General features: G+C 51.6%; 2 protein-coding genes across 6 annotated transcripts; both read left to right on the top strand.

Moving 5' to 3' along the window:
• The first annotated feature begins 2,958 nt into the window (after positions 1–2,958).
• Positions 2,959–23,340, top strand: LOC137352672 (interferon-gamma-inducible GTPase 10-like). 2 transcript variants are annotated; one of them, XM_068018383.1, is made up of 3 exons: positions 2,959–3,102; positions 20,716–21,476; positions 23,150–23,340. In XM_068018383.1, exons 1-2 carry the CDS (start codon positions 3,043–3,045, stop codon positions 21,400–21,402), a joined length of 747 nt encoding a protein of 248 aa, XP_067874484.1. In that variant the 5' UTR covers positions 2,959–3,042; the 3' UTR covers positions 21,403–21,476; positions 23,150–23,340. The 2 variants fall into 2 exon arrangements, with proteins under 2 accessions (XP_067874484.1, XP_067874485.1); XM_068018384.1 differs by lacking the exon at positions 2,959–3,102 and adding an exon at positions 12,795–12,879.
• Positions 23,341–27,850: 4,510 nt separating this feature from the next.
• Positions 27,851–54,331, top strand: spaca6 (sperm acrosome associated 6). 4 transcript variants are annotated; one of them, XM_068018380.1, is made up of 9 exons: positions 27,851–28,136; positions 36,550–36,633; positions 39,067–39,135; positions 40,661–40,684; positions 42,640–42,720; positions 44,818–44,921; positions 45,159–45,315; positions 50,831–51,026; positions 54,135–54,331. In XM_068018380.1, exons 5-9 carry the CDS (start codon positions 42,684–42,686, stop codon positions 54,166–54,168), a joined length of 528 nt encoding a protein of 175 aa, XP_067874481.1. In that variant the 5' UTR covers positions 27,851–28,136; positions 36,550–36,633; positions 39,067–39,135; positions 40,661–40,684; positions 42,640–42,683; the 3' UTR covers positions 54,169–54,331. The 4 variants fall into 4 exon arrangements, with proteins under 4 accessions (XP_067874481.1, XP_067874480.1, XP_067874482.1 ...); XM_068018379.1 differs by lacking the exon at positions 40,661–40,684; XM_068018381.1 differs by lacking the exon at positions 42,640–42,720.
• Positions 54,332–62,555: the final 8,224 nt, after the last annotated feature.

The raw sequence follows: 62,555 nt of genomic DNA, 5'->3' as shown, positions 1-62,555 counted from the left end.
CAAAAATGGCTGCCGCGTTTCCCACATTACAACAGAGTCTGCAGCTCAAATAAAAATGTCCTTCATTGGCCGCGAAGCCCGCTGGGATCTCCTGAGGCGGTGAACGGCGCTACAGCAATGCAGGCTCTTCTGTTCCTTTGCCCCTGCTCGTGGGGCCTCATGCACCGATCGGACGGTCCCAGACATTAGCAGTGCCAGTGTGAAGCGCTCATACCTCTTGTCTCTTGCTCTGTGGCCCCGCATCTCAGCGTAAAACAATGGCTTGCGAGCGTTTCGCCCTGCTGGGAAGGAGGCACGGTCTCTCTCTCTCTCTCTCGCTGCACACACACACACATACACACACACAGAGACAGAGAGAGAGAGAGGGGAGTGTGCTGAGCGGAGAGGGAGGTGGGAGTTTGTCGGTGCTTTAGTGGGTGGGAAGAGACGGTGGTTGGAGGCGTACAGCTCTCTTTGTAAGGGAGCTGGGCGACGGGGAGGAGGAGGAGGGGGGGAAGGCGGAGGCCCGGGAGGGGAGTGTTCCACTTTCCAGACGTAAATCAGAGCCATTCGTGTGTGGGTTCATACCAGGTCAGGAGAGTTTATGAGTGTGTTTAGCTTTCCCTCCCACTCGCTCCAGCAGCCTGTAACCTCCTGCCTACCTGCGATTCATCGGCTGTCACAGAATCATAATGTGACGACAGAGCAGCACAGGAGGAGTCCATTCTGCCCATCGTCCCTGTGCTGGCTCTTTGAAAGATCTATCCAGTTAGTCCCCACTCTCTCCCCGCCCCTGCTCTTTCCCCCATCGTCCTGCAAATTTTTCCCCTTCCAGTATTTCCCCAATTCCCCCCTTTTGAAAGTTACTATTGAATCTGCTTCCACCGCCCTTTCAGGCAGCGCGTTCCAGATCACAACAACTCACTGCGTCAAAAAAATTCTCCTCCTCTCCCCCCCACTCTGGTTCTTTTACCCATTATCCTCAATCTGTGTCCCTCCGGTTACCGACCCTCCTGCCACTGGGAACAGTTTCTCCTCATTTACTCCATCGAAAACCCCCTCATGATTTTGAACGCCTCGATTAAATCTCCCCCCTTAACCTTCTCTGCTCTGAGGAGAACAATCCCAGCTTCTCCCAGTCTCTCCACATTCACTGATGTCCCTCATCCCTGGGACCACGCTGATTTCCCACTGAGGTTCCCACCAACACATTTCAGATCAGCAGTCGTAAAGTTTTCCAAGCGAAAGTGGGTCTCATGTTTCCAGGGCTCGTTTTTGGCGTCAAACAGTTCAAACCAACTCAAGGCAGCCCACTCTCTCCAGGCGAGGAATTCTGAAGGAACCCTTGATCGAACGGCTCGCATCAAGGGTCACTTTTTTGCCTGGGAGCGGGAGGTGCGTTTTGCTTTTAAACTTATGCTCAATGCTCCTCACTCTCAACAGATGGGGACGAAAGAAAGAAAGACTTGCATTTCACGAGCGCCTTTCCCCATCGCAGGACGTCCCAAAATGGTTCACAGCCAATGAAGTACTTTTTTTTTTGAAGTGCGCTCTCTGTTGTAATGTAGGGAACGCGGCAGCCAATTTGTGCACAGCAGGATCCCACAATCAGCGATGTGATGATGACCCAGATCATCTGGTTTTTTTTCAGTGATGTTGGTTGAGGGATAAATATTGTCCCCAGGGCACCGGGGAGAACTCCCCCCTCCCCCCCTGCTCTTCTTCCAAATAGTGGCCGTGGGATCTTTTACACCCACCTGAGAGGGCAGACGGGGGCCTCGGTTTAATGTCTCATCTGAAAGACGGCACCTCCGACAGTGCAGCACTCCCTCAGTACTGACCCTCCGACAGTGCAGCACTCCCTCAGTACTGACCCTCCGACAGTGCAGCACTCCCTCAGTACTGACCCTCCGACAGTGCGGCACTCCCTGAGTACTGCCTCTCTGACAGTGCAGCACCCCCTCAGTACTGACCCTCCGACAGTGCAGCACTCCCTCAGTACTGACCCTCCGACAGTGCGGCACTCCTTGAGTACTGCCCCTCTGACAGTGCAGCACCCCCTCAGTACTGACCCTCCGACAGTGCAGCACTCCCTCAGTACTGACCCTCCGACAGTGCGGCACTCCTTGAGTACTGCCCCTCTGACAGTGCAGCACTCCCTCAGTACTGCCCCTCCGACAGTGCAGCACTCGCTCAGTACTGGGCTGGATTGTTGGCCTAGATTATGCACTCGTCTCTCTCCGGAGTGGGACTTGAACCCACACCCTCTGACTCAGAGTGGAAAGCTCAACATAAAAGGGGAGGGGGCTGGGGGAGCCAGCCTGGCACGGGGGAGAGGCAGGGGAGGGAGGAGGGGGGCTGGTATTTTGAAAAGCTGCCCCCATTCCTGGCACCATGACAAACTGGGTTTGAAGATCCCCCTTGGGCAGGTCGCATTCCTCTGTCCGCACCAGGGCTCAAAGGGTTAAATTACGGCGAGGTTACACAAACTCGGCTTGTCTTTCCTGGGATATCGAGGGTTAAGGGGTGATCCGATTGAGGGTTTTTCTTTTACGATTTTGAGAGGAATTGATCGGGCCGGTAGGGAGAAACTTTTCCCTCTGGTGACAGAGTCTCGGACAAGAGGGGCAGAACCTCCACATTCGAGCCAGGTCATTCAGCAGAAAAGTTAGGAAACATTTCATCACACAAAGGGTGGTGGAATTGTGGAAGTCTCGTGCACAAAATGCAGTCGATGCTGCGGGGCTGGGGGGGGTTCAGTGAACTGTCGCCAATCTGGGATCGAGAGATTTCTGATATTGAGGTATTATGGAGACAAGGCAGGATCTCATTGAATGACAGAACAGGCTCGAGGGGCGGAATGGCCTCCTCCTGTTCCTGCGTTCCTCCGCTCCCTCCCTCCTGGCTTTTTCCCTTGATGGGAGTGTGGAGAAACAATGAACACCTACTCTGTGTGGCCTCTTGCAGGCAGCTCCCAGCCTCGGCAGACACTGCCCAGACACTGCTCACTCCCTCGCTCCTGAATGTGAACTTGATTGGAGCAGAAGAGGGAAAAAAAAAGAGATGACAGTGGCCGCCCCTCCCCCACTCTCCCCCCCTGCCCAGAGGAAGGCAGGCGAGAAGGTATGTGCAGTTCTGTGCCAGGGCTATTAACTCTACGAGTGCCGGTCTCCAAGGCAGCAGCCTGGAGCAAGTAACTCAGTGTTGGCAGCAAGTTTTAAATTGTGCATTTCAATGACCTGTGACAGTGTTATGCCGCTTAGAAAAGTGATGAAGCTAGCAGAAAGGGCAAGGATAAGAAATGATCCTTCAGGCCAACAAGGCTCATCCTCTAGTCCCCTAACTCTCCCATCGAAGACCATCCCTTTAATCCCCTAACTCTCCCATCGAAGACCATCCCTCTCGTCCCCTAACTCTCCCATCGAAGACCGTCCCTCTCGTCCCCTAACTCTCCCATCGAAGACCATCCCTCTAGTCCCCTAACTCTCCCATCGAAGACCATCCCTCTCGTCCCCTAACTCTCCCATCGAAGACCATCCCTTTAATCCCCTAACTCTCCCATCGAAGACCGTCCCTCTAGTCCCCTAACTCTCCCATCGAAGACCGTCCCTCTAATCCCCTAACTCTCCCATCGAAGACCGTCCCTCTAATCCCCTAACTCACCCATCGAAGACCATCCCTTCAATCCCCTAACTCTCCCATCGAAGACCATCCCTCTAGTCCCCTAGCTCTCCCATCGAAGACCGTCCCTCTAGTCCCCTAACTCTCCCATTGAAGACCATCCCTCCAGGCCCCAAACTCTCCCATCGAAGACCATCCCTTTAATCCCCTAACTCTCCCATCGAAGACCATCCCTTTAATCCCCTAACTCTCCCATCGAAGACCATCCCTCAAGTCCCCTAACTCTCCCATCGAAGACCATCCCTCTAGTCCCCTAACCCTTCCACCTCTCCCTTTGGTTATCTACAGTAAACAACTGTAATACTTCTGCATAAATTTGTATAATCGGAATGAGGAGACTGTTACACAGGAACAGGAGGAGGCCCATTCAGCCCCTGTCGAGCCTGTTACGCAGGAACAGGAGGAGGCCCATTCAGCCCCTCTCGAGCCTGTTACACGGGAACAGGAGGAGACCCATTCAGCCTCTCTCTCGAGCCTGTTACACAGGAACAGGAGGAGGCCCATTCAGCCTCTCTCGAGCCTGTTACACAGGAACAGGAGGAGACCCATTCAGCCTCTCTCTCGAGCCTGTTACACAGGAACAGGAGGAGGCCCATTCAGCCTCTCTCGAGCCTGTTACACGGGAACAGGAGGAGGCCCATTCAGCCTCTCTCGAGCCTGTTACACAGGAACAGGAAGAGGCCCATTCAGCCTCTCTCGAGCCTGTTACACAGGAACAGGAGGAGGCCCATTCAGCCCCTCTCGAGCCTGTTACACGGGAACAGGAGGAGACCCATTCAGCCTCTCTCTCGAGCCTGTTACGCAGGAACAGGAGGAGGCCCATTCAGCCCCTCTCGAGCCTGTTACACAGGAACAGGAGGAAACACCATTCAGCCCCCTCTCGAGCCTGTTACACAGGAACAGGAGGAGGCCCATTCAGCCCCCTCTCGAGCCTGTTGCACAGGAACAGGAGGAGGCCCATTCAGCCCCCTCTCGAGCCTGTTACACAGGAACAGGAGGAGGCTCATTCAGCCCCTGTCGAGCCTGTTACACAGGAACAGGAGGAAACACCATTCAGCCCCCCTTGAGCCTGTTACACAGGAACAGGAGGAGGCCCATTCAGCCCCCTCTCGAGCCTGTTGCACAGGAACAGGAGGAGGCCCATTCAGCCCCTCTCGAGCCTGTTACACAGGAACAGGAGGAAACACCATTCAGCCCCCCTTGAGCCTGTTACACAGGAACAGGAGGAGGCCCATTCAGCCCCTCTCGAGCCTGTTACACAGGAACAGGAGGAGGCCCATTCAGCCCCCCTCAAACCTGTTACACAGGAACAGGAGGAGGCCCATTCAGTCCCCCTTGAGCCTGTTACACAGGAACAGGAGGAAACCCCATTCAGCCCCTCTCGTGCATGTTACACAGGAACAGGAGGAGGCCCATTCAGCCCCCTCTCGAGCCTGTTACACAGGAACAGAAGGAGGCCCATTCAGCCCCCTCTCGAGCCTGTTACACAGGAACAGGAGGAGGCCTATTCAGCCCCTCTTGAGCCTGTTACACAGGAACAGGAGGAGGCCCATTCAGCCCCTCTCGAGCCTGTTACACAGGAACAGGAGGAGGCCCATTCAGCCCCTCTCGAGCCTGTTACACAGGAACAGAAGGAGGTGCATTCAGCCCCTCTTGAGCCTGTTCTGCCATTCAGTGAGATATTGGCTGATCTGTAGCAACTCCATTCACAGTTTTCTACCCTCGTCTAGAGTTAAACTGAATAACTGAGCCCCAGAAACCACTGCTTTTTGTGGGAAAGATATCTACACTTCTACCACCCTTTGTGCGAAGAATTGTTTCCTAATTTCTCTCCTGAATGGCCCACCTCCAGTTTTAAGGTTCTGTCCCACTTGTCCAGTGGGAAAAGTTTCTCTCTTTTGACTCTATCAATTTCTTCCAAAATGCTAATTCAGATTGCTCCTAAACCTTCGATATTCCAGCCTAGTTAATGGAATCTATCTGCTCAATTTAACCCTTGGAGCCCTGCTAACATTCTGGTGAGTCTGCAGTGGACTCCCTCCAAGGGCTAATAGATCCTCTGTAAGGATGTGTCCTGAACTGTACACAGTTGCTCCAGATGTGCTGTAACCTGGACTATGTACAGCTGCAGCAAAACTTCCTCCTCTTTTATATTCCAGCCCTCTAGCTATAAACACAAGCATTCCATTCACCTTTTTGTTTATTTTTGTACCTGACTGCAAAATCCCTTTGGATGTCTGCTTTTCCTAGCTTTTCACCACTTCAGCAAGTTTCCCCCCCCACCCCCCCCACCCCATGCCACCATTGCTTCTTTCTCCAATCGGCTTAAATCGGTGTCCTGTGACTCTCCATCCTTCCGCCAACGGGAACAGTTTCTCCCGATCGACTCTGTCCGGAGCCCTGGTGATTTCGAACACCTCGATCAAATCTCCTCTCAACCTTCTCCTCTCTAAGGAGAACAGTCCCAGCTTCTCCAATCTATCCACGTAACTGAAGTCACTCCTCCCTGGAACCGTTCTGGTGAATCTTTCCTGCACCCTCTCTAATGCCTTTTCATCCTTCCTAACGTATGTCGCACAGAACTGGACGCAATGCTCCAGTTGAGGCCAAACCAGTGTTCTTTACAAGTTCAACATAACTTCCTTGCTCTTGTACTCTATACCCCTATTAATAAAGCCCAGGACACTGTATGTTTTATTAACCGCTCTCTCAACCTGTCCTGCCACCTTCAATGAGTTATGCACATATACACCCAGGTCCCTCTGCTCCTGCACCCTCTTTAGAATTTTACCCTTTATTCTATATTCTCTCTCCATGTTCTTCCTACCAAAATTAATCACACCACACTTCTCTGCACTAAATTTCATCTGCCACTTGTCCGCCCATTTCACCAAACTATCGATGTCCTTTTGCAATTCTACACTTTCTTTCTCACAGTTCACAATGTTTCCAAATGTTGTATCGTCCACAAATTTTGAAACTGTGCCCTGTACACCAAGGTCCAGTTCATTAGTATATGTCACGAACAGCAAGGGTCCTAACCCCGACCCTTGGGGGAGCTCCACGACAAACCTTCCTCCAGCCCGAGAAACATGACCTCACGTTGACCTGTGTTGAATTTCCAGTTCCTCGCACTCACTTGATCTACCAATGTCTCTTTGCAATGTTATGCTTCCATCTGCACTGCCTACTGCACCAACCACCTCTGTGCCATCAGAAAACCTGGCTTGCCGACTCTATTATGTTATCTAACTCATTTTGAGTGCATACCAATTATCCCAAGTCTCTGTCTGCTGCCACCTAACCAATCATCAAACCTGGTCAATAATTTGCCTTCAATTCCATGAGCTATAATTTTAGCTAACAGCCTCTTATGTGGAACTTTATCGAATGTCTTCTGTCCTTACCGTAATACTCCACACCCTTTGTGTGAACTGTTTCCTAATTTCATTCCTGAAAGGTCTAGGTTAATTTTTAGACTGTGCCTCCTCGTCCTAATCTTCCCCCAGCCTATATCCAATAATACCCAGTGAGTGATTGGGATACGATGAGTCAATGGGTGTTAATGTACTGTTCACTATTACTGAATGATGCGGCGATGGTAAAACATGGTAATGTTATTAACTGTTTTCAGGAGGTGAATTCTTCAAGTGAGAACCAGGCCATATACAATAAGTTGGGAGGGGAGGTGAAGAGGGAAAAAAGACGGCAAAGAGAGAATATGAGATCAGAATGGCAGTAAACATAAAAGGGAACCCAAAAATCAGCTACCAGCATGTAAATAGTAAGCGAGTATTAAGAGTTGGAGTGGGGCCTATTAGGGACAAAGAGGGTAATATATAATAATAATAATGTATCAGTGTCTACTAAGGAAGTTAGTACGCAGGTACAGCAAGTCATAAAGAAGGCTAACGGAATGCTATCCTTTATTACGAGAGGAATTGAAAATAAAAGTAAGGAGGTTATGCTTCAGTTATACAGGGCATTGGTGAGACCACATCTGGAGTACTGTGCGCAGTTTTGATCTCCTTATTTAAGGAAGAATGTGAATGCGTTGGAGGCGATTCAGAGGAGGTTTATTAGATTGATACCTGGAATGAGTGGGTTGTCTGATGAGGAAAGGTTGGACAGACTGGGCTTGTTTTTACTGGAGTTTAGAAGAGTGAGGGGAGACTTGATTGAAGTTTATAAGATCCTGAACGGTCTTGACAAGGTGGATGTGGACAGGATGTTTCCTCTTGTGGGTGAGTCCAGAACTAGGGGGACGCTATTTTAAAATTAGGGGTCCCCCTTTTAAGACAGAGAGGAGGAGAATTTTTTTCTCTCAGAGGGTTGTGCAATTTTGGAACTCTTTGCCTCAGAAGGTGGTGGAGGCGGGGTCATTGATATTTTTAAGGCGGAGGTAGATAGATTCTTGTTAGGCGAGGGAATCAAAGATTATCGAGGGTAGATGGGAATGTGGAATTCGAGACACAAACAGATCAGCCATGATCTTATTGAATGGCGGCACAGGCTCGAGGGGCCGAATGGCCTACTTCTGCTCCGAATTCGTATGTTCGTATGTCAGTGGAATCTGACAAAATATCAATGGAAGCAATGGCAAAAATTGAGAGGGAAGATGTCCTGGAAAGGCTGCCGATGCTGAGGGTAGATAATTCACCTTGTCCGAATGATTTGCATCCCAGGTTGCTAAAGGAAGTGAGGTTGGAGATAGCGGAAGGGCTTATCATAATCTGCCAATCTTCCCTGGCTATGGGGAGGTGCCAGACGATTAGAGAGTGGCAAATGTTGACACCATTATTCAAGAAAGGGTGTAAGGATAGTCCTATCAACTGTAGGCCAATTAGTTTAACATCAGTTGTGGGTAAGCTTTTAGAAACTATAATTAGGAAAAATATCAACAGACACTTAGAGAAGTTTGAGTTAATTAGGGAGAGCCAGCATGGATTTGTAAAAGGCAGATCATGCTTGACTAATCTAATTGAATTTTTTGATTAAGTAACAGAGAAGGTTGATGAAGGGAATGTAGTGGATGTTGTCTATTTAGATTTTCAGAAAGCCTTTGATAAAGTATCACATGAAAGGCTGAGGCTTAGTTAACAAAACTGAGGCTCGTGGAATAGGCAAGTTAGTGTCCAATTGGATAAAAAAAATTAGCTTAAGGATAGAAAACGGTGAGTGGTGGTAAATGGTGTTTTTCAGACTGCAGGACGGTAGACAGTGGTGTTCTCTAAGGGTCAGTGCTGGGACCACTGCTTTTTCTGCTATATATAAATGATTAGGATCTTGGAATACAGAGGAGAATATCAAAATTTGCCAATGATACCAAACCTGGAGGTGTGGCAAACACTGAGCATGATATGAACTACCTGCAACAGGACATAGATAGGCTGGCAGAATGGGCAGACAAGTGGCAGATGGAATTTAATACAGACAAGTGTGAGGTGATGCATTTTGGCAGAAGGAATAAGGAGAAGCAATGTACACTTAATGGCACAGGTCTAAAGAGCGTGCAGGAACAGAGGGACCTGCGATCATTGACGGTGGCAGGACATATTGAGAGAGTGGTGAGTAAAGCATATGGGATCTTGGGATTTATAAATAGAGGCATTGAGTACAAAAGCAGGGAAGTTATGCTGAACGTTTATAAAGCTCTGGTTAGGTCCCAACTGGAGTATTGGGTCCAGTTCTGGTCACCACACTTCAGGAAGGATGTGAGGGTCCTTGAGAGGGTGCAGAGGAGATTTACCAGAATGGTTCCTGGGATGAGGAATTTTAGTTACAAGGTTAGGTTGGAAAAGCTGGGGTTGTTCTCCCTGGAGTAAAGGAGATTGATGGGAGATTTAATAGAAGTGTACAAGATTATGACTGGCTTAGATAAGTTAGACAAAGAAAAACTGTTCCCATTAACAAAAGTTAAAGGGGACACGGATTGAAGGTTTTGGGCAAGAGATGCTCGGGGGAATATGAGGAAGAATGTGTTTACACAGCAGGTGGTAATGAGCTGGAACTTGCTGCCGACGAGGTTGTTGGACTTCAGTTAATGTGGAGAGACTGGGAGAAGCTGGGATTGTTCTCCTTAGAGCAGAGAAGGTTAAGGGGGAGATTTAATCGAGGCGTTCAAAATCATGAGGGGTTTTTTGACGGAGTAAATGAGGAGAAACCGCTCCCAGTGGCAGGAGGGTCGGTAACCAGAGGGACACAGATTGAGGATATTCGGTAAAAGAACCAGAGGGGTGGAGAGGAGGAGAATTTTTTTGACGCAGTGAGTTGTTGTGATCTGGAACGCGCTGCCTGAAAGGGCGGTGGAAGCAGATTCAATAGTAACTTTCAAAAGGGGGGAATTGGAGAAATACTGGAAGGGGAAAAATTTGCAGGGAGATGGGGAAAGAGCAGGGGGGGAGAGTGGGGACTAACTGGATATCAATGCCATTTGCTCATTCTTTTATGGTTTATTAAAGTCTGTGAGCTCGTCTGCCCTCTCAGGAGGTGTCTGGTGGAAACAGGAGCCAGCTGGGTTCTGCAACTTGAGGCGATAGAGGAGGCTGGAAACTAGAAATATCCATTAATAACATGACCATCAATAGTCGTCAATGCTGCAGTCAGGCGATTCATGTGTTGAGTGCAGCTCCTGTTCCGAAGGCTTTCACCAATATTTATAAAGCATCTCAATAATGAGTTCCCCTCCCTCGGAGGCTGCAGCTATTCGGAATATGGATTGGTCTTAAAATAGGAGCCTGCCACATTCAATACCCTGCAATTTACACCTGTATCGATCATCACAATCTCCTGTATTAAATTTGATCGATTTTTGGTCTTATTCTGCAAATCGTGATGCATTACCACTCTGCCAGTCGGTGTGCAATCCAAACTAATGGAGGAGTGGGTAATTCGGGAGGGGGAATAAACTTTGTTTTTTTCTGTTTATTGAAAGTTTTTATGAACTGCGGGGTTTTTAAAAATAAAAATTTTTTTGGGAATAAACCCCCCCCCCACCCGAATCCTGCACGTACGTCAGCCCGCGCCCATCACTGAGGAGACCTGGGGTTGGGTGGAGTAGTGGAGGCGGGGGGGGGGGGGGGGGGGCGGTCTGGGGACGGAGGTCAAGGGTTAGGGGTCAGCGGATTACAGTTCTCGAAGGCGTCTTGTCCATCTCCCAGACTCCTGTTCCACCACGACAGGTGAAGCCCTCCGCCGCCTAACTCTGGAATTTCCTCTCCACCTCTCTCTCGCTCTCTCTCGTTCCCCTCCTTCAAGGGGCGACTTAAAACCTACCTCACTGACCCAGCTTTTCGTCACCCGTCCCTAATATCACATTTGGTGTCAATTTTTTGTCTGATTCTGTTCTTGCGACTGTGAGAAGCGCTGGATAAAATGCAAGTTGTTACGTGTCTCTCTACATGCCTCTCACTTTCGCTTGCTTCTGTCTCTGTATCCGTCGCCAGGCCTCCCACTCTTCAGCAAGTTGTTCCTTTCCACTCAATCCCCGTCCCCCAACTCCCCACCAAAATGTCACGATATCACTGCCTCCGAATCTTTTACACTCCCCGCCTTCCAATCCCACGCCCTCAGTTCTCCAGTCTTGCGAATTCACCCACAGGTCAAGGGATTTCCACTTTTGGAACAAGAACAGGAACAGGAGAAGCCCATTCGGCCCCTCTCGAGCCTGTTACACGGGAACAGGAGGAGGCCCATTCAGCCCCTCTCGAGCCTGTTACACAGGAACAGGAGGAGGCCCATTCAGCCCCTCTCGAGCCTGTTACACGGGAACAGGAGGAGGCCCATTCAGCCCCTCTCGAGCCTGTTACACAGGAACAGGAGGAGGCCCATTCAGCCCCTCTCGAGGCTGTTACACAGGAACAGGAGGAGGCCCATTCGGCCCCTCTCGAGGCTGTTGCACAGGAACAGGAGGAGGCCCATTCAGCCCCTCTCGAGCCTGTTACACAGGAACAGGAGGAGGCCCATTCAGCCCCTCTCGAGCCTGTTACACAGGAACAGGAGGAGGCCCATTCAGCCCCCTCTCGAGCCTGTTACACAGGAACAAGAGGAGGCCCATTCGGCCCCTCTCGAGCCTGTTACACAGGAACAGGAGGAGGCCCATTCAGCCCCTCTCGAGCCTGTTACACAGGAATAGGAGGAGGCACATTCGGCCCCCTCTCGAGCCTGTTACACAGGAACAGGAGGAGGCCCATTCGGCCCCTCTCAAGCCTGTTACACAGGAATAGGGGGAGGCCCATTCGGCCCCCTCTCGAGCCTGTTACGCAGGAACAGGAGGAGGCCCATTTGGCCCCTCTCGAGCCTGTTACACAAGAACAGGAGGAGGCCCATTCGGCCCCTCTCAAGCCTGTTCCGCCATCCAATAAGATCATAGCTGATCGGTATCCTAACTCCCTCTGCCCGCCTTGGTTCCCGGCTCTGACAGACTCTGTGTCGGTCGCACTCGGTGTCAAAACCTTCCAAATATCAGCCCTCAATTCAGACAAGAAAGACTTGCATTTCTCTAGCGTCTTTCACCTCCTCAGAACACCCCAAACAGCTTCACCGAAAATGAAGGACTGAATGGTCACTGCTGTTACGTCGGAAACGAGGCAGCCAATTTGCGCACAGCAAGATCCACAAACAGCGGTGTGATAACGACCCCGATCATGTTTTCTTTCAGTGATGTCGGTTGCGATAAATATTGTCCCCAGGGCACCGGGAGAACTCCCCCCCCCGCCACCCCTGATCTTTTACACCCACCTGAGACGGCAGACGGGGGGCCTCGGTTTAACGTCTCATCTCATTCAGGATGGACTCTATAAATATTGACTGCAGCCATCTGCATTTCAGGCGCCTGTGTTAGAGCAGAATTCCAGAGGGGGAAAGGGTTAAGCCATTCAGCAGTGCTGTCCACACATGCTGACAGGAGCTGGGAAAGAAAGATGCCTCTCATGATGCTGATTGCCTTTGACCTAGGGTGTGCAGCAAGCCAATCGACAAGATGTATTGGGTTTTTACTGTGCCTGAGGAAATCAATCCTGTTTTCGCCGTCTAGACAGAGAAAATCCATATGTAAATCCTGAGGCCAGTGCCTCGGACGAGCTGGTGTGTGTGTGTGTGGGGGGAGGGGATGGTGGCTGGAGCCATTCTGAGAAAGAGCAGCCGTCACGCCGTCAGAACTCGGAGCTTTCCGGCCCCTCCATTCGGTGAGATCTCGGCTGCTCCTCCACCTCATAACTGGTTTGTGGAATTTCTCCTCGTAATTTAACCCTTGGCGTCCCGGTATCATTCTGGTAAATCTACACTGCACTCTCTCCAAGGCCAATATCTCCTTCCTAAGGTAGGGGGGGCCCAGAACTGCTCCCAGTAGCTCCAGGTGTGGTCGGACCAGCATGACGTCTCCCCCACCCCCCTCGTATTTCCAGTCCTGCAGATATAAAGGGCAGCATTCCATCAGCCTCACTGCACCCGTTTGTTACATTTGAATGATCTGCGTACCTGGACCCTCCGCGAGTCTCCTGCGATCGCCGCTGTTTCGGGCTTTTCGTTACTCGGCCCCTCTGAAACAAACTAGCCCTGGCAGATTGTGAGCAAGGTGTGAAGGGGCTCGGAGAGGACGGGCTGGCAAACCAACAGGGACCCTCTCCGTTATCGGAGCTGCAAAGGGGAAAGCCGATCTGGGGATTGCCGGAAAGTCGATACGGAGCTGGTGCCAGCAAGGGTTCATCATGATCTGGGAGGAGGCCGAAGGGTTTTCCTCTGCAAGCTGAAACAGATACATGGTAAAGCTCCCGCCAGAATGTCCCATCAAACACTCCCAGGACAGGTACAGCACGGGGGTTAGATACAGAGTAAAGCTCCCGCCAGAATGTCCATCAAACACTCCCAGGACAGGTACAGCACGGGGGTTAGATACAGAGTAAAGCTCCCTCTACACTGTCCCCATCAAACACTCCCAGGACAGGTACAGCACGGGGGTTAGATACAGAGTAAAGCTCTCTCAACACTGCCCACCATCAAACACTCCCAGACACCACCAATCAGTTGGGGGGGGCAGGGGAAACCACCCAGACACATGAACAGCTAAAAATCGATAGATCTCTAACTTGTTTTGCAAAGCAGACAACACTAATTCCCCTGCTCATAATGTCTGGCCAATAATACATCAGTATTGAATTTTAATTGATTCATGGGACATGGGCTTTGCTTGCAAGGCCAGCATTTATTGCTTATTCCAAATCGCCCCTTAAGCAGGTGGTAGTGAGAATTGAGTCTCTTGCTCTGCCTTTTCAAAGGGCAATTAAGAGTCAACCACATTGCTGTGGGTCTGGAGACACATGTAGGCCAGACCGGGTAAGGAAGGAAGATTTCCTTCCCTGAAGGACATTCGTGAACCAGATGGGAACAAGCCAGTAGTTTCATGGACACTATCACGGGGCCTCGGTTTAATGTCTCATCCGAAAGACGGCTAGGCCAACAGTGCAGCACTCCCTCAGTACTGACCCTCCAACAGTGCAGCACTCCCACAGTACTGACCCTCCGACAGTGCGGCACTCTCTCAGTACTGACCCTCCGACAGTGCAGCACTCCCTCAGTACTGACCCTCCGACAGTGCAGCGCTCCCTCAGTACTGACCCTCCGACAGTGCAGCGTTCCCTCAGTACTGACCCTCCGACAGTGCAGCGTTCCCTCAGTACTGACTCTCCAACAGTGCGGCACTCCCTCAGTGCTGACCCTCCAACAGTGCAGCACTGCCTGGGTTACTGGACTGGTAGTGCCAGCCTGGATTAAGGGGCTCAGGTCCCTTGAGTGGGTCTTGAGAGACACAGAGAGAGTGAGAGTGAGAGAGAGAGAGAGAGAGAGAGAGGAATTAAGAGAGAGAGAGAGAGGAATTGAGAGAGAGAGACAGAGAGAGAGATAAGGAGAGAGCTAAACCTGCTGTCATAGCTGAATCTGGTCTAATTTATCCAGTGTACACTGGAGATGATAATAACCTAACTACAATACTGTGGCCAGTGCACATTTTATGCTGTGTCCACTGAAAACGCCCAAATGCAGTCGGCAATACAGAACTGAGCTAAACGCCATTCCTGACTTACCCCCAACCTCCTCCCTGTCCTCTCCCTCACCATCCCTCCTCCCCCTCCGCTTCCCATTCCACCTTCTCCTCCCATCGCTCCCTCATACTCTCCCCCACTTCCCCTTCCCTCCTCTCCCTGCTTTCCATCCTCCCCTTCCTCCACCACTTCACTCCCCTCCATCATTTCAACCCTTCTTCCTCTCCCCTCCATTCCACCTCTCCCCCTTCATCCCTCATCTCCCTCCACCTCTTCACTCCCCTCCATCCCTCCAGGACCTCCACCATTTCAGCCCTCCTTGCTGCTTCCCTCCTCTCCCCCTCCCATCTCCCAAACTGCTCCAACTCTCCTCTCCCCTTCATTCCTCTTCTCCCTCCCCCCTCTTCCCCTCCCCCCCATTTCATCTTCTTCCTCTCCCCCTCCCCTTTTCCCCTCCCCCTCTCCCTCTCTACCCCCTCTCCTTTTCCCTCTCCCCCTTCTTCCCCCTCTCTACCTCCTCTCCTTTTCCCCCTCCCCCTCTCCCACTCCCCTTTCCCCCTCCCCCTCTCCACCCCCTCTCCTTTTCCCTCTCCCCCTTCTTCCCCTTTCCCCCTCGCTACCTCCTCTCCTTTTCCCCCTCCCCTTTCCCCCTCCTTCCACTTCCCCCCTCCCCCTCTCTACCCCCTCTCCCCCTCTCCTTTTCCCCCTCCCCCTCTCTCTTTCCCCCTCCCTCTTTCCCCCCTCCCTATTTCCCCTCCCCCTTTCCCCCTCCCCCTTCTTCCCCTTTCCCCTCCCCCTCCTCCCCCTTTCCCCTCCCCCTCCTCCCCCTTTTCCCCTCCCCTCCTCCTATTTTCCCCTCCCCCTCTCCCTCTTCCCCCTCCCCTCCCCCACCCCCACCCCCTCCACCTTTCCCCTCCCCGAGTCCTCTTCCCCTCCACCTCTTCCCCCCTTCCCTCCCCTCCCCCTCTTTTCCCCTCCCCTTTTCCCTTCCCCTCTTCCCCCCTCCCCCATCTCTTCCACCTCCCCTCCCCCTCTTCCCCCTCTTCCCCCCTCCCCCATCTCTTCCCACCTCCCCTCCCCCTCTTCCCCCTCTTCCCCCTCCACATCCCCACACCATCCCCTCCCCTCTTCCCCTCCCCCTGTTCCCCCCCTCCTCCCCTCCCCCTCTTCAGCCCCCTACCCTCCCCCTGTTCCCCCCTCCTCCTCTCCCCCCTTCCCCTCCCCTTCCCCTCCCCCATTTCCATTCCCCCCATCCACTCCCCCTCTTCACCCTCCCCGCCCCTCCCCTCCCCCTCTTACCCCCTCCCCCTCTTCCGCCTCCCCTCCCCCTCCTCCTCGACTCCCCTCCCCCTCTTCCTCCCCTCCCCTCTTCCCCACTCCCCTCCCCCTCTTCCCCCCCTTCCCCTCCCCCTCTTACCCCCCCTTCCCCTCCCCCTCTTACCCCCCTTCCCCTCCCCCTCTTACCCCCCCTTCCCCACCCCCTCCTCCCCTCCCCCTCTTACCCCCCTTCCCCACCTCTTACCCCCTCTTCCCCCTCCCCTCCCCCTCTTACCCCCCTTCCCCACCTCTTACCCCCCTTCCCCACCTCTTACCCCTCTTCCCCACTCCCCTCCCCTCTTCCCCCCTTCCCCTCCCCCTCCCCCTCTTACCCCCCCTTCCCCTCCCCTCTTACCCCCCTTCCCTCCCCCTCTTACCCCCCCTTCCCCACCCCCTCCTCCACCCCCTCCTCCCCTCCCCCTCTTACCCCCCTTCCCCACCTCTTACCCCCTCTTCCCCCTCCCCTCCCCCACCTCTTACCCCCTCTTCCCCTCCCCTCCCCCTCTTACCCCCCTTCCCCACCTCTTACCCCCTCCCCTCCCCCACCTCTTACCCCCTCTTCCCCCTCCCCTCCCCCTCTTACCCCCCTTCCCCACCTCTTACCCCCTCTTCCCCCCTCCCCATCCCCTCCCCCTCTTCCCCCCTCCTCTTCCACGCCCCCTCTTTCCCCTCCCGCTCTTCTTCCCCCCTCTTCCCCTTCCCCCTTCTCTCTTCCCCTCCTCCTCTTCCCCTCCCCCTCTCCCTCTTTCCTCCTCCCCCCCTCTTTCCTTCCCCCCCCCCCTTGGCAACCGACGGAACAGCACTCGGCAACCAGTGGACACGCCCCCTGGCAACGCCCCGCTCCGCCCCCTAGTAACGGCGCCCCAGTCAGAGGCGTTGGCTGGAAACAGGCGGCGTTGCCATGGAGGTAGGGCCGGGGCCGGGGCCTAGGGCCTAGGGCCGGGGGACCGAGGCCTGGGGAGACCGGGGCCTGAAATTGGAGCCAGGCCTCGGGGGTTAGAGGATGGTCAGTGACTCTGGGCACTGAAACCAGGCAGGAGGAGCAGGAAAACCCTGAATAATCACCGATTAATATCTAATTATTACCTAAATTAATATCTTAATACCTAAATAACCTTTAATTATCTAATTAATCCCCAATTATTATCTAATTAATATTTAATTAATATCTAATTAACCTCCAATTAACTAACTAATTCTAATTTAGCTCCATTAATCTCCAGTTATTATCTAATCTCCAATAATGCCCTAATTAATCTGTTCGTTTATCAAATTAATCTACAATTATCGAATTAACCTCCAATTATTAACTAACTGATCCCAAATTAATCTCCGATTAGCACCTCGTTATTATATAATTAATCTCCAATTATTGCCTAATCATTTTCCAATTAATTAATGTATTAATGACTAACCAATTATCACCTAATTAATAATTATTAATCATTAATTATTATTATTAATAATAATAAAGGCGGGGCTAAAGAGTGGCGAGTCGAAGAGACTTAGCAGTTGGCGGGAAAAAAGACAGAGGCGCAAGGGGAGAGCCAACTGTGCAACAGCCCCGACAAACAAATTTTATCTGCAGCTCCTGTGGAAGAGCCTGTCACTCCAGAATTGGCCTTTATAGCCACTCCAAGCGCTGCTTCACAAACCACTGACCACCTCCAGGCGCGTATCCATTGTCTCTCAATACAAGGAGGCCAAAGAAGAAGAATATATAATATCCAATTGTTACCTAATTATTTTCCAATTAATTAATCTATTAATGAATATCCAATTATCATCTAATTAATATATAATTACCTCTAATTATTACCTAATTTTCCAATTAATCAATTACCTAATGAATATCTAATTATCATCTAATTAATATATAATTAATCTCCTATATTACCTAATTATTTTCCAATTAATATATTAATGAATATCCAATCATCACCTAATTAATATATAATTAATATCCAATTATTACCTAAATATTTTCAAATTAATTAATCTATTAATGAATATCAATTACCACCTAATTAATATATAATTACCTCCAATTATTACCTAATTATTTTCCAATTAATCAATTACCTAATGAATATCTAATTATCATCTAATTAATATATAATTAATCTCCAATATTACCTAATTATTTTCCAATTAATATATTAATGAATATCCAATCATCACCTAACTAATATATAATTAATATCCAATTATTACCTCATTATTTTCCAATTAATTAATCTATTAATGAATATCAATTACCACCTAATTAATATATAATTACCTCCAATTATTACCTAATTATTTTCCAATTAATCAATTACCTAATGAATATCTAATTATCATCTAATTAATATATAATTAATCTCAATATTACCTAATTATTTTCCAATTAATCTATTAATGAATATCCAATTATCACCTAATTAATATATAATTAATCTCCAATTATTACCTCATTATTTTCCAATTAATCCATTACATAATGAATATCCAATTATTACCTCATTAATATGTAATCAATCTCCAATTATCACCTAATCTATCTCTAATCTCCAATTACTGCCTAATTAATTTCCATTTATTTGCTGATGAATCTCAAATTAATCTCCAATTATTATCTAATTAATGCTTAATGCCTCATCCGCCAAATCATTGGTGCAAACCAGTTAAACTCAGTGCCAGTGAAATTAGAAATGAAAGCAGAAAGTGCTGGAAATACTCAGCAGGTCAGGCAGCATCCGTGGAGAGAGAAGCAGAGAAATTAGCTTCATCCGGGTTCGTAAGGATCTCACCTCATGGCCAAATTGGGACCAGTTAAAAGTCCCTCCGCCCGCAGACTGACAGGATTCAGCTCACGTACTGATGCCCCCAGACGCGCAGATATTTTGACGCAGTGAGATGTTGTGATCTGGAACGCGCTGCCTGAAAGGGCGGTGGAAGCAGATTCAATAGTAACTTTCAAAAGGGGGAATTGGAGAAATACTGGAAGGGGAAAAATTTGCAGGGCGATGGGCAAAGAACAGTGGGGGGGGGGGGGGGGAGAGTGGGGACTAATTGGCTAGCTCTTTCAAAGAGCTGGCACAGGCATGATGGGCCGAATGGCCTCCTCCTGTGCTGGTAGATTCGATGAATGGCATCATTTACAGCACAGAAGGAGGCCATTCAACCCATCAAGTCCATGTCGGCACTCCACGGAGCACTCCAATCAGCCCACTCCCCCGCTTGATCCCCAGAGCCCTGTATTTCCTTCACATGGCCATTCAATTTCCTCTTGAAGTCACTGATCATCTCCTCGTGGGCAGTGAGTTCCAGGTCATTAACACCCACTGTGTAAAACATTTCTTCCTCGTATTTCCCCTACACCTGTTATTATTTTCTACACCTGTGTCAAATCTCCCCACATCTCCTTTGCTCCGAGGAGAACAACCCCAGCTTCTCCAACCTAACCTTGTGACTAAAATCCTCCATCCCCGGAAACATTCTGGTAAATCTCCTCTGCACCCTCTCAAGGGCACTCACATCCTCCTGAAGTGTGGTGACCAGAACTGGACCCAATACTCCAGTTGTGGCCGAACCAGAGCTTTATAAAGGTTCAGCATAACTTCCCTGCTTTTGTACTCAATGCCTCTATATATTGTTACAACCAGGTGAGAAAGGGGTCTTGGGTTCCCTTTTCGCCTGGTCTTACTGTAACAGGGTTTAATTTTAAACACACCCTGTTTTTAGCTTCCCCCTTGCTGAATCCTTGTTCACCGGTTTCCAATTATAAGGCAAAGAAACCAGCACAAACAGGCTTTCTTATGTTTAAAGAAGAAAGGTTGAAATTTATTAAAATTAAACTTAAACTCTAATTCGGTTGACGCCTACGGACACATGACGCGCCCACACATGCAGATAGAGACAGAAAGGAGCAGAAGAAAAATAAAGGGGAAAAGTTTGAGGCAATATCTGAAAAGTTTTTGTTACAGTTTTTCGAGCTCACTGCAGAGTCCTTGATTGTAGGTAGAGCTTGCTTTTTGTTGGGGCCCAGTATTCTTCTTAAACCTTGTTCGCTGTAGGAGACTTTTCTCAGAGGCTTGTGGGAAGGAGACGGGAACAGGCAGACAGGAGAGGCTATGGCGAGCCAGCCAGGAGAGATCTTCTCAGTCCAGGAGCATTCTGCTTTCTGCCCAAACTGTTTGTACAAATTCAAAAAAAAACTCAGGTGGGTTAGACTCAGCAGGTTAGTCATGTGACTAACTGGTCTGACCACGTCCGTTTGTGCATTCGGCCACCTTAGCAGTCAACTTGGAATGCGAGCTCCCCCACCTTCAATGTTTGGTGATCAAAAGTCCATTGTGGGTTGAAAACAGGGAATGGCTGCTTTGTCCTTCCAAACACTGTCTGTTAATACGCAAATGTCTTTCCCAGCCACGGCTGATCTGTTTAGCAAGTCCTTTCTTCACTCCAGTAACAGTTTAAAATCAATGTTCATGACAAAATTAATGTGCCTCATTCTTGGCCGGTAGGAGGCCTAGCATGACAATATGAAGCCCAAGATCCCATGTGCTTTACTAACCAGTCTCTCACTATGTCCTGCCACCTTCAAAGATCGATGCACATGCACCCTCAGGTCCCTCTCTTCCTGCAGAAGTCTGCGCTTGCCTGGTTTTCTGTCTAGCCGTTTAGCTTTTTGTTTTAATCGGGCAATTATTATTTGCAGGAAATGATGATGTTCTTTTACGAGGCGGTCATCTCACTCAAAAATGCCATCATCTACTATCTCGGGCGGACAGCAGTGGGACAGACGCAGTGTCTAAAGAGAAGCAGCATCAAGAAAAGTCAGCTCCCGCCTGCAAAGCAATTCATCAACGTGGCGGTGACAGGGCCAGTGGAATCTGGGAAAACGACCCTGGTGCACAGCATGCGGGGCGTTGACAGTGAGGAAGAGGTCACACCCAGCGGCAGCTGCAAGGCACTGCCACGCTCCTACCTTTACCAAGCCAACCCCAGAATCCTCCTGTGGGACCTGCCCGGTATTGAAGCCAGCGAGATAAAACAGCAGTCCTACCTGGAGAAGGTGGACCTGCGCTCGTACGACTTCTTCATCGTCACCACCAGCAACCGGGTGGCCGAGGAGGTCCTCTACCTGGTCAAGGAGATCGAGAAGATGGGCAAGTCCTTCTTCTTCGTCCGCACCAAGATCGACATCTACATGCGCAACACCAAGCAGCAGAACTTCAACCAGGGGGACCTGCTCCGCGAGATCCGTAAGCACTTCAGCAAGAAGCTGCAGTCGGCTGGGATGAACTTCCCCCGCATCTTCCTCCTCTCAGCGTTGCAGGTGGACAAATTCGACTTCCAGGACTTCATCGAGGCCTTCAACAACCAGTTCGGAGGTTGGTCGTGACGGGCCAACTCCAACCAATTGGAAAAGTGCTGGCGCAACAAAAGCTGGCGTTCTTACATATCACAAACCTTAGAGTGAGTGCCCAACTTTGAGCCCGCGCGTTGTCCCATTCCTGCCACTGGTGTCTTTCGTAGCAGTGTTACTCACTAACTATTTGCCCGGTGTTTGCAGGCCTCCCTCACGCAGCACTCCCAGTATACGGCACGGCAGTGTGTTAGAGAGGTGGCAGCTGTAGCTCAGTGGGTTTTATCGCTCGTGCTTGCCTCTCAGGCTGAAGGTTATGTCTTGAAGTCCAGTTTGAGAGATTTCAGCTTCCGAATCCAGGCCGACACTCCCAGTGCCAGTACTGAGGGAGTGCTGCACCGTCGGAGGGTCAGTACAGAGGGAGTGCTGCACCGTCGGAGGGTCAGTACTGAGGGAGTGCTGCACCGTCGGAGGGTCAGTACTGAGGGAGTGCTGCACCGTCGGAGGGTCAGTACTGAGGGAGTGTTGCACTGTCGGAGGGTCAGTACTGAGGGAGTGCTGCACTGTCAGAGGGTCAGTACTGAGGGAGTGCTGCACCCTCGGAGGGTCAGTACTGAGGGAGTGCTGCACCGTCGGAGGGTCAGTACTGAGGGAGTGCTGCACTGTCGGAGGGTCAGTACTGAGGGAGTGCTGCACTGTCAAAGGGTCAGTACTGAGGGAGTGCTGCACTGTCGGAGGGTCAGTACTGAGGGAGTGCTGCACTGTCAAAGGGTCAGTACTGAGGGAGTGCTGCACCTTCGGAGGGTCAGTACTGAGGGAGTGCTGCACTGTTGGAGGGTCAGTACTGAGGGAGTGCTGCACCTTCGGAGGGTCAGTATTGAGGGAGTGCTGCACTGTCAAAGGGTCAGTACTGAAGGAGTGCTGCACCTTCGGAGGGTCAGTACTGAGGGAGTGCTGCACTGTCGGAGTGTCAGTACTGAGGGAGCGCTGCACTGTCAGAGGGTCAGTACTGAGGGAGTGCTGCACTGTCGGTCAGTACTGAGGGAGTGCTGCACTGTCGGAGGGTCAGTACAGAGGGAGTGCTGCACCTTCGGAGGGTCAGTACTGGGGGAGTGCTGCACTGTCGGAGGGTCAGTATTGAGGGAGCGCTGCACTGTTGGGGGGTCAGTATTGAGGGAGCACTGCACTGTCGGAGGGTCAGTATTGAGGGAGCGCTGCACTGTCAGAGGGTCAGTACTGAGGGAGTGCTGCACTGTCGGAGGTTTAGTACTGAGGGAGTGCTGCACTGTCGGAGGGTCAGTACTGAGGGAGAACTGCACTGTCAGATGGTCAGTACTGAGGGAGTGCTGCACTGTCAGAGGGTCAGTACTGAGGGAGTGCTGCACTGTCAGAGGGTCAGTACTTCGGGAGTGCTGCACTGTCGGAGGTTTAGTACTGAGGGAGTGCTGCACTGTCGGAGGGTCAGTACTGAGGGAGAACTGCACTGTCAGAGGTGCTGTCTTTCAGATGAGACATCAAACCGAGGCCCCCGTCTGCCCTCTCAGGTGGGTGTAAAAGATCCCACGGCCACTATTTGGAAGAAGAGGAGGGCGGGGGGTGGGGTGTGGGGTGGGGAGTTCTCCCCGGTGTCCTGGGGACAATATTTATGCCTCAATTAACATCACTAAGCAGGTGATCTGGATCATTATTATGTTACCGTTTGTGGGAGCTTGCTGTGCGCAAATTACAACACTTCAAGTTGGTAAAAGCCGCTGTATAAATATCGAATCTTTTTTTTTTCCAGCTATGTGCCTCCAACTTTCTCCTGACCCGGAAACTAATTGCAGTTCCAGCAGAAGCAGCCACCCCCCCCCACAGAAAGAGAAATGGAAATTGGCCAGACCCATCAGCTCTATTTAAACTGGGCCCTGCTGAATGCTGCATAGAACCTGGTCAAACCTGGCTCCCAATGAAATAAATATCCTTGCCCCTTTCCCCCTGCCTGTCACGTTTCCTACATTACCACAGTGATAACACTTCATAAAGTACTTCATTGGTTTAGGACACCCTGAGGTGGTGGAAGGCGCTAGAGCAATTCAACTTCCAACATTTCGTTTAAACTTACAGAATGATAAATTTGCCGCAGTGGGAACTTAAGGTGGAGAGGAAGTCACAAATGGCTAGTTAGGCTACATGCTGAACCCCAAGTCTATTAGAAACCACAGGTGTATTACAAACCCCGGGTATATTACGAGCCCAAGGTATATTACAAACCCGGATGTATTACAAACCTTTGGTATATTACAGGCCCCATGTATATTCTCAACCCCCAGTGGATTACAAACTCTGGGTATATTACGAGCTCCAGGTATATTATGAACCACGGGTGTATTACAAGTCCCAGATACATTACAAACCATGGGTGTATGATGAGCCCTGGGTATATTACAAACCACAGGTGTATTACAAACTATGAGAATATTATAATCCATGGGTGCATTGCAAACTACGGGTGTATTAAGAGCCCCAGATACATTACAAGCCCTGGGTATAATACAAACCGGTGTATTACAAGCCCTAGAAATATTACAAAAGGAATTGAAAATAAAAGTAAGGATGTTATGCTTCAGTTTTACTGGGCATTGGTGAGACCACATCTGGAATACTGTGTGTAGTTTTGGTCTTCTTATTTAAGAAAGGATGTGAATGCGTTGGAGGCGGTTCAGAGGAGGTTTATTAGATTGATAACTGGAATGAGTGGGTTGTCTTATGAGGAAAGGTTGGACAGACTGGGCTTGTTTTCACTGGAGTTTAGAAGAGTGAGGGGAGACTTGATTGAAGTTTATAAGATTCTGAACGGTCTTGACAAGGTGGATGTGGACAGGATGTTTCCTCTTGTGGGTGAGTCCAGAACTAGGGGGGCACTGTTTTAAAATTAGGTGTTGCCCTTTTAAGACAGAGAGGAGGTGAATTTTTTTTCTCTGAGGGTTGTGCAACTTTGGAAATTCTCTGCCTCAGAAGCTGGTGGAGGCGGGGTCATTGAATATTTTTAAGGCGGAGGTAGATAGATTCATGTTAGGCGAGGGAATCAAAGATTATCGAGGGTAGATGGGAATGTGGATTTCGAGACACAAACAGATCAGCCATGATCTTATTGAATGGCAGAGCAGGCTCGATGGGCTGAATGGCCTACTTCCGCTCCTATTTCGTATGGTCGTATGGTATGGTAAACCGCAGGAGTATTACAAACCACAGTGCATTACGAGCTCCAGGTATTTTTCAACCCACAGATATATTACAAACCCTGGTTATATTACAAACCCTGGATATATTACAAGCCCCGGGTCTACTATGAACTTTGGGTAGACTACGAACACCAGTTATATTACAAAGCCTAGGTATGTTATGAGCCCCCAGCTGTATTACAAACTCTGGGTATATTACAAGCCCCCTGTGTGTTACGTGCCCATGATGGCCCATTGTCAATCTGGTCCTGGGGCTGGTCTGAACGCCGGGGGCCTCAGTACCAAAAACAAACCATGCAATTTTAATCTTACTGCAAAGTGCAAGGGCGCAGCTCAGTTCCAGTCTCCATATTACAAAACAAGCGATAGAGAGGAACTGGAGAAGGTGCAAATAATGATTTACGAAGATGATACCAGAGGTTATAACTATCAGGAAAGACTGAACAGTCTGGGGGTCTTTTCTCTGGAAAAGAGAAGGCCGAGGGGTGACCTGATAGAGGTCTTTAAAATTATGAAGGGGGTTTCGATCGGGTAGACGTAGATGTTTCCACTTGTGGGGGGAGAGACCAGAACTCGGGGCCATCAATATAAGACAGTCACTAATAAATCCAATGGGGAATTCAGGCCTCAGTTGGGAACAAGAATGTTTTTCAACATAGCTCAATGGCACCATCCTGTGGTCATCAGAAAAATGACAGAAGCTAAATGTTACAGGTTGGAATCCAAGGAGGGATTGCTCTCTTTGTGAACGAGAAGGCAATTTAAGCAATAATTATTGAATAACTAAATAAGTATTTTATTCTCTCTGTGTCTCCCACTCTCTCTTTCTCTCTCTCTTTCACTCACTCACTTTCACTCCCACTCTTAGGGAGCGCCACACTATCTGAGGGTCAGTACCGAGGGAGCGCTGCACTGTCGGAGGGTCAGTACTGAGGGAGTGCCGCACTGTCGGAGGGTCAGTACCGAGGGAGTGCTGCACTGTCGGGGAATCAGTACTGAGGGAGTGCCGCACTGTCGGAGGGTCAGTACTGAGGGAGTGCCGCACTGTCAGAAGGTCAGTACTGAGGGAGTGCTGCACTGCCGGAGGGTCAGTACTGAGGGAGTGCCGCACTGTCGGAGGGTCAGTAGTGAGGGAGCGCCACACTGTCGGAGGGTCAGTACTGAGGGAGCGCTGCACTGTCAGAGGGTCAGTACTGAGGGAGCGCTGCACTGTCAGAGGGTCAGTACTGAGGGAGCGCTGCACTGTCAGAGGGTCACACAGTGGTGGTGCCTTCTGCATCCCAGCACAGACTCTCCCACACATCATCCCAGACCATCCTGGGAGGGGCTAGCAACTGTTCCTTGCCTTTGTCTCTGTCCCTCCCTTCCCTGTCCCTCCCTTCCCTGCCCCTCCCTTCCCTGTCCCTCCCATCTCTGTCCCTCTGTTCCCTGCCCCTCTCTTCCCTGTCCCTCCCATCTCTGCCCCTCCCTTCCCTGCCCCTCCCTTCCCTGTCCCTCCCATCTCTGCCCCTCCCTTCCCTGTCCCTTCCATCTCTGTCCCTCCCTTCCCTGCCCCTCCCTTCCCTGTCCCTCCCTTCCCTGTCCCTCCCTTCCCTGCCCCTCCCTTCCCTGTCCCTCCCATCTCTGTCCCTCCCTTCCCTGCCCCTCCCTTCCCTATCCCTCCCTTCCCTGTCCCTCCCATCTCTGCCCCTCCCTTCCCTGCCCCTCCCTTCTCTGTCCCTCCCTTCTCTGTCCCTCCATTCTCTGTCCCTCCCTTCCCTGTCCCTCCCTTCCCTGTCCCTCCCTTCCCTGTCCCTCCCATCCCTGTCCCTCCCTTCCCTGTCCCTCCCATCTCTGTCCCTCCAATCTCTGTCCCTCCCATCTCTGTCCCTCCCTTCTCTGTCCCTCCCTTCCCTGTCCCTCCCTTCCCTGTCTCTCCCATCTCTGTCCCTCCCTTCCCTGTCTCTCCCTTCCCTGTCCCTCCCTTCCCTGCCCCTCCCTTCCCCGTCCCTCCCATCTCTGTCCCTCCCTTCCCTGTCCCTCCCATCTCTGTCCCTCCCTTCCCTGTCTCTCCCATCTCTGCCCCTCCGTTCTCTGTCCCTCCCTTCCCTGCCCCTCCCTTCCCTGTCTCTCCCATCTCTGCCCCTCCCTTCCCTGTCCCTCCCATCCCTGCCCCTCCCTTCCCTGCCGCTCCCTTCCCTGTCCCTCCCATCTCTGTCCCTCCCTTCCCTGTCTGTCCCATCTCTGCCCCTCCCTTCCCTGTCTCTCCCATCTCTGCCCCTCCCTTCTCTGTCCCTCCCTTCCCTGCCCCTCCCTTCCCTGTCCCTCCCATCCCTGCCCCTCCCTTCCCTGCCGCTCCCATCTCTGCCCCTCCCTTCCCTGTCTCTCCCATCTCTGCCCCTCCCTTCTCTGTCCCTCCCTTCCCTGCCCCTCCCTTCCCTATCCCTCCCTTCCCTGTCCCTCCCTTCCCTGCCCCTCCCTTCCCTGCCCCTCCCTTCCCTGTCCCTCCCATCCCTGCCCCTCCCTTCCCTGCCGCTCCCTTCCCTGTCCCTCCCATCTCTGCCCCTCCCTTCCCTGTCTCTCCCATCTCTGCCCCTCCCTTCCCTGTCTCTCCCATCTCTGCCCCTTCCTTCTCTGTCCCTCCCTTCCCTGCCCCTCCCTTCCCTGTCCCTCCCTTCCCTGTCCCTCCCATCCCTGCCCCTCCCATCCCTGCCCCTCCCTTCTCTGTCCCTCCCTTCCCTGCCCCTCCCTTCCCTGTCTCTCCCATCTCTGCCCCTCCCTTCCCTGCCCCTCCTTTCCCTGCCCCTCCCATCTCTGTCCCTCCCATCTCTGTCCCTCCCATCCCTGCCCCTCCCATCCCTGCTGCTCCCTTCCCTGTCCCTCCCATCCTCTCCCTCCCTTCCCTGTCCCTCCCATCTCTGTCCCTCCCTTCCCTGTCCCTCCCATCCTCTCCCTTCCTTTCCTGTCCCTTCCTTCGGCTAACAACAAGCCAAAGTGCCTGTTAAACCTTTCCAACAGCTCCAAAAATTATTGTCCTCCTCTGCTGCCACTTTCCTTTCCGAATCCACATCCCTTTAAATTTCAACTGTCTTCAAAGTTTTGCCCCTCCTCCCGCATTATTCCGCTAATTTATTGCACAAAGTCCAAACTGCAGCTGGAACTATGAATGATTATGCAAATACACTGGCTTTGCAAGCAATCAGCAACCGAGAACTTTCCAATCAGCATTGAACTTCCGGTGAAGTTTGCACACATTTCTAGCCAATCGGAACTGAATTTTTACAAGGAAGAGGAACCCGAGTTCAATGGAGTGAGATTTAATGTAGTAGGAGGAACCAAGCCCCTTCGCAGAGACCGTTTAGAAAACGGGCAGTAAGGTGGAGGGATAACTAAAGAGGTGATCTTAATGGAGGAGAGAGAGGTGGAGAGACTTAGGGAGGAACTCCAGAGCATGAGGGCTCAGGTGACTGAAGAACATGGCCACAAATATCAAGCTGAAGGGAAGGAAAGAATACACAGGAAGCAGGAGCCAGAAGAATGGAACATTTGTCGGATGAGGTTGTGAAGGTAATGTCAAATGAAGCCATGCAGGGAGTTCAGAACGAACCTTGATGAAGACCAACTTGTCCAAGTCTCCTCGAGATTCACCAGAATGCTACAGGGGCTGAAAGGGTTAAATTACGAGGACAGGGTTCACAGACTGGGCTTGTATTCCCTCGAGTGTAGAAGATTAGAGGGTGATCGAATTGAGGGCTTGAAGATGATTTGCCACTTTGGGAGTTTCATCGATGTTCGTTCACAAGGCCAGGGGCAAAGGTTCAAGCCTTGGATTATTGATGTCAAAGACTGAACTACCATAACATAGACTTCAGGAGTAACGTAGGAAAACCCTTTGAAATTCAATCCTCGATTCTTCGACCTGAAGAATTAGGAACAGGAGTGGGCCATTTGATCCTACTGAGATTGTTTCCCCTTTTTCTTATTCATTCATGGGATGTGGGCGTCGCTGGCCAGGCCAGCATTTATTGCCCATCCCTAATTGCCCTTGAGAAGGTGGTGGTGAGCTGCCTCCTTGAACCGCTGCAGTCCATGTGGGGTAGGTACACCCACAGTGCTGTTAGGAAGGGAGTTCCAGGATTTTGACCCAGCGACAGTGAAGGAACAGCGATATAGTTCCAAGTCAGGATGGTGTGTGACTTGGAGGGGAACTTGCAGGTGATGGTGTTCCCATGTATCTGCTGCCCTTGTCCTTCTAGTTGGTAGAGGTCGCAGGTTTGGAAGGTGCTGTCTAAGGAGTCTTGGTGCATTGCTGCAGTGCATCTTGTAGATGGTACACACTGCTGCCACTGTGTGTCGGTGGTGGAGGGAGTGAATGTTTGTGGATGGGGTGCCAATCAAGTGGGCTGCTTTCTCCTGGATGGTGTTGAGCTTCTTGAGTGTTGTTGGAGCTGCACCCATCCAGGCAAGTGGATGCACCCATCACACTCCTGACTTGTGTCTTGTCGATGGTGGACAGGCTTTGGGGAGTCATTGGGCTTCCCTGTCACTCGGAAGGATCGTGGCTGCTCTTCTATCTCAACTCTGCTTTTCATCACTGTTATATTCAGCTACACTGTAAAAACAGCCTGCATTTATATAGAGCCTTTAACGCAGTAGAATATCCCCAAGGTGCTTCAAGGGATCTAAATCAAACACAATTCAGACCCCGAGCCACATCAGGAGATATTCAGGACCAGTGATCAAAAGCTCGGTCAAAGAGGTCGGTTTTTAAGGAGCGTCTAAAAGGAGGTGAGAGAGAGGCGGCGAGGTTTAGGGAGGGAATTCCAGAGCTTAGGGCCCCAGGCAGCTGAAGGCACAGCCGCCAATGGTGGAGCGATGGGAATCGGGGGATGGGCAAGAGGCTGGAATTGGAGGAGGGCAGAGATCTCAGAGGGTTGTGGAGGCTGGAGGAGGTTACAGAGATAGGGAGGTTACAGAGATAGGGAGGGTTGTAGGGTCTGGAGGAGGTTACAGAGATAGGGAGGGTTGTAGGGTCTGGAGGAGGTTACAGAGATAGGGAGGGTTGTAAGGGCTGGAGGAGGTTACAGAGATAGGGGCTGGAGGAGGTTACAGAGATAGGGAGGGTTGTAGGGGCTGGAGGAGGTTACAGAGATAGAGAGAGTTGTAGGGGCTGGAGGAGGTTACAGAGATAGGGGCTGGAGGAGGTTACAGAGATAGGGAGGGTTGTAGGGGCTGGAGGAGGTTACAGAGATAGGAAGGGTAGTAGGGGTTGGAGGAGGTTACAGAGATAGGGAGGGTTGTAGGGGCTGGAGGAGGTTACAGAGATAGGGAGGGTTGTAGGGGCTGGAGGAGGTTACAGAGATAGGGAGGGTTGTAGGGGCTGGAGGAGGTTACAGAGATAGGGAGGATTGTTGGGGCCGGAGGAGGTTACAGAGATAGGGAGGACTGTAGGGGCTGGAGGAGGTTACAGAGATAGGGAGGGTTGTAGGGGCTGGAGGTGGTTACAGAGATAGGGGCTGGAGGAGGTTACAGAGATATGGAGGGTTGTAGGGGCTGGAGGAGGTTACAGAGATAGGGAGAATTGTTGGGGCCGGAGGAGGTCACAGAGATAGGGAGGGTTGTAGGGGCTGGAGGAGGTTACAGAGATAGGGAGGGTTGTAGGGTCTGGAGGAGGTTACAGAGATAGGGAGGGTTGTAAGGGCTGGAGGAGGTTACAGAGATAGGGGCTGGAGGAGGTTACAGAGATAGGGAGGGTTGTAGGGGCTGGAGGAGGTTACAGAGATAGGGAGGGCTGTAGGGGCTGGAGGAGGTTACAGAGATAGGGAGGGTTGTAGGGACTGGAGGAGGTTACAGAGATAGGGAGGGTTGTAGGGGCTGGAGGAGGTTACAGAGATAGAGAGAGTTGTAGGGGCTGGAGGAGGTTACAGAGATAGGGGCTGGAGGAGGTTACAGAGATAGGGAGGGTTGTAGGGGCTGGAGGAGGTTACAGAGATAGGAAGGGTTGTAGGGGTTGGAGGAGGTTACAGAGATAGGGAGGGTTGTAGGGGCTGGAGGAGGTTACAGAGATAGGGAGGGTTGTAGGGGCTGGAGGAGGTTACAGAGATAGGGAGGGTTGTAGGGGCTGGAGGAGGTTACAGAGATAGGGAGGATTGTTGGGGCCGGAGGAGGTTACAGAGATAGGGAGGACTGGAGGAGGTTACAGAGATAGGGAGGGTTGTAGGGGCTGGAGGTGGTTACAGAGATAGGGGCTGGAGGAGGTTACAGAGATAGGGAGGGTTGTAGGGGCTGGAGGAGGTTACAGAGATAGGGAGAATTGTTGGGGCCGGAGGAGGTCACAGAGATAGGGAGGGTTGTAGGGGCTGGAGGAGGTTACAGAGATAGGGAGGGTTGTAGGGTCTGGAGGAGGTTACAGAGATAGGGAGGGTTGTAAGGGCTGGAGGAGGTTACAGAGATAGGGGCTGGAGGAGGTTACAGAGATAGGGAGGGTTGTAGGGGCTGGAGGAGGTTACAGAGATAGGGAGAATTGTTGGGGCCGGAGGAGGTTACAGAGATAGGGAGGGCTGTAGGGGCTGGAGGAGGTTACAGAGATAGGGAGGGTTGTAGGGGCTGGAGGAGGTTACAGAGATAGGGAGGATTGTTGGGGCCGGAGGAGGTTACAGAGATAGGGAGGGTTGTAGGGGCTGGAGGAGGTTACAGAGATAGGGAGGGTTGTAGGGGCTGGAGGAGGTTACAGAGATAGGGAGGACTGTAGGGGCTGGAGGAGTTTACAGAGATAGGGAGGGTTGTAGGGGCTGGAGGAGGTTACAGAGATAGGGAGGACTGTGGGGGCTGGAGGAGGTTACAGAGATAGGGAGGGTTGTAGGGGCTGGAGGAGGTTACAGAGATCGGGAGGACTGTAGGGGCTGGAGGAGGTTACAGAGATAGGGAGGGTTGTAGGGGCTGGAGGAGGTTACAGAGATAGGGAGGACTGTAGGGGCTGGAGGAGGTTACAGAGATAGGGAGGGTTGTAGGGGCTGGTGGAGGTTACAGAGATAGGGAGGGTTGTTGGGGCTGGAGGAAGTTACAGAGATAGAGAGGGTTGTAGGGGCTGGAGGAGGTTACAGAGATAGGAAGGGTTGTAGGGACTGGAGGAGGGTACAGAGATAGGGAGGGTTGTAGGGGCTGGAGGAGGTTACAGAGATAGGGAGGATTGTAGAGGCTGGAGGTGGGTACAGAGATAGGGAGGGTTGTAGGGGCTGGAGGAGGTTACAGAGATAGGGAGGGTTGTAGGGGCTGGAGGAGGTTACAGAGATAGGGAGGATTGTTGGGGCCGGAGGAGGTTACAGAGATAGGGAGGACTGTAGGGGCTGGAGGAGGTTACAGAGATAGGGAGGGTTGTAGGGACTGGAGGAGGGTACAGAGATAGGGAGGGTTGTAGGGGCTGGAGGAGGTTACAGAGATAGGGAGGGTTGTAGGGGCTGGAGGAGGTTACAGAGATAGGGAGGGTTGTAGGGGCTGGAGGAGGTTACAGAGATAGGGAGGATTGTTGGGGCCGGAGGAGGTTACAGAGATAGGGAGGGTTGTAGGGGCTGGAGGAGGTTACAGAGATAGGGAGGGTTGTAGGGGCTGGAGGAGGTTACAGAGATAGGGAGGACTGTAGGGGCTGGAGGAGTTTACAGAGATAGGGAGGGTTGTAGGGGCTGGAGGAGGTTACAGAGATAGGGAGGACTGTGGGGGCTGGAGGAGGTTACAGAGATAGGGAGGGTTGTAGGGGTTGGAGGAGGTTACAGAGATCGGGAGGACTGTAGGGGCTGGAGGAGGTTACAGAGATAGGGAGGGTTGTAGGGGCTGGAGGAGGTTACAGAGATAGGGAGGACTGTAGGGGCTGGAGGAGGTTACAGAGATAGGGAGGGTTGTAGGGGCTGGTGGAGGTTACAGAGATAGGGAGGGTTGTTGGGGCTGGAGGAAGTTACAGAGATAGAGAGGGTTGTAGGGGCTGGAGGAGGTTACAGAGATAGGAAGGGTTGTAGGGACTGGAGGAGGGTACAGAGATAGGGAGGGTTGTAGGGGCTGGAGGAGGTTACAGAGATAGGGAGGATTGTAGAGGCTGGAGGTGGGTACAGAGATAGGGAGGGTTGTAGGGGCTGGAGGAGGTTACAGAGATAGGGAGGGTTGTAGGGGCTGGAGGAGGTTACAGAGATAGGGAGGATTGTTGGGGCCGGAGGAGGTTACAGAGATAGGGAGGACTGTAGGGGCTGGAGGAGGTTACAGAGATAGGGAGGGTTGTAGGGACTGGAGGAGGGTACAGAGATAGGGAGGGTTGTAGGGGCTGGAGGAGGTTACAGAGATAGGGAGGGTTGTAGGGGCTGGAGGAGGTTACAGAGATAGGGAGGGTTGTAGGGGCTGGAGGAGGTTACAGAGATAGGGAGGATTGTTGGGGCCGGAGGAGGTTACAGAGATAGGGAGGACTGTAGGGGCTGGAGGAGGTTACAGAGATAGGGAGGGTTGTCGGGGCCGGAGGAGGTTACAGAGATAGGGAGGGTTGTAGGGGCTGGAGGAGGTTACAGAGATAGGGAGGGTTGTAGGGTCTGGAGGAGGTTACAGAGATAGGGAGGGTTGTAGGGGCTGGAGGATGTTACAGAGATAGGGAGGGTTGTAGGGGCTGGAGGAGGTTACAGAGATAGGGAGTGTTGTAGGGGCTGGAGGAGGTTACAGAGATAGTCAGGAGAGAGCGAGGAGGCCATGGATGGATTTGAAAACAAGGATGACAATTTTAATATCGAGATGTTGCCGGACCGGGAGCCAGTGTAGGTCAGCGAGCAACAGGGGGTGAGGGGTGAACGGGACTGGGTGCGAGCTAGGACACGGGGGCAGTAGAGTTCAGTTGACCTCTGACCCCGCAGGTCATTGGTCAAATTATGAAGACAGACTCTTACAAGGTAACTTCCGTCCACTTTTCTCAAGGTTCATTTCTGTGGCAGTTCAAGGTGGGGGCATGTGGGGGAGGGGGAGGGTTTTGAAGGAGATACATGAAAAGGAAGTGGCCCAGGAGACCTTGGTTTACACCTGCCAACTATTGGATTCCACTTTTCTCCTTCTGACACATTGAACACGGAGGCCGTTCAGCCCCTCAATCAAGCATTGCTTCCACGTAAACTCAATCATGTTTGATCTGTATCTTAACTCCATCTCCCCACCGTGGTTCTGTAACCCTTCCTTCCCTCACCCAACAAAAATTGATCAATCTCAGGTTTGAAATTTCCAATTGACCCCCCGGCCTCGACAGCTTTTTGGGGGGAGAGAGTTCCAGATTCCCACTCCCCTTTGTGTGAAGAAGTGCTTCCTGACATCGCCCCTAAACGGCCTGGCTCCGATATTAAGGTTCTGCCCCCTTGTTCTGGACTCCCCCCCCCCCTCCCCCCAACCAGAGGAAATAGTTTCTCTCTATCGACCCGATCGAAATCTCTCATCGATCTTCAACCCCTGTGACACCATCATGTCCTCTGACATCAGAATGGCAATGACATCACAACATAATGAGGGAGGAAGGCCAGAGAGTTATGCTAGTTACACTGCAACGCACTGACCATTACAAACCAGATCTCGGCGTGTCTCCTTAATGGTTTGGGAGGTCACCAAGTCTCTCCTTGGTTTAGTTCACATTTCCGTCCCAGTACAACAACCAACCCCAGTGCCGATGGCTGTAACCCGTCGCCCAAGTTTCTCAGGAGAAAAGGATGTGTCAGTGAAGCTGGCAGAAGAGGGTGCGACCTGCGTTGGGCCAACAGCCATAACCCTGAGTGATTGGTGAGGCTGGCAGGAGCGTGTGGGCCTCGACCGAACCAGAGCGGGACACTATGACTGGCGGGAATCCTGCCGCCCGCCTCTTCGACCTCCTCCTGGTCGTGGGAGGCCTCGGTTGTGCCCTCTCCTGTTATTCATGCTTCACCAAGACCGCAGAGAGATTCTGCACAAACTACGTGGGCCAGACGACGGTTGAACTCATGGTGGCCAATTGTTGGTACCCAATTAAGGAGCTGATAAATCAACGGCAGGTGTACCAGGTGCGGGTTGGTAAGTGGCAGGAATGCGGAGAATGAACCAGTCGCAGAGTTTCCCCCGCCTTGTTGCATCGCTGGGTCCATCCTTGCGGGAACACAGGAACAGAAGTAGGCCATTCAGCCCTTTGGGTCTGCTCTGCTGTTCTGGAACATGGCTGGTCATCTACCGCAACGCTATATTCCCGCATTATCCCTTGATGTCATAACAACTATCTATCAATCTCTGTCTTGAACTTACTCAGTGACTGAGCTTCCACCACCCTCTGGGGAGAGAATTCCAAAGATTCACCACCCTCTGAGTGAAGAGGTTCCTCCTCATCTCAGTCCTAAATGTCTTTCCCTTTCTTCTGAGACTGGGTCCCCTGGTTCTAGATCCCACTGCCAGGGGAATCAACCTTTCTGCATCTACCCTGTCTATCCATTTAACAATTTTGTAGGTTTCTATGAGATCACCTCTCATTCTTCAAAACTCTAGAGAATACAGGCCCAGTCTCCTCCATCTCCCCTCATAGAACAATCCCACCATCCCAGGAATCAGTCTGGTGAACCTCCGCTGCACTCCCTCTATGGCAAGTATATCCTTCCTCGGGGAAGGGGACCAGAACCGCACACAATATTCCAGGTGTGGCCTCACCAATGCTCTAAACAATTGATCAAGACTTCACTACTCCTGTACTCAAATCCTCTTGCGATAAAGGCTAACATACCATTAGCCTTCCTAATTTCTTGCTGCACCTGCATGTTAGCTTTCAGTAACTTATTGACAAGGACACCCAGGTCCCTTTGTACATCGACACTTTCTAATCTCTTACCATTTAAGAAATACTCTGCACATCTGTTCCTCCTACCAAAGTGGATAACCTCACATTTTTCCACATTATATTCCATCTGCCACGTTCTAGCCCACTCACTAACTCGGTCCAAATCCCCTTGAAGCCGTTTTGCATCCTCCTCACAACACACATTCCCACCCAGTTTTGTGTCATCTGCAAACTTGGAAATATTACATTTGGTCCCCACGTCCAAATCATTGATATAGATTGTGAACAGCTGGGGCCCAAGCACTGATCCTTGCGGTACCCCGCTAGTCACAGCCTGCCAACCTGAGAATGACCCGTTTATTCCTACTCTCTTTTTTCTGCCTGTTAACCAATCCTCAATCCATGCCGGTATATTAACCCCAATTCCATTCGCTTTAATTTTGCTAACAAACCTCCTATGTGGGACTTTATCAAAAGCCTTCTAAAAGTCCAAATACACCACATTCACTGGTTACCCCTTATCCACTCTGCTAGTAACAGTCTCAAAAAACTCTAATAACTTTGTCAAACATCATTTCCCCTTCATAGATCTATGTCGACTCTGCCCAGTCAGACCATTATTTTATAGATGTCCAATAATCGCATCCTTTATAATAGATTCTAGATTTTAAGAGACCTTTAAGAGGGAAGCCACATCGATTGTGAATCATGGAAACACATGGGATTAAGGATGTATTCTGGCCCCAGTTTGGGTTTGTGATTGATGGCACATTTTCAACCCACACCAAAACCCAGAGATGTAGACTGGGAATAAGGTTATCTAATATCTCTAGTATCATTAATGATATCTAATTCAAAACCTAACCATAATGGTCACATTGGTATGTGCCGTTACAGCACAGAAACAGGCCATTCGGCCCATCTGGTGTTTCTGCCTCCTCTCACCTCCTCTCCATCTCATCGTCTCACCCGACCCTTCTACTCCTTTCTCCCTCTACGATCATCTCAGACGTCAGTTCCTGTCGAATGCCGGAACTCACCCCGAACAGTGAGACTGACACCAGTGATGTTCTGATATTGGGCAAGAGCCCGAGTCCGAGAGGACCGCTGACAATTCTGACCTTTGTCGAACTCTCCCACTCACCTAACCTGCCTACTTTTGTTTTTGTAACTTGGCAGCCGAGTCAGAGTACAAACGATTGAAGGCGATTTACAAGAAGGCTTTGGAGTTTATAAAGAAAAGACGCAAAGAATTCCCAAGAGGTACGTAGGATGTCTTTCTCTCTCCCATTTGGTTCTTGCGCGTGACGGGGTTAGGATCGCTCTGACAGAGAGATGGGGAAAGGGCAGCCAGCATGGACTAGATGGGTCGAATGGCTTCCTTCTGTGCTGTAAATGACTATGAATCCAGCTGAAGAGATGGGATGACGGAATACTAGGAGAAGATTTTCACCCAATGGGCAATCGCGTTATAAAGGAAGGGATGACTTTTGCACCTTTTGCAACTTTGGGATGTTCCAAAGCCCTTGACGGCCAATCAGGTCCTTTTACTCTGAAGTGTAATGTGGGAAACGTGGCAGCCGATTTGCACACAGCAAGATCCCACCATCAGCAACGCGGGAAATGACCAGATGAAAGGGATAGTTCTTTCCGAGATGGGTGATGGGCTGAAATGGGGAAAGGGAATGGGACTGAGAGCTTCATTGATTAATCCTCTAACCAAAAAAAAAAGGACTCTTGTGTGGAGGGTTTGGTAAGGTAAGGTTTTCCTTTTTTTTAATCTCTGTTGTCAGTTTAGAGCAGAGGGGATGGAAGCTAGGGCAGTTGCATGCTCCTCTTGCAGGATGTGGGAGGTTGCCACCCAAGTTGATAGGGTTGTTAAGAAGGCGTATGGTGTGTTGACTTTCATTAACAGGGGGATTGAGTTTAAGAGCCGCGAGGTTATGCTGCAGCTCTATAAGGCCCTGGTTCGACACACTTGGAATATTGTGTTCAGTTCTGGTCGCCTCATTATAGGAAGGATGTGGAAGCTTTAGAGAGGGTGCAGAGGAGATTTACCAGGATGCTGCCTGGACTGGAGGGCATGTCCTACGAAGAAAGATTGAGGGAGCTCAGGCTTTTCTCATTGGAGCGAAGAAGGATGAGAGGTGACTTGATAGAGGGGTACAAGATGATGAGAGGCATAGATAGAGTGGATAGCCAGAGACCTTTTCCCAGGGTGGAAAGGGCTATCACCAGGGGGCATAATTTTAAGGTGATTGGAGGAAGGTTTCGGGGAGATGTCAGAGGTAGGTTCTTTACACAGAGAGTGGTGGGTGCGTGGAATGCACTGCCAGCGGTGGTAGTAGAAGCAGATACATTAGGGGCATTTAAGCAACTCTTGGATAGGTACATGGATGATAGTAGAATGAAGGGTAGGTAGTGAGTCTGATCTTAGAGTAGGTTAAAGGTTCGGCACAACATCGTGGGCCGAAGGGCCTGTACTGTGCTGTACTGTTCTATGTTCTATGTTCTTAAAAAGGAAGTGGGAAGATAGACAATAGGAGAGACTGGAGAAGCTGGGATTGTTCTCCTCAGAGCAGAGAAGGTTAAGGGGGAGGTTTAATCGAGGCGTTCAAAATCGTGAGGGGGTTTTGATGGAGTAAATGAGGAGAAACTGTTCCCAGTGGTAGGAGGGTCGGTAACCAGAGGGACACAGATTGAGGATAATGGGTAAAAGAACCAGAGGGGGGGGGGGGGAGATGAGGAGAATTTTTTTGACGCAGTGAGTTGTTGTGATCTGGAACGCGCTGCCTGAAAGGGCGGTGGAAGCAGATTCAATAGTAACTTTCAAAAGGGGGAATTGGAGAAATACTGGAAGAGGGAAGATTTGCAGTGCAATGGGGGAAAGAGCGGGGGGGGGGGGGGGGGAGAGTGGGGACCAATTGGATAGATCTTTCAAAGAGACAGCACAGGGATGATGGGCCGAATGCACTCCTTCTCTATCATTTCTATAAAAGAATTAATTTTCAGCAATGCATGAAATGGTTAACCTGACAGTGACATTGCATCAGGAATAGGAGCAGGACGAGGCCATTCGGCCCCTCGAGCCTGCTCCCCCATTCAATACGATCACAGCTGATCCTCTCCCTCCCTATCCCTCGATTCCCTCAGTGTCCAAAACTCTCTCAATCTCAGTCTTGAATCCACTCAACGACTGAGCATCTACAGCTCTCTGGGGTAGAGAATTCCAAAGATTCACAACCCTCTGAGTGAAGACATTCCTCCTCATCTCAGTCCCCAATGGCCGACCCCCTTACCCTGAGACTGGGACCCCCCCCCGCACCCCCCCAGTTCTAGACTCTCCAGTGGGGGGGGGGGGGGGGGGGGTGGAAACAGCCTCTCAACATCTACCCTGTCAAACCCTCTGAGAATTTTATACATTTCAATGAGATCACCTCTCATTCTTCAAAACTCCGGAGAATATCGGCCCATTCTACTCTCATTGAAGAACGGCAACCAATTCTGCATGAAGCTCGGGCTCGGGAAGGAGAGTAGCCTCTTGCAAATATTGAATGGTACCGCACAGAAGGAGACCATTCATCCCGTCGCGCCTGTGCTGTCTCTTTGGCCGCACTAACCGGTTAGTCGAACCCGCCCCGTGCTCGACTCAAAGCTTCATCTCTGATAACCCCCTGATCTCCTTCCTTTCCTTAGAATCATACCCAAACCTGCTGAATGCCGTGGAGAAGGAAGTCCTGCAGGCAGTCTTCAATTTGAAGAAAGGTTTCATCTCTCTCTCGTGTTTTATAGCCGACTACGGGCACCGCCTTGCCGCCGAGATACCATCCCACAAATACCCAATTGTTCAACCCCCCACCATTCCCCCCCCTCTCCATTCCCATAGATGTCAAGAGCCTCTGGAAAGTTAATGGGATGGGTGAATTTCCCTGGACATCCCAGTGATTGAAGACGAATCTCCTGCACACTGCGGAAAGGGGCAAAAAAAAAAACGCCAACCAGGGCGAAGAATTAGGTCTCGTTAAACAGAATTTATTTGGGGGGTGGGGGGGGGGGGGCGGGGGGAAAGACTTTCATGAATTGTTAAAATATTGGAGATGAGGGGGACAAAAAGGGGTCGTTTCCCTCATCGTCAAGGTTAATCTAGTTGGGTAATAACGGGCAGGACTTTGGGTTTTGGTTCAGGACCCCAACATACGGGTCAAATGGGGGTCATGATCCCGCAACCGTGTGGGGAAACAGTCACCCCCGGGCGGTGATTTTCTCCCCCCCCCCCACCTAGTTGGCCAGAGGACGGGCTTGCCGTCCAATTACGGATGGCAAGGCAGGGGTTGGCCCTCCAGCTCGGGAGGAGCAGCAGTCTGCCGGGGCAGGTAAGCGGGTAGAGAGGGGGCGCCTCCATCTTTTTGAAATTGGAAAACGGTTCCAGCGGCCGGGCCACCATTGTGCAGGGGAAACCCCCCTCCGTGGGGCGGGCTGCAGGCGGCCACAGTAGTGGCCTGATAGGCCCTTCCACCCCGATCCCTCCTCCGAGAAACTGGCATGCCAGCCGGTGGTACGAATTTCCACGCCCAGTGCTTGCCTAGTCGCCTACATGTAGGGGGAGAGGAGGGTGAAAATGCCACCTAATTAGTCTGTTCCATTTCCGATTGGCCTTTAGAAGGCAGCCACACCTGGAGGATGAACCAATGGCGGGGGAGCGTGTGGTGGGGTGGGGTGGTTTGAGGTCGTCTGATCCCAGAACTGAGAGATTATGACCATCAGGAATGACTGAACAGTCTGGGGGTCTTTTCTCTAGGAGAGAGAAGGCTGAGGGGTGACCTGATTGAGGTCTTTAAAATGATGAAGGGGTTTCGATCGGGTAGACGTAGAGAAGATGTTTCCACTTGTGGGGGGGAGACCTGAACTAGGGGCCATCAATATAAGACAGTCACTAATAAATCCGATGGGGAATTCCGGAGAAACCTCTTTCCCCAGAGAGTGGTGAGAATGTGGAACTCGCTCCCACAGGGAGTGGTTGAGGTGAATAGTATCGATGTATTTAAGGGGAAGCTGGATAAACACATGAGGGAGAAAGGAATAGAAGGATATGGTGATAGGGTGAGATGGAGAGGGGGGGTGGGGAGGAGGCTCGTGTGGGGCAGAAACACCAGCACGGAGCGGATGGGCCGAATGGCCTGCTTCTGTGCTGGAGATTCAATGTCATTCTGTGTAACCCTAAAGCTGGGTCATGCCCAATGATGCCTGAATATAATTACTTTCTCTCTGTCTCTCTCTCTCTGTCTCGCAGCAACTCCCTGCAATGACACCTGTGGTAAGTGTTTTCATTCACGTTAAAGAAAAAGACTTGCATTTCTCTAGCGCCTGTCCCCACCTCAGGACGTCCCAAAGGGCTTCACAGACAATGAAGGACTTTGTTTGAAGTGTTGTAATGTGGGAAACGCGGCGGACAATTTGCGCACAGCAAGATCCCACAAACAGCAATGTGATAATGACCCAGATCATTTTTTTTTTAGCGAGGGTAGTCGAGGGATGAATATTGGCCCCCCAGGACATTATCCCTTGTCGGAGCTTGCGGCTTTGCCCTGGAGGGTAGTGTTGTGTGGGGAGTACACGGAGATATTTCCAGGGGACAGGGAAGGGTTTAGGAATTATCACGGCCCTTCCTGTATCAACTGACCCCCACCGCCTTCACCACCTCCATTCTGGCTGGTCTATCTTTAAAGGCATTGGTTAAAATCCCTGTCAGTCAAACAGTAACGACGATAATGTTGCCTTTTGAAGTAGATCGAGGGCCTTTGAAGGTAATTCAACAGTCAACCACAAGTGATAAATCCTTGTTATAAAAGACAACTGCCATACCCTCCCCCCGCTAAATATTACACAGAGAAGGTGCAAAAACAATTTACAAGAATGATAACAGAACTGAAGGGTTATAACTATCAGGGGCGATTAAACAGCCTGGAGCTCGAGAAGACCGAGAGGTGACCTGATAGATAACAACTGGCATTTATATAGAGCCGACAGCAGAGTAAAACATTCCCAAGGTGCTTCACAGGAGCGTAAATCAGAGAGAATTTGACCCCGAGACACATCAGGAGATATTAGGGACCGGTGACCAAAAACTCGGTCAAAGAGGTCAGTTTTTTAAGGAGCGTCTTAAAGGAGGAGAGAGAGGGAGAGAGGCGGAGAGGTTTAGGGAGGGAATTCCAGGGCTTAGGGCCCCCAGGCAGCTGAAGGCACGGCCGCCAATGGTGGAGCGATGGGAATCGGGGGATGGGCAAGAGGCCGGAATTGGAGGGAGTGCAGAGATCTCGGAGGGTTTTCGGGGCTGGAGGAGGTTACAGAGATAGGGAGGGTTGTAGGGGCTGGAGGAGGTTACAGAGATAGGGAGGGGTGTAGGGGCTGGAGGAGGTTACAGAGATAGGGAGGGTTGTCGGGGCTGGAGGAGGTTACAGAGATAGGGAGGGTTGTAGGGGCTGGAGGAGGTTACAGAGATAGGGAGGGTTGTAGGGGCTGGAGGAGGTTACAGAGATAGGGAGGGTTGTAGGGGCTGGAGGAGGTTACAGAGATAGGGAGGGTTGTAGGGACTGGAGGAGGTTACAGAGATAGGGAGGGTTGTAGGGACTGGAGGAGGTTACAGAGATAGGGAGGGTTGTCGGTGCTGGAGGAGGTTACAGAGATAGGGAGGTTTGTAGGGGCTGGAGGAGGGGGTGTTACCGGACCAGGAGCCAGCGAGTAATGGGGGTGACGGGTGAACTGGGCTCGGTGGCAGCAGAGTTAGGGATAAGGTGAAGTTTACAGAGGGTGGAATGTGGGAGGCCGGGGCAGGAGAGGGTTGGAATGGCCGAGTCTGGAGGGAACAGAGGCGCGGAAGAAGGTTTGAGTAGCGGATGGGCTGAGGCAGCGGTGTAGAGGAGCGAGGGGATGGAGATCGAAGTAAACAGTCCTGGTGATGGAGAGGATACGGAGTCAGGAGTTCATCTCGGGGTCAAATACATCACTGAGATTGGTGGAGAGCCAGAACGTGGACATGTCACACCAGCTGCATTTGTAGACAAAGTTCTGGGGATGTTCAGTTACAAAAACAGACAAGCAGTAGTGGGCCCAATGCTTTGCGGGATCTTTCTGTGCACACAATGGCTGCTACAAACCCCTCCACTCGCCACCCATCATTTTATTTGGAGGTTTCTGTGCTTCTGTCGATAGTTCTGACAGAGAGACAGATTGTCGCTGCCTCTGTCCCTAATGACTGTCTCTTTTCCACAGGAATAAACAAGGCTGCCTATTATTTTGACTGCCGCTTCTGTAAGATGAGAGGCTGTGAGGGAGTTTCTTTCGAGTGTCCGAGTAGGTGTGCCCAAACGGTTTATTACAGTTTCCTTCCCTGTGGTTGTAACTCACCCTCACACCGGCCTTTATGTCTCAGTCATTCCGGGCAGTTAAACACAGCAGAGCAGGCAATAGAATGCGAATGAGTCCTGGACACACATTACAAACATCCACACATTCCTGGCTCATTCCCTCCAAATACTGACACACTCTCAGTGATTTACCACCCCCCCCCCCCCCTTTAAATACTGACACACTCCCGGGGATTCCCCCCTTTAAATACTGACACACTCCCGGGGATTCCCCCCTTTAAATACTGACACACTCCCGGGGATTCCCCCCTTTAAATACTGACACTCCTGAGGATTCCCCCTCTGTAAATACTGACACACTCCTGGGGATTCCCCCCGTAAATACTGACACACTCCCGGGGGTTCCCCCCTGTAAATACTGACACATACCCGGGGATTCCCCCCTGTAAATACTGACACACTACTGGGGATTCCCCCTCTGTAAATACTGACACACTCCTGGGGATTCCCCCTCTGTAAATACTGACACACTCCAGGGGATTCCCCCTCTGTAAATACTGACACACTCCCGGGGATTCCTCCTCTGTAAATACTGACACACTCCCGGGGATTCCCCCCTGTAAATACTGACACACTCCCGGGGATTCCCCCCTGTAAATACTGACACACTCCCGGGGATTCCCCCTTGTCAATTCTGACACACTCCTGGGGATTCCCCCCCTGTAAATACTGACACACTCCCGGGGGATTCCCCCCTGTAAATACTGACACATGTACAGGGATTCCCCCTTGTAAATTCTGACACACTCCCGGGGATTCCCCCCCTGTAAATACTGACACACTCCCTGGGATTCCCCCCTTTAAATACTGACACACTCCCAGGGATTCCCCCCCTGTAAATACTCACACACGTACAGGGATTCCCCCCTGTAAATACTGACACACTCCCGAGGATTCCCCCCTGTAAATACTGACACACTCCCGGGGATTCCCCCCTGTAAATACTGACACACTCCCGGGGATTTTCCCCTGTAAATACTGACACACTCCCGGGGATTCCCCCCCTGTAAATACTGACACACTCCCGGGGATTCCCCCCCTGTAAATACTGACACACTCCCGGGGATTCCCCCCTGTAAATACTGACACACTCCCGTGGATTCCCCCCTGTAAATTCTGACACACTCCCGGGGATTCCCCCCTGTAAATACTGACACACTCCCGGGGATTTTCCCCTGTAAATAGACACACTCCCGGGGATTCCCCCCCTGTAAATACTGACACACGTACAGGGATTCCCCCTTGTAAATTCTGACACACTCCTGGGGACTTCCTGTAAAGTCCTGCTCGGGTCTGCAAGGGAAACCCGACCCGAGCCCGAATGTCGAACTCAGACGTGCGACCCGTCCCAACCCGACCCGAGCCCCTCACATGTGGTCGGCTCCTGTTGGGTTCGGGTCGGGTCGCAGGCCTTTAACCTCCTGTATAGAAGTAACATGTAACTGAGTTAAATACAGGTTAAATATTACCAACATCTTGAATCTCTGTTCACATCTTGCTCATTGCTCTGACACCAGGCCGACAACTATCTAACGACCCAGCGTCCGTAAGGATTTACCTTGTCAATTTGACTTTTCGCTCCCCCCCCCACCACCTCCCCGCCCCGCAAAAGTGCACAAACTTTGCACTCCAACCCTTCCCACCATCGCCAACACCCAAGGATGTTACTTTGACCCTGTGCAGACTCCCTCTTTAGCAATCTCCTGAAATGACCCAGTTAAGAAGTAAGTTGACAATTAATGTATTAGTTTACATGAGCTTGAGAGCGGAGTCTACCGTGCCAGGAACGCGCATAAAGAACGTGCAATTAAAGGACAGATAATCCGACATTTACCCTTTCCCGGCGGGTGACAAAATCTGGCATTTTATCCACCGAACTCAACGTGCTGAGAAATCAAGTTAGGAGTCGGTCCGTGACATGTGTTGGCCCATTTACGGTTGCAGAAATGTGATTGGTCTCACGGTTGGGGGGGGGGGGGGTCCAATACAATTCGCTTATTTAATGTTTTATAACTTCTTTCAGTCGAAGATGTAAAGGTTAAGGAGACAGGACAAGTGTCCATGAAATGTCAGTCCACGTTTACAATCCCCAAGATTGATACCGTCACGTGGATGTTTGCATCCAATGTAAGTATTTAAAGTTCGACCCAGAGTTCTCTCCCTCCGACCCCATTCCCCTTCTATTGTTTCAAAGCTGAACGTACTCCCTCTCTCCCCCCGCCCACCACCCACCCCCCCCCCCACTCCTCCCCGTGGATGGGACGTCTGTTTGTCTGCCCATCACGCTATAGCCCTCCTCTCGCACCATGAGCAATGCCACGGGCGCTCCAAGTTATAAAGTGCACTTGAATGGTCCGTTTGCAGGTCAGGAGCGACGTTATCTCACAGTTCAAGGTCCTACACATTGGGGATGATGACACGCTCACCATACAGAACGTCAAGATAAAAAACACGGGAACCTACGCATGCAATGTCTTCAGGAAGGACACTCTTCTGCTGCAACGCTTTTTTTACCTCATTGGTGAGTCTCGCTGATCTTTCTTTCTCTCTCTCTTTCTCTCTCTCTCTTACTCCAATGGCTCTGATTCCTCATCCTCCCTCCCTAACCCTCTCCCCTGTCCCTATCAGCAGTTCCCACGGACAAGTATGAGAATATAGATACGGAAGCGAAGTTTACGCTCGATTGCGCCATTTATTTCAGCACAATTTGTGCCAAATTGGTGAGGCTAATGCAAGCGATCGCGGCATCAGGTCGAATTAATCACCCTGGGGGGGGAGTGGGGAGGGGGCTCTACTAATTGTGCCTGTTGATGGGACTTTGAGGAGGCTTTTAGAAATAAGCTTTTATTAGGTGCAAGGACATGAATAGGTGCCTTTTCAGTATTATTTTTGCTAAATTTACTACGAAGGTGACAACTGCAACGTAACCGATAGCTCTGTGGGTATTCATAGGATCATAAGAACTAGGAGCAGGAGTAGGCCGTCCGGCCCCTCGAGCCTGCTCCGCCATTCAATAAGATCATGGCTGATCTTTTCGTGGACTCAGATCCACTTACCCGCGCTCTCACCCTATCCCTTAATTCCTTTATTGTTCAAAAAGATATCTACCTTAGCTTTAAAAACGTTTACTGAAGAAGCGTCAACTACTTCACTGGGCAAGGAATTCCATAGATCAACAACCCTCTGGGTGAAGAAGTTCCTTCTTAATTCAGTCCTAAATCTGCTCCCTCTAATCTTGAGGCTATGCCCTCTTGTCCCCGCTTCACCTGCCAGTGGAAACATCCTCTCTACTTGTATCTTATCTATTCCCTTCATGATTTTGTATGTTTCTGTAAGATCCCCCCTCATTCTTCTGAACTCCAATGAATATAATCCTAATCTACTCAGTCTCTCCTCATAAGCCAACCCCCTCAACTCCGGAATCAACCTAGTGAACCTCCTCTGCACCCTCTCCAGTGCCAGTATATCCTTTCTCAAGTAAGGAGACCAAAACTGCACACACTACTCCAGGTGCGGCCTCACCAGTACCTTATACAGCTGCAACATAACCTCTCTGCTTTTAAACTCAATCCCTTTAGCAATGAAGGACAAAATTCCATTTGCCTTCCTAATTACTTGCTGTACCTGCAGACCAACCTTCTGCGATTCATGCACAAGGACACCCAGGTCCCTCTGCATAGCAGCATGCTGCAACTTTTTACCATTCAAGTAATAATCCTTTTTCCTGTTACTCCTACCGAAATGAATGACTTCACATTTATTAACATTGTATTCCATCTGCCAGACCTTTGTCCACTCACTCAATGTATCTATGTTCCTCTGCAAAGTTTCACAGTCATCTGCACACTTTGCTCTGCCACTCATCTTAGTGTCATCTGCAAACTTTGACGCCCTACACATGGTTCCCAACTCCAAATCATCTATATAAATTGTAAATAATTGCGGGTCCCAACACCGATCCCTGAGGCACACCACTAGTGACTGACTGCCAACCAGAATAGCACTCATTTATCCCCACTCTCTGCTTCCTGTTAGTCAACCAATCCTCTATCCATGCTAATACTTTACCCCTGACGCCATGCATCCTTATCTTATGCAGCAGCCTCTTGTGCGGCACCTTGTCGAAGGCCTTTTGGAAATCTAGGTACACCACATCCACTGGGTCCCCATTGTCCACCTTGCTCGTAATGTCATCATAGAATTCCAAAAGATTTGTCAAGCATGACCTGCCCTTCAAGAACCCATGCTGCGTCTGCCCAACGGGACAATTTCTATCGAGATGCCCTGCTATTTCTTCCTTGATAATAGACTCAAGCATCTTCCCCACTGCAGAGGTTAAGCTAATCGGTCTATAATTCCCCATCTTTTGTCTACCTCCCTTTTTAAACAGTGGTGTCACATCTGCTGTTTTCCAATCTGCTGGGACTACCCCAGAGTCCAGTGAATTTTGGAAAATTACCGCCAGTGCACCTGCTATTTCTCCCGCCATCTCTCTTAGTACCCTGGGATGCATTCCATCAGGGCCAGGAGACTTATCAATCCTTAGCTCCATTAGCTTGCCCAACACTACCTCTTCCGTAATAAAGATTGTTTCCAGGTCCTCACCTACGTTCGTCTCTTTGTCAATTACTGGCATGTTATTAATGTCCTCCACTGTGAAGACCGATACAAAATACCTGTTCAATGCCTCGGCCATTTCATCATATCCCATAACTAAATTCCCCTTCTCATCCTCGAAAGGACCAATGTTTACTTTAGCCACTCTTTTTCGTTTTATATATTTATAGAAACTTTTGCTATCTGTCTTTATATTCTGTGCTAGTTTTTTCTCATGTTCCATCTTACTATTCTTTATAGCTCTTTTTGTAGCTTTCTGTTGACCTTTAAAGTATCCCAATCTTCTAGTTTCATGCTGTTTTTGGCCACCTTGTATGCCTTCTCTTTCAATTTGATAGCCTCCCTTATTTCCTTAGACACCCATGGCAGATTACCCCTTTTCTTCCAGTCCTTCCTTTTCACTGGAATATACTTTTGCTGAGCACTTTGAAAAATTGCTTTGAAAGTTCTCCACTGCTCATCAACTGTCCCACCATAAAATCTTTGTTTCCAGTCTACTTTAGCCAAGTCCTCCCTCATTCTATTGTCGTCCCCCTTGTTCAAGCGCTAGACCCTGGTATTGGATTTTATCTTCACACTCTCCATCTGTATTCTAAATTCAACCATACTGTGATCACTCCTTCCAAGAGGATCCCTAACTATGAGGTCATTAATTATTCCTGTCTCATTACACAGGACAAGATCTAGGATAGCTTGCTCCCTCGTCGGTTCCATTACATACTGTTCAAGAAAACTATCACGGATACACTCAACGAACTCCTCCTCAAGGCTACCCTGACTGAGCTGGTTCGACCAATCTACATGTAGATTAAAATCCCCCATGATAATTGCCGTACCATTTTTACAGGCATTAGTTATTTCTTTGTTTATTGCCCGCCCCAATGTGATGTTATTATTTGGTGGCCTATAGACTACGCCTATCAATGACTTTTTCTTCTTAGAGTTTCTAATTTCCACCCAAATGGATTCAACCTCATTCTCCATAGAACCTATATCATTTCTCAGCACCGCCCTGATGTCGTCCTTGAATATCAGAGCTACACCACCTCCCTTACCTTCCTGTCTGTCCTTCCGAATAGTCTGGTACCCCTGGATATTTAACTCCCAGTCGTGACCCACCTATAACCATGTCTCCGTAATGGCTACCAAATCATATTTATTCGCGATGATTTGTGCCGTTAACTCATCAACCTTGTTATAAATGCTACGAGCATTCAGGTAAAGTGCCTTTATGCTAGCTTTCTTACCCTCATGATTTCCAACATCTCTAATGATAACTCCTGAGTTATCCTTCCTTTCTGCTTCTTTCATCGTCTGCCTTGAACCTAAACCCTCCTGCACACATGTTAGCCTGCTGCTTACCTTTTTATTTATCATCATACTCCCTGTCGTTTTCCCTTTCCCTTCCTCCCGAGTCACTAGTTTAAAGTCCGAGAGACCACCCTATTTATCCATTTCGCTAGAACACTGGTTCCAGATCGGTTCAGGTGGAGACCGTCCCATCGGTACAGATCCCCCCGGTTCCAAAACTGATGCCAATGCCCCATGAAATGGAACCCATCTTTCCCACACCACTCCCTTAGCCACGAGTTTACTTCCCTAATATTCTTATCCCTAAGCCAATTTGCACGTGGCTCGGGCAGTAATCCGGAGATTATGACCCTCGAGGACCTGTTCCTTAATTTCGATCCTAGTGCTTTATAATCCCTAAACAGGTCCTCCATCCTAGCCTTGCTTATGTTGTTAGTCCCAACGTGGACCACAACAACTGGATCCTCCCCCTCCCGCTCCAATATCCTTTCAAGCCGGTCAGAGATGTCCTGCACCCTGGCACCGGGCAGGCAACACACCATGCGGGACTCCCGATCCGGCTTGCAAAGGATACTATCTATCCCCCTAATTATAGAATCTCCTATAACTACCACTTGTCTTTTTGCTCCCCCCTCTTGAATGGCCTTCTGCACCATGGTGCCATGGTCAGTTGGCTCATCCTCCCAACAGCCCTTTTCCTCATCCACACAGGGAGCAAGTATCTCGTACCTGTTGGATAAGGTCAAAGGCTGAGGCTCCTCCACTCCTGAACGCATCTCCCTACCTGCCTCACTTGCAATCACACCCTGTTGTCCCTGATCACTAACTGAATTTGAATTACTTAATCTACCAGGTGTGACTGCCTCCTGAAACAAAACGTCCAGGTAACTCTCCCCCTCCCGGATGTGCCGCAGTGTTTGAAGCTCAGATTCCAGATCATCAACTCTGAGCCGGAGTTCTTCCAGCAACCAACACTTGCTGCAGATGTGGTTCCTGCCGTTCACAATTTTATTACCCTGCCGTATTATCCTTGCCTCCGAATCAGCAGGTTGTGGGTTCAGCTCCCACTCCAGAGACTTGTGTACAGATTTCCAGGCTGACACGTCCAGTGCAGTACTGAGGGAGTGCCGCACTGTCAGAGGGTCAGTACTGAGGGAGTGCTGCACTGTCAGAGGGTCAGTACTGAGGGAGTGCCGCACTGTCAGAGGGTCAGTACTGAGGGAGCGCTGCACTGTCGAAGTGTCAGTACTGAGAGAGTGCTGCACTGTCGGTGGGTCAGTACTGAGAGAGTGCTGCACTGTCGGACGGTCAGTACTGAGGGAGTGCTGCACTGTCAGAGGGTCAGTACTGAGAGAGTGCTGCACTGTCGGAGGGTCAGTACTGAGGAAGTACCGCACTGTCAGAGGGTCAGTACTGAGGGAGTGCCGCACTGTCGGAGGGTCAGTACTGAGGGAGTACTGCACTGTCGGAGGGTCAGTACTGAGGGAGTGCTGCACTGTCGAAGTGTCAGTACAGAGGGAGCGCTGCACTGTCGGATGGTCAGTACTGAGGGAGCGCTGCACTGTCAGAGGGTCAGTACTGAGGGAGTGCTGCAATGTCAGAGGGTCAGTACTGAGGGAGTGCTGCACTGTCGAAGTGTCAGTACTGAGGGAGCGCTGCACTGTCGGATGGTCAGTACTGAGGGAGCGCTGCACTGTCGGAGGGTCAGTACTGAGGGAGAGCCGCACTGTCGGAGGTGCCGTCTTTCAGATGAGACATTAGACCGAGGCCCCCGTCTGCCCTCTCAGGCGGGTGTAAAAGATCCCACGGCCACTATTTGGAAGAAGAGCCGGTCGGTGGGGTGGCGGGGGTGGGGGGGGGGGTAGTTCTCCCCTGTGTCCTGGGGACAATATTTATCCCTCAACCAAAAAAGGTGACACGATCTGGTCATTGCTGTTTGTGGGATCTTGCTGTGCGCAAACTGGCTGCCGCGTTTCCTGCATCACCACGGAGACCGCGCTGCAGGAAAAAGCAGAAACGCGGTTCATTGGCTGTGAGGTAGTTTGAGCCAAAGGGTGAGCAGGAAAGGAATGTGGTTTCTCATTGTGTGCTTGTCTTCCCTGCCCTAGTGATGAGAAGCACTCTGCAAAGCAGCATCGAGCTGCAAGCCATGTTCCAGAATGTATTACTGGAGAAAAGGTCAACTCTGAAAACTCCCACTGCCAAGCCAGTCCTGCCACCTGCCAAGCAAGTCGACAAGCAGACAGAAATCCAGTTCACAGCGGCTGTCGCCTTGGCAACACTCTTCGTCGTGTTATCTATCGGGTGAGTCCCGTGATTTTTTTTTCCCCGCATCGAATCTCCAGCACAGGACCAGGGCATTCGGCCCATCTTCTCCATGCTGGTGTTTCTGCCCCACACGAGCCTCCTCCCACCCCCCCCTCTCTCCATCTCACCCTATCACCATATCCTTCTATTCCTTTCTCCCTCATGTGTTCATCCAGCTTCCCCCTTAAACACATCGATACTATTCACCTCAACCACTCCCTGTGGGAGCGAGTTCCACATTCTCACCACTCTCTGGGGAAAGAGGTTTCTCCGGAATTCCCCATTGGATTTATTAGTGACTGTCTTATATTGATGGCCCCCGAGTTCTGGTCTCCCCCCCCCCACAAGTGGAAACATCTTCTCTACGTCTACCCGATCGAAACCCCCTTCATCATTTTAAAGACCTCAATCAGGTCACCCCTCAGCCTTCTCTGTCCTCGAGTAAAGAGCCCCAGATTGTTCTGTCTTTCCTGATTGTTATCACCTCTCAGTTCTGGCATCAGCCTTGTGAATCTTCTTTGCACTTTCAACCTTTTTCGAATGGGTAGTATTTCAAGAAAGTTGCCTTTTTGACAAGACGATGAGTTGTGGCTGGAGTGGTTCTTTCGCAGGCCGTCCAATCTGTTCGAAAGACCAACACAAGTCCAGTGTCCCAAGTGTCAGCTCAATTTCAGGATCACCCAAGGTCACCGCTGCCTGCTTGGGCGGATGTTATAGATCCCAGACCTCTCATCAAAGGGGAACAGGAACCTATCTTGGTCTCCCGTTTCTGCCCGCTCCTCCCCTTTCCCCACCAACCCTCCGAGATCTCTGCGCTCCTCCAATTCCGACCTCTTGCCCATCCCCCGATTCCCATCGCTCCACCATTGGCGGCCGTGCCTTCAGCTGCCTGGGGCCCTGAGTTCTGGAATTCCCTCCCTAAACCTCTCCGCCTCTCTCTCTCCTCCTTTCAGACGCTCCTTAAAAAACCGACCTCTCTGACTGAGCTTTTGGTCGCCAGTCCCTAATATCTCCTTGGGTGGCTCAGGGTCAAATTTTGTTTGATAACTATTAGAATTAGAATTAGAATTAGAACATTACAGCGCAGTGCAGGCCCTTCGGCCCTCGATGTTGCGCCGACCTGTGAAACCATCTGACCTACACTATTCCATTTTCATCCATATGTCTATCCAATGACCACTTAAATGCCCTTAAAGTTGGCCAGTCTACTACTGCTGCAGGCAGGACATTCCACGCCCCTACTACTCTCTGTGTAAAGAAACTACCTCTGACATCTGTCCTATATCTATCACCCCTCAACTTAAAGCTATGTCCCCTCGTGTTTGCCATCACCATCCGAGGAAAAAGACTCTCACTATCCACCCTATCTAATCCTCTGATTATCTTATATGTCTCTATTAAGTCACCTCTCCTCCTCCTTCTCTCCAACGAAAACAACCTCAAGTCCCTCAGCCTTTCCTCGTAAGACCTTCCCTCCATACCAGGCAACATCCTAGTAAATCTCCTCTGCACCCTTTCCAAAGCTTCCACATCCTTCCTATAATGCGGTGACCAGAACTGCACGCAATACTCCAGGTGCGGTCTCACCAGAGTTTTGTACAGCTGCAGCATGACCTCGTGGCTCCGAAACTCGATCCCCCTACTAATAAAAGCTAACACACCATATGCCTTCTTAACAGCCCTATTAACCTGGGTAGCAACCTTCAGGGATTTATGCACCTGGACACCAAGATCTCTCTGTTCATCTACACTACCAAGAATCTTCCCATTAGGCCAGTACTCTGCATTCCTGTTACTCCTTCCAAAGTGAATCACCTCACACTTTTCCGCATTAAACTCCATTTGCCATCTCTCAGCCCAGCTCTGCAGCCTATCTATGTCCCTCTGTAACCTACAACATCCTTCGGCACTATCCACAACTCCACCGACCTTAGTGTCATCCGCAAATTTACTAACCCACCCTTCTACACCCTCATCCAGGTCATTCATAAAAATGACAAACAGCAGTGACCCCAAAACAGATCCTTGCGGTACACCACTAGTAACTAAACTCCAGGATGAACATTTGCCATCAACCACCACCCTCTGTCTTCTTTCAGCTAGGCAATTTCTGATCCAAAGCTCGAAACGTTCCTGTGAAGGGGCTTGGGATGCTTTACGATGTTAAAGGCTCCATATAAATGCAGCTTGCTGTTGTCCTGGCCAACATTCGACACCTCCTCCGCGCCCCCACCTCACTGACAATAAGCTACACAGATTGACTGGGCCTCGATCTCAGGAAAGCTTTTAGCTCCAGTGGAGGGTAGATATCACCTTGGTTTAACGTATTATTAGGAGACTCAGTAAAAGCCCTCTCCCCTCTCAGACTGAAGGTTGTAGGATCGTGCCCCATTCCAGATTCCTCAGCCCCATAAATCAGGATAACATGCTGTACTGAGGGAGTGCTGCACTGTCAGAGGGTCAGTACTGAGGGAGTGCTGCACTGTCGGAGGGTCAGTACTGAGGGAATGCTGCACTGTCGGAGGGTCAGTATTGAGGGAGTGCTGCACTGTCGGAGGGTCAGTATTGAGGGAGTGCTGCACTGTCGGAGTGTCAGTACTGAGGGAGTGCTGCACTGTCAGAGGGTCAGTACTGAGGGAGCGCTGCACTGTCGGAGGGTCTGTACTGAGGGAGTGCTGCACTGTCGGAGGGTCAGTACTGAGGGAGTGCTGCACTGTCGGAGGGTCAGTACTGAGGGAGTGCTGCACTGTCAGAGGGTCAGTAGTGAGGGAGTGCTGTACTGTCGGAGGTGCCGTCTTGCAGATGAGACATTAAACCGAGGCCCCCGTCTGCCCTCTCCACTATTTGGTAGAAGAGCGGGGGGGGAGGGGGGGTGTTCTCCCCGGTGTCCTGGGGACAATATTTATCCCTCAACCGACATCACTTTAAAAGAAAAAATCCAGTCCTTTGGCTCAGTACTGTTTGTGGGACCTTGCTGTGCGCAATTTGGCTGCCGCATTTCCGACAACAGTGTCCACACTTCAAAACAACTTCACCGGCAGGAAAACATCCTGAGGTAGTGTAAGACACGAGAGAAATGCAATCTGTCCCTTTCTGTCCTTGCAGGGCCATTTATCGTTGGGTCACGAGGTCGAAATGAGCTTGGTGCAGGGAGTGCGATGTGAAAACCGTGAAGGTCTCCATGGCCAAATAGCCACACGAACCCAAAAGACCAGCAGACGGACGGTAACCCGGCACCTCAGGTGTGGTACCCGAGGTACCCGTGTTAAATGCAAATGGAAGAATATGAATTTTGAATTAAAGTGATGTTTATTTTCCTCTCTTGCGAATGTCCTTGCTGGGTAAGAGAGAGCTTTGCAGGATAAATTCACACATATGCAGAGGGTGTAAACTCCCTGCACGTCTACAAGAGGGAGCTGAACTGGTTCCGGCAAGGGGCAGAGATCACAAGATATAGAGGGTGCTGCACTGTCAGAGGGTCAGTACTGAGGGAGTGCTGCACTGTCGGAGGTGCCGTCTTTCAGATGAGACATTAAACCGAAGCCCCCGTCTGGCCGCTCAGGTGGGTGTAAAAGATCCCACGGCCTCTATTTGGAAGAAGAGCAGCGGGGGCAGTGGGGGGGGGAGTTCCCCACCTAGTGGCCAGAGCCTGAAACTACACCGTGACTGTTTACATGCAAACATTGAATGGGAACTGTTGACATAACAAATACACAGTGGTAAATTTTGACAAGCATGATAACAGGATGCAAGACATGTGGATTGGAAATACACAACCTGCAGAGGATTTAAATAATATTTATAGATATATATTTATAAATTACAGCGCATTAGTGATTGAAACACTATCAGCAATTCCATTGTCAATACTGAACGATTCTGTCATGACAAACCCACTCCCCCGTCGCCGAACGGGCAAAAGGGCCACAGATTCCAGAACATTCCCTCTTTGAGAACGAAGACTGATGTGCATTGTGGGTGTGACGGTGATCGATGCCAGGAATGCCGTGGGTTGGGATTGTCATAGTGCCCTCAGTCTACGGCTTGTCAGTAGGTTTGGTGTCATGTAATGGGGTTGGACCTCCTGTTGTCATTCTGTTCCTTCACCACTCGCTGCAGCTCCTGTGAACAGAAGATCAACACAGCCTGAGTCTGAGATATTACACATAGACTCGCACCTCCATCGTGAGCTGTGAGTGTAACAGAGTGTAATTACAATCGGACTTGACGCGCCCAACTCACTCCTCACCGACCTGCCACATTCTCCTCTGCGTAAAATTGAGTTCTATCGAAACTCTGCTGCCCCAGTGTCCTAACTCGCACCGAGTCCCGTTCACCCATCACCCCCTGTTACTCGTTGACCTACACTGGCTCCCGGTCCGGCAACACCTCGAGTTTAAAATTCACATCCTTGTTTTCAAATCTCTCCATGGTCTCCTCCCTATCTCTGTAACGTCCTCCAGCCCCTACAACCCTCCCTATCTCTGTAACCTCCTCCAGCCCCTCCAACCCTCCCTATCTCTGGAACCACCTCCAGCCCCTACAACCCTCCCTATCTCTGTAACCTCCTCCAGCCCCTACAACCCTCCCTATCTCTGGAACCACCTCCAGCCCCTACAACCCTCCCTATCTCTGTAACCTCCTCCAGCCTCGACAACCCTCCCTATATCTGTAACCTCCTCCAGCCCCTACAACCCTCCCTATCTCTGTAACCTTCCCCAGCCCCTGCAGCCCTCCCTATCTCTGTAACCTCCTCCAGCCCCTGTAACCCTCCCTATCTCTGTAACCTCCTCCAGCCCCTGTAACCCTCCCTATCTCTGTAACCTTCCCCAGCCCCTGCAACCCTCCCTATCTCTGTAACCTCCTCCAGCCCCTGTAACCCTCCCTATCTCTGTAACTTCCTCCAGCCCCTGCAACCCTCCCTATCTCTGTAACTTCCTCCAGCCCCTGCAACCCTCCCTATCTCTGTATCCTCCTCCAGCCCCTGCAACCCTCCCTATCTCTGTAACTTCCTCCAGCCCCTGCAACCCTCCCTATCTCTGTAACTTCCTCCAGCCCCTGCAACCCTCCCTATCTCTGTAACCTCCTCCAGCCCCTGCAACTCTCCCTATCTCTGTAACCTCCTCCAGCCCCTGCAACCCTCCCTATCTCTGTAACTTCCTCCAGCCCCTGCAACACTCCCTATCTCTGTAACTTCCTCCAGCCCCTACAACCCTCCCTATCTCTGTAACCTTCCCCAGCCCCTACAACCCTCCCTATCTCTGTAACTTCCTCCAGCCCCTACAACCCTCCCTATCTCTGTAACCACCTCCAGCCCCTACAACCCTCCCTATCTCTGTAACCACCTCCAGCCCCTACAACCCTCCCTATCTCTGTAGCCACCTCCAGCCCCTACAACCCTCCCTATCTCTGTAACCTCCTCCAGCCCCTGCAACCCTCCGAGATCTCTGCACTCCCTCCAATTCCGCCCTCTCGCCCATCCCCCGATTCCCATCGCTCCACCATTGGCGGCCGTGCCTTCAGCTGCCCTGGGGGCCCCGAGCTCCGGAATTCCCTCCCTAAACCTCTCCGCCTCTCTCTCTCTCTCTCTCTCTCCTCCTTTAAGACGCTCCTTAAAAAACCGACCTCTTTGACCGAGCTTTTGGTCGCCTGTCCCGTACGTGGCTGGGGGGGTCAAAGTTTGTTTGATAAAAGCTCCTGTGACGCACCCTGGCATGAAAGGCGCTATAAAAATGCCCATTGTTGTTTGTTGTTGTTCAGTGTAACAGGACTGTCAGCATCGTGGGACAATGAGTGTAACAGAGGCCAGTCCATTCTTCACCTGCGACTATTTTAGCGACCGCTTTTGTTTATTCTTTCCTGGGATGTGGGTGTCGCGGGCAGGGCCTGCATTTGTTGCCCATCCTTAACTCTCCTTGACAACTGACCATTTCAGAGGGGCAGTGAAGAGTCAACTACATCTGACATCGCATGCAGGCCAGACTGGGTCAGGATGGCAGATTTCCGCACCTGAAGTGAACTCGGTGGGTTTTTCTGACAATTGATGGTAATGTGACGAGCTTTCAATTCCAGATTTCTTATTAATGTAATTGAATTTAAAATCCAGCAGCTGCCATTGCTGGGATTTGAACCTGTGACCCCCAGGGCAGTAGCCTGGACCTCTGGATTACCAGTTCCGTGTCCATGTCCACTGCGCCACCATCTCCCCCCCTGTCTGAATTGACTGTTTCCCCATCGTATTCCAGCACTGTCACTGTGCAGCGATTCAATGTCGCTGCCCCACCCCCCCCCCCCACCCCCCCGCAACCGGGATCAAACCTGGGATCTTCCTGTGCATGTCACCATCAGCCACTTCGAACGTGTGATCCCTGCTCTGTTTGTGGTGCCTCGCGAAAGCGATGTTGTGGGAGGGATGGGAGGAGGTGGGGTTTAAAAGAGAGAGGGACTTCCCGCTGACACGGTCTCTGAAGTCTAAGGTCACCTGGTTGTGTACGCTTTAATCCCATGGTAACTAACGGCCTGCATTTTACTAGCGCCTTTCACCATCTCAGGAACGCCCAAACAGCTTCACAGCCACTGGAGCATCGTCACGATTGTAAAATAGCAAACCAATTTACGCACAGCAAGATCCCACAAACAGCAATGTGATATTGACCCAGATCATCTGCCTTTTTTTCAGTGATGTTGGTTGAGGGATAAATATTGTCCCCAGGACACCGGGGAGAACTCCCCCCCCCCCCCCACTGCTCTTCTTCCAAATAGTGGCCGTGGGATCTTTTACACCCACCTGAGAGGGCAGACGGGGGCCTCGGTTTAATGTCTCATCTGAAAGATGGGACCTCTGACAGTGCAGCACTCCCTCAGTACTGACCCTCCGACAGTGCGGCACTCCCTCAGTACTGACCCTCCGACAGTGCGGCACTCCCTCAGTACTGACCCTCCGACAGTGCGGCACTCCCTCAGTACTGACCCTCCGACAGTGCGGCACTCCCTCAGTACTGACCCTCCGACAGTGCGGCACTCCCTCAGTACTGACCCTCCAACAGTGCGGCACTCCTTCAGTACTGACCCTCCGACAGTGCAACACTCTCTCAATACAAACCCTCTGACAGTGCGGCGCTCCCTCAGTACTGACGCTCCGACAGTGCACCACTCCCTCAGTCCTGACCCTCCGACAGTGCGGCACTCCCTCAGTGCTGACCCTCCGACAGTGCGGCACTCCCTCAGTACTGCCCCTCCGACAGTGCGGCACTCCCTCAGTACTGCCCCTGCGACAGTGCGGCACTCCCTCAGTACTGACCCTCCGACAGTGCGGCACTCCCTCAGTACTGACCCTCCGACAGTGCGGCACTCCCTCAGTACTGACCCTCCGACAGTGCGGCACTCCCTCAGTGCTGACCCTCCGACAGTGCGGCACTCCCTCAGTACTGCCCCTCCGACAGTGCGGCACTCCCTCAGTACTGCCCCTCCGACAGTGCGGCACTCCCTCAGTACTGACCCTCCGACAGTGCGGCACTCCCTCAGTACTGACCCTCCGACAGTGCGGCACTCCCTCAGTACTGACCCTCCGACAGTGCGGCACTCCTTCAGTACTGACCCTCCGACAGTGCAACACTCTCTCAATACAAACCCTCCGACAGTGCGGCGCTCCCTCAGTACTGACCCTCCGACAGTGCACCACTCCCTCAGTCCTGACCCTCTGACAGTGCACCACTCCCTCAGTTCTGACCCTCCGACAGTGCACCACTCCCTCAGTCCTGACCCTCCGACAGTGCGGCACTCCCTCAGTCCTGACCCTCCGACAGCGCACTACTCCCTCAGTCCTGACCCTCCGACAGTGCGGCACTCTCTCAGTACTGACCCTCCGACAGCGCACCACTCCCTCAGTACTGACCCTCCGACAGTGCGGCACTCTCTCAGTACTGACCCTCCGACAGCGCACTACTCCCTCAGTCCTGACCCTCCGACAGTGCGGCACTCTCTCAGTACTGACCCTCCGACAGCGCACCACTCCCTCAGTCCTGACCCTCCGACAGTGCACCACTCCCTCAGTTCTGACCCTCCGACAGTGCACCAATCCCTCAGTCCTGACCTCCAACAGTGCACCACTCCCTCAGTCCTGACCCTCCGTCAGTGCACCACTCCCTCAGTCCTGACCCTCCGACAGTGCACCACTCCCTCAGTTCTGACCCTCCGACAGTGCACCAATCCCTCAGTCCTGACCTCCGACAGCGCACCACTCCCTCAGTCCCGACCCTCCAACAGCGCACCACTCCCTCAGTCCCGACCCTCCGACAGTGCACCACTCCCTCAGTCCCGACCCTCCGACAGTGCACCACTCCCTCAGTCCCGACCCTCCGACAGTGCACCACTCCCTCAGTCCCGACCCTCCGACAGCGCACCACTCCCTCAGTCCTGACCCTCCGACAGCGCACCACTCCCTCAGTCCCGACCCTCCGACAGTGCACCACTCCCTCAGTCCCGACCTTCCGACAGCGCACCACTCCCTCAGTCCTGACCCTCCGACAGCGCACCACTCCCTCAGTCCCGACCCTCCGACAGCGCACCACTCCCTCAGTCCTGACCCTCCGACAGCGCACCACTCCCTCAGTCCTGACCCTCCGTCAGTGCACCACTCCCTCAGTCCTGACCCTCCGACAGCGCACCACTCCCTCAGTCCTGACCCTCCGTCAGTGCACCACTCCCTCAGTCCCGACCCTCCGACAGCGCACCACTCCCTCAGTCCTGACCCTCCGACAGCGCACCACTATCTCAGTCCTGACCCTCTGACAGCGCACCACTCCCTCAGTCCCGACCCTCCGACAGCGCACCACTCCCTCAGTCCTGACCCTCCGACAGCGCACCACTCCCTCAGTCCCGACCCTCCGACAGCGCACCACTCCCTCAGTCCTGACCCTCCGACAGCGCACCACTCCCTCAGTCCTGACCCTCCGTCAGTGCACCACTCCCTCAGTCCTGACCCTCCGACAGCGCACCACTCCCTCAGTCCTGACCCTCCGTCAGTGCACCACTCCCTCAGTCCCGACCCTCCGACAGCGCACCACTCCCTCAGTCCTGACCTCCGACAGCGCACCACTCCCTCAGTCCCGACCCTCCAACAGCGCACCACTCCCTCAGTCCCGACCCTCCGACAGTGCACCACTCCCTCAGTCCCGACCCTCCGACAGTGCACCACTCCCTCAGTCCCGACCCTCCGACAGCGCACCACTCCCTCAGTCCTGACCCTCCGACAGCGCACCACTCCCTCAGTCCCGACCCTCCGACAGTGCACCACTCCCTCAGTCCCGACCCTCCGACAGCGCACCACTCCCTCAGTCCTGACCCTCCGACAGCGCACCACTCCCTCAGTCCCGACCCTCCGACAGCGCACCACTCCCTCAGTCCTGACCCTCCGACAGCGCACCACTCCCTCAGTCCTGACCCTCCGTCAGTGCACCACTCCCTCAGTCCTGACCCTCCGACAGCGCACCACTCCCTCAGTCCTGACCCTCCGTCAGTGCACCACTCCCTCAGTCCCGACCCTCCGACAGCGCACCACTCCCTCAGTCCTGACTCTCCGACAGCGCACCACTCCCTCAGTCCTGACCCTCTGACAGCGCACCACTCCCTCAGTCCCGACCCTCCGACAGCGCACCACTCCCTCAGTCCTGACCCTCCGACAGCGCACCACTCCCTCAGTCCCGACCCTCCGACAGCGCACCACTCCCTCAGTCCTGACCCTCCGACAGCGCACCACTCCCTCAGTCCTGACCCTCCGTCAGTGCACCACTCCCTCAGTCCTGACCCTCCGACAGCGCACCACTCCCTCAGTCCTGACCCTCCGTCAGTGCACCACTCCCTCAGTCCCGACCCTCCGACAGCGCACCACTCCCTCAGTCCTGACCCTCCGACAGCGCACCACTCCCTCAGTCCTGACCCTCCGACAGCGCACCACTCCCTCAGTCCCGACCCTCCGACAGCGCACCACTCCCTCAGTCCTGACCCTCCGACAGCGCACCACTCCCTCAGTCCTGACCCTCCGTCAGCGCACCACTCCCTCAGTCCTGACCCTCCGACAGCGCACCACTCTGTCAGTCCTGACCCTCCGACAGCGCACCACTCCCTCAGTACCAGCACGAAGGTGCATTGGCTGAGATTCCTCTGCTGCAATCTCTGCAGCGGCATTTGAACTCACAACCGTCAGGTTCAGAGGTGAGAGGATACTCACTGAGCCTTAGCTGCCACTGTGATTACGGTTTTCTTTTAACTTATAAGTAGTAATGTGACCGGTAATAGTGAGACAGTTACAGTTGTTCATTGCCAGGATGCTTTCGGGTTTAATTGAGACAAAGATTGTGAAAGGGTTTGATAGGGTAGAAGCTGAGAGATTGTTCACACAGGTCGGGGAATCTAGAACACGGGGACACAGTCTCAGGATAAGGAGCTGATCATTGTTTAAATTGTTTAGGACTGAGATGAGGAGAAATTATTTCACTCAAAGGGTTGTGAACCTTTGGAATTCTCTACCCCAGAGGGTTGTGGATGCTCCATCATTGAAAACATTTCAGGCTGGTCTAGATAGAATTTTGGTCTCGCAGAGAATCAAGGGATATGGGGAGCAAGGCAGGAAAGTGGAATTGATACCCAAGATCAGCCATAGTCGTATTGAATGGTGGAGCAGGCTCGATGGGCCGAATGGTCTACTCTTGCTGCTATCTCTTGTGTTCTTAATGTGTCAGGCTGCAATTTTGCAAACCGTGCTGTTGGTACACCCACAGTGCTGTTAGGAAGGGAGTTCCAGGATTTTGACCCAGCGACAGTGAAGGAACGGTGATAAAGTTCCAAGTCAGGATGGTGTGTGACTTGGAGGGGAACTTGCAGGTGGTGGTGTTCCCATGCATCTGCTGCTCTTGTCCTTCTAGTTGGTAGAGGTCGCGGGTTTGGAAGGTGCTGTCTAAGGAGCCTTGGTGCGTTGCTGCAGTGCATCTTGTAGATGGTACACACTGCTGCCACTGTGTGTCGGTGGTGGAGGGAGTGAATGTTTGTGGATGGGGTGCCAATCAAGCGGGCTGCTTTGTCCTGGATGGTGTCGAGCTTCTTGAGTGTTGTTGGAGCTGCACCCATCCAGGCAAGTGGAGAATATTCCATCACACTCCTGACTTGTGCCTTGTAGATGGTGGACAGGCTTTGGGGAGTCAGGAGGTGAGTTACTCACCGCAGACATTCCTAGCCTCTGACCTGCTGTTATTCCTGGGAGAGCATCTTGTTCATACAATTTAAAAGACTAGTTCAGCCCCTGTATTGTGTCCAATTCCGGTCACCACACACTTTCAGACGGGTGTCGAGTCCTTGGAGAGGGTGCGGAGGGAGATTTACTGGAATGGTCCCAGGGATGAGGGACTTCAGTTAATGTGCAGAGACTGGAGAAGCTGGGATTGTTCTCCTTAGAGCAGAGAAGGTTAAGGGGGAGATTTAAATCATGAGGGGCTTTTTGATGGAGTAATTGTGGAGAAACTGTTCCCAGTG

The sequence above is a fragment of the Heterodontus francisci genome, chromosome 39 (genome assembly GCF_036365525.1).
Source record: "Heterodontus francisci isolate sHetFra1 chromosome 39, sHetFra1.hap1, whole genome shotgun sequence".
Taxonomy (NCBI): Eukaryota; Metazoa; Chordata; class Chondrichthyes; order Heterodontiformes; family Heterodontidae; genus Heterodontus; species Heterodontus francisci.
This window is presented reverse-complemented; position numbering and strand designations above follow the sequence as displayed.

Excerpts from the sequence above, each read along its gene's own strand:
- spaca6 (XM_068018379.1), top strand. The coding sequence starts at position 42,684 with ATGAGAGGCTGTGAGGGAGTTTCTTTCGAGTGTCCGA. Across the intron at positions 44,922-45,158 it reads CGTGGATGTTTGCATCCAAT|GTCAGGAGCGACGTTATCTC; the intron begins GTAAGTATTTAA and ends GTCCGTTTGCAG. Across the intron at positions 45,316-50,830 it reads ACGCTTTTTTTACCTCATTG|TGATGAGAAGCACTCTGCAA; the intron begins GTGAGTCTCGCT and ends TCCCTGCCCTAG.
- LOC137352672 (XM_068018383.1), top strand. The coding sequence starts at position 3,043 with ATGACAGTGGCCGCCCCTCCCCCACTCTCCCCCCCTGCCCAGAGGAAG. Across the intron at positions 3,103-20,715 it reads AGAGGAAGGCAGGCGAGAAG|GAAATGATGATGTTCTTTTA; the intron begins GTATGTGCAGTT and ends TATTATTTGCAG.